General features: G+C 38.7%; 2 protein-coding genes across 8 annotated transcripts; one reads left to right on the top strand and one right to left on the bottom strand.

The window, feature by feature from the left end:
* Positions 1 to 22295: 22295 nt before the first annotated feature.
* Positions 22296 to 27600, top strand: LOC118488381. Of its 4 annotated transcripts, XM_035985867.1 has the most exons (4): positions 22296 to 22422; positions 22610 to 22696; positions 24336 to 24389; positions 26452 to 27540. In XM_035985867.1, exons 1-4 carry the CDS (start codon positions 22399 to 22401, stop codon positions 26536 to 26538), a joined length of 252 nt encoding a protein of 83 aa, XP_035841760.1. In that variant the 5' UTR covers positions 22296 to 22398; the 3' UTR covers positions 26539 to 27540. The 4 variants fall into 4 exon arrangements, with proteins under 4 accessions (XP_035841760.1, XP_035841757.1, XP_035841758.1 ...); XM_035985864.1 differs by lacking the exon at positions 24336 to 24389 and having other exon boundaries at positions 22610 to 22700; positions 26452 to 27600; XM_035985865.1 differs by lacking the exon at positions 24336 to 24389 and having other exon boundaries at positions 26452 to 27600.
* A 9541-nt stretch (positions 27601 to 37141) lies between these two features.
* Positions 37142 to 49375, bottom strand: LOC110918602 (Golgi SNAP receptor complex member 1-2). 4 transcript variants are annotated; one of them, XM_022162895.2, is made up of 6 exons: positions 49104 to 49375; positions 48309 to 48505; positions 38339 to 38428; positions 38188 to 38253; positions 37500 to 37629; positions 37142 to 37420 (listed from the first exon to the last, which is right to left on the bottom strand). In XM_022162895.2, exons 1-6 carry the CDS (start codon positions 49216 to 49218, stop codon positions 37323 to 37325), a joined length of 696 nt encoding a protein of 231 aa, XP_022018587.1. In that variant the 5' UTR covers positions 49219 to 49375; the 3' UTR covers positions 37142 to 37322. The 4 variants fall into 4 exon arrangements, with proteins under 4 accessions (XP_022018587.1, XP_022018588.1, XP_035841761.1 ...); XM_022162896.2 differs by lacking the exon at positions 49104 to 49375 and adding an exon at positions 39731 to 40124 and having other exon boundaries at positions 48309 to 48446; XM_035985868.1 differs by lacking the exons at positions 37142 to 37420; positions 37500 to 37629; positions 38188 to 38253; positions 38339 to 38428; positions 49104 to 49375 and adding exons at positions 42208 to 43443; positions 43526 to 43966; positions 44049 to 45104 and having other exon boundaries at positions 48309 to 48450.
* Between the last annotated feature and the right edge of the window lie 22714 nt (positions 49376 to 72089).

Consider the following 72089-nt stretch of genomic DNA (forward strand, 5'->3'; position numbering starts at 1 on the left):
TTTCCTAAAAACTGACATCCAGCCGTTGTGGATTTGCCGTCGATTTTGCATCCGCCAAAATCAGAATCACTGAAAGCGACCAATTCAAAGTTATTATCCCTAGGGTACCATAGACCGGTGTCAGGGTAACCCTTCAAATAACGAAAAATCCTTTTGACAGCTGCAAGATGTGAGGCCTTCAGGTTAACTTGATATCTGGCAAGCAGGCACGTTGGGTACATTATGTCTGGCCTTGATGCTGTGAGGTACATAAGAGATCCGATCATTGCGCGGTAGTATGAGGGGCTAACAGCTTCACCCTTCAAGTCTGGAGTAATTCCGTGATTTTGTGGCAGTGGGGTACCAATGGGCGTTGCATCAGACATCTGGAACCGGCTCAAGATGTCACCAACATATTTAGTCTGATGGATGAATATCCCAGACTCAGTTTCTTGCACTTGTAGGCCCAAAAAGAAAGTCATTTCCCCCATAGCACTCATCTCGAATTTATCCTGCATTATGCGCTCGAAATTCCTACACAAGACATCATTAGTAGAACCAAAAATAATATCATCAACATATACCTGTACCAGAAGAAGATCTCCATCTTGTTCTTTGATGAAAAGAGTACAGTCGATAAGACCTCTTCGAAAACCGTTCTCCAGCAGATAGTTAGATAAGGTTGAATACCAAGCTCGCGGTGCTTGATGAAGACCATAGAGAGCTTTGTTGAGCAACCAAACCCGATCGGGATGGATAGGATCTTCAAAACCTGGAGGCTGTTCGACGTATACCTCTTCTTCAACCACACCATGTAAGAATGCACTTTTGACGTCCATCTGGTAGACCTTGAATCCTTTGAATGAGGCATAAGCCAGAAAGATCCGAATTGCTTCCAGACGTGCCACAGGTGCATAGACTTCGTTGTAGTCGATTCCTTCAATCTGACGAAAACCTTGAACGACTAAACGTGCTTTGTTCCGGATAACAACTCCGCGGTCATCCTTTTTGCATTTGAAAACCCAACGGGTACCAATCTTCTTGTATCCAGCAGGTTTCTCTACGAGTTTCCAGACACCAAGCTTCTGGAATTGTTGCAGCTCTTCCTGCATTGCTTCAACCCAAGAGTTATCTTTCATGGCTTCTTTCCAAGTTCTTGGCTCTTCCTGTGAAACATAACACGCGAAAGACCAATCGTTTTGTTGCCCGGATTCTCGAATAGCCGCATACAAGCCTGCATTGTTGTTGTTCCGCAACATGTTTCTTGTTTGAATGCCACTTTGCACATTTCCGATGATGTTTTGTTGAGGATGGGTATTATGAATCCTTGTTTCTGGATTATCTGGAATTGGAATATTTATACCCAGGTTGTTGAGGTTGAGATCAACAATTAAATCAATGCCCGGAATTGACGAAGAGGATGATGCAGTTGCTTCAGCTGTTCTATGGGTATCCACTGGAGGAGTACCCTCTGAAGTACCATGAACTGCTGTTGTCGGAGCTTCTTGATCTGCATCTAGAAATTCATCATCCTCTGAAGATTCGTTCAATTCAGCAGCATCGTGAAAATCCTCATTGTCGAGAGTATTATTGTTCACCGAAGATGGTTCTTGATTGACAAGAATTGGACGAACCACCGGTGAAACTGTTGCATTGTCACTCTCGAAAAACATCCTTGCCTCAGCACTTTCTTCAACGGCTTCAACATTGATCGAATTGAAAAAGTCATCGTACTCAAACATCCAAGGCTGACCATGACATTTGACTGGCAAAGTGTGCCTTTGTACTCTGACCTCAGACCATTCCTCGACCCTTTTTGTCTCTAGATTCCAGACTCGTAAGTTAGGGGTGGCATACCCAAGAAAGTATCCATCAATTGCTTTTGCCCCAAACTTTCCATTAGGATCGATGATTGTACATGGAGCTCCAAACGGTTCAAGATAAGACAAATCTGGTTTCCGTTTTTGAAGAAGCTCAAAGCAGGTCTTATTGTGCCTTTTGACTGTAAGGACTCTGTTCAATGTGTAACATGCAGAGGCCACAGCTTCAGTCCAGAATGGAATGGGCAACTGCGACTCTACCAACATTGTCCTAGCAGTTTCGATCAATGTGCGGTTCTTACGTTCAGCGACGCCATTCTGTTGAGGAGTATAAGCTGCACTAAACTCATGAAGAATACCCTTTGAAGTGCAAAACTCCGCCATGGCATGATTTTTAAATTCAGTACCATTGTCGCTACGTATCCGCCTAACCTTCAACTTATACAAATTCTCAATCTGAATGATCAAGTTTTTGATAATGCCAAAGGTTTCACTCTTGTGTGCCATGAACGCCACCCAAGAAAATCTTGAATAATCATCAGTTATCACGAGGCAGTATTGATCACCCCGAATACTCTTGTGCTTGACAGGACCGAACAAATCCATGTGCAAACGTTCAAGAGGAACTGCCACCGTGTTGATCTTCTTAGTAGGGTGCTTCTTCTTTGTTTGCTTTCCTTTCTGGCACGAAACACAGACGTCTTGAAGATGGAAATTTTTGAGAGGAACACCATTCACCAATTCATTTGAAACCAAATGATTCATTTTGCGTAAGTGAATGTGACCCATTCGTCTGTGCCAAGAGATAGAATCTTTTTCTGTGGCTTTGGAAACAAAACAAGTTGCTTGTGCAGACGTAGTAATAGCTTGGCTCATATCAAGGACGTACAAATCATTTATCCTTGGAGCTGACAAGAGAATCCATTCTTTTGGAATTTTGAAGCCGGGTTTCAGCACATAACATCCATTAGCATCAAAGTGTACTGAAAATTGCTTGTCACAAATTTGAGAAACACTAAGAAGATTGTGATCAAGTTGTTGCACAAAGTTGATCTTGTCAAATCTGACAATCCCGTTGGATATCATTCCTTCACCCGTAATATAGCCTCCCTTATCTCCAGCAAAAGCAACATAACCTCCTCTAATAGATTTGACGTCGTAGAGAAGTTTCATGTCGCCTGTCATGTGCCTGGATGCCCCACTATCAACAATCCAATGACTACTGATAGTTCCTCCTGGAACACCCTGCACATGAATTCAAATGATTAGTTGGAGATGGGGACCCAAGCCATTGTGGTCTTGGGTCTTCCATTTTCATCAATAACAATAACTTCTTGTCTTTGATGATTGGTAAATTGTGATGTTCCCCCTGATTCATTAACCGTTTTTGGTTTCCAGGTCTGTTTTGTTTTACCAGTGTCATTCTTTAAAATTTTAACTTCATGACTGTCTGAAGTTTTTGAATTGTCTGGTTTTACAGAAACAGCTGTTTTGTTAACCACATCGGTTTTAATCGCCTTTTCAATTTTCTTGACCTGTTGGCGTCTCTGTTTCATTCCCCTTTCTTTTACAAGTCGGGGATCTTGTTTTGCAGGAACAGATCGCTTACGGTCATTTTGGTCACGGGGAACATCAACTTTTTCTTTTTGTTTATGAAGATATGGACAATTTCGAATTATATGTCCAATTGTTCCACACTCAAAACATGATCTTCGTTCAACAAACCCTGAAGTATCATGTGATCGTTTAGCCGATGATATTGAACTTTGTGAACCCGAGGTACTAGGCTTTGAACTGGTTTGTTCATTTCTTTTCAGAACAGCAGCTTTCTTGACAAAATCTAAGTTAGATTTATTTTCAAACGTTTCAATTTTGTCCGTTCCCGTCGATTTCACAAAGGTTACATTCTTGTTTTTCTTCCTATTCGGCTTCTTTTGAGTTTGAGCCGGTGATTTTGCTTTTGACTTGGTGTGATTTTGCTGTTTCTGCACTGTTGGTAATTTCTTGTTGCCAAATTGTTTTCGAATTTCGGCCCTTGGAATAGGAGGACACTGTGTAACTGTAACACGTGGTCCAGTCTTTCCTAAAAACTTACTTGTCGAATTTTCAAAGACTTTACTTATTAAAGATTGATTAACATTTTTAATAGGAAAATCTTTGTCTGAATAAATCTTATCATCACCAACCAGAGTGTATAGCAAGTTCACACTCTCCGACTCTTTTTCAGAAGAGGACTCGATCGCAACAGTCTTAGCGGTTTTTGCAGGAGGATCACATAGAATGTGATTCTCGAGAGGTGTGTCCTCATTTTTGACTACCGCATCAGACTTTGTTGGGACAGCATCATCAGATTCATCATCAGAAGAATCAGCATCCTCAGTAATGACTGGAGGATCCTGATTCAGTTCAGCAGAAGGCACACATGTATCTGCTGATACATCTGAATCTGATGATACTTCCTTTGTATATCCGAGCCCTGCTGCAAATTCTTTCACATCTAGAGGCACAGATGGTTCAAAGAACACTCTGTCCTCCTCATCCGGCATGGCATCATAATTATGTCTCACTGGTGGTGGACAATTCTTATAGCCTATGCACGTGACATCCCTTTTCTCCTTTTGAACATCAATGATGTGATCCAACACATAGCTAGAACTCAAATAACTATCTAACTTGAGTTGGATTGCCTCACTTTCCGTTTTTACACAAGCCATTTCTTTTTGCATTGTCTCAAGGTGAGATATATACAAATTAATGTCAGTTTATTTTCTGGAAACCATTTTAGTTAACTCGGTTTTATCTTTCTTTAACTTTTCGATTGCCGATTTAAACTCCTTTTCATGATTTTCATAAAACATATTGGCTTCTGTGCATTTGGAAAGGTCCACAGTCAATTTCTGATTGTGAATAAAAGTCACATCATACTTTTCTTGCAAAGCTTCATGCTTACTTTGTAAGTCACACAAATTCTCATTCACTGTAGTATGTTTGTCTTGCAAGTCAAACAAACTAGCTTGTAAAGCATCATGTTTGCCTTGCAACTCAGACATACTTTTCTCTACATCAGCACATCTAGCACGCAATATATCACATTCATCACAATTAATAGCAGTGGGTTCATCGACACATACCTGACTTGATGAACCGTCGACATTAGCCATAAAGGCTGAATGGAGAGAAGACGAAGAATAAGCAGCTTGATCCACCAAGATAGATCTTCTTTGAGTTTCTGCTGCAGCTTCCCCCAAAAGTTCATCAATATCTGCATCGATTGCTGCATTTGATGTCTCACCCACATGGTCATCGCCCGAACTTGAGGATTCTTCATCTGAACTCCTGCTATAACCCGAAGAGTCTTCATCCTCAGATGATTCACCACCATTGGCGGAAGATTCTCCACCACTGGTGTGAACTAACTCCTTAACCACTTCAGCAAAACATGCTGTTCCATCGGGAGCATCACCACTCAACTGGATTGACCAGTCACAACCTTCATCCACTTGAACCACAAGTGCCCGGTTGGCTTGGTTGTTGACAGGCACTAATGTACGCTCATTGTTACTGTTCTGGTTCTGCTGGTTGCCTTGGTTTCTGAAGGGGTTCTGGTTCCCGTGCTGTGCTGGCTTTGTACATTCCCTTTTAAAGTGACCCCGTTCACCACAGTTGAAGCATTTTACTGCCTGTTTATCGAACCCATACTTGGTGTCTTTCTTGCTTTCCAAGCTGGTTCTGCCAGTACTTTCCATCCAATCCTTTGCCCTTCTCACAGCACTAGCAAAGGCCCACTTGATATCCATCAAGTCCATCTCTTCTTTATCAATCTGCCGATAGTCTTCTTGTGTCAGATTAATGTTGCCAATCTGACCTTCTATTAACCCACAGTACGCGCTCACTACAGTGTTAAGCAGCTCCATGTGTTCCCTTGCTACTTCTACACTGACTTTAGAGAAGCTTGAAGTGTCGAGCTGTACTGTATTTGGTTTTGATTGCTGACCAGCAGATGATGTTCCTCCATAACACGCATGTTTTTGTTGAGCAGGAGGAGGAGGAGGTGGTTGTATTGGATTTCCATACATGTCTGTGGTGGGAGGTGGCTTAACAGGAACTTGCACTGGATTGCCATACATATCCGTGCTTGTGACAAACGCCTTTTGTAGTGGAGCATGTGGACCGGTTCTTGCAGACGAAGAACTGGAAGTTCCATAATACATTTCTGGATTCTGTGGCAATGGAACTCTTTTTGCCTTTAATGTTTCCTCCTGATCCTTGTTTTCTAAAAGCTACACGAAGTCGTTGATATTTGTAGTTCTCAACACTCCGTTATACTTCAAGATTTCCAAGAAACTACTCCATTGGGGAGGCAAAGCATCAGCAAACTTTTTCACCACTTCTGCTGTAGTTGTTGCTACTCCAAAATTGTTCAGCTCTGTAAGCAAGTGATAAAACCGGCTTGTCATGTCTCCCAAAGACTCCTTATCCATGCACGTGAAACAGTCGAATTCTTTCTTGAGAAGATCATGACGCAATTGACGTGTTGCTTCATTCCCTACTCCTCTGGTTTTCAACCCGTCCCAAAGCTTCTTAGTTGTCTTGAAACTGACAAACTGGTGGTATATATCTTTGCTTAACGCCTGAGTGAGAATGGCGTATGCTTTCTTTTCCAGATCATACGTTTTCTTTTGATCTTCAGGAAGATCGGCAAACGTAGCAGTAAGCAGCAACCTCTATAGCTTGATCAAAATCTGTAGTGAAACGTATCCACAGTTCGGTGTTTTGACCAAGAACGTATGTACGGAATCTATCAACCCAGCCCGGATATTCGTTTAAGTGCATCAACTTCGGAGGTCGATTCAAACTTCCGGTTTCGCTTTCGCTCAATAAGATACTTTGAATGCTCGGAGTTTGATTCGATACTAATGCCCATTGATTTGACGATATGGCATTTGCTTGTGAAGATGTCGACACCGGAGACTCGGCCCATGAAGGAGATAGACTTGTACTCGTGTACTTTCCACTATCTGGAGCCGGTGTACCCCACCATGAGGGAGTGGAACCTGTACTTGTGTATTTTCCACTATCTGGAGCCGGAGTTCCCCACCGACTCGGATTCATCTTTGATAAGAAAAATAAATTCTATATGAATAACCCGAAAGATAACAGTCAGCCGAAGGATCCAAGTTCGAAGGATCTGAAAAACACAAACTTGTTAACACTAAACAGACCACAATCGAAGGATCAACACTTGTTCGAAGGATCAACAGTGTTCGAAAGATCACTGTTGAATTTCGAACAATGATTTCGAAAGATTCACAAATTCGAAAGATTCACAAATTGAAAGATCCTTATCTTTCGAATATATATCCTTATCTTTCGAATGTATATCCTTCGAATAGATTCCCTGGATCGAAGGATAAGTCTCAGACTTCGAAGGACTGTTCGAAAGATGACTATCTATCGAAGCTTCCTTGATCGAAAGATGATCTTTCGATTTCGAAGGATATCCTTCGATCACTACTGACACAACTGACACTGAGATGACAGGTTGGTGAAAAAGGTGATGGGTTGGTAGTCAACTTTCGGCAAAAGGGTATGGTCAGACCTTACCTTTTCACCAAACAGGATTTGACTAATAAGATATTCCCAAAATGGAAAAACCTTATCCAGAACCCGGTCACCGGAGATAAGCCGGAATTTTGGCCGGAAAACACCAAGTTTCTTAAAAACAAGTTTTAAGTTACCCAACCCGCCTTTTAACACACCCGGTTGGTTTAGAACACGTTTTTATGTTTCTAAAAGCAAGAAAACCACCAAAAACGGGTACTAAACCAAGTGTCCAAACACACCAAGACTTGAACAAACCCGGTTTTTAAAAAGGTAAAGAGCCTTAGCTCTGATACCACTTGTAGGTCCCTCGGAGGATGAGGTCAAACCTTAACCTTGTTATACTAACACACTAGCAAGTGCGGAATCCAAGCTAGTATGCAAACCGAGTTGAAACAAGCATAAACACAACACACACAGTTCACCGATTAACACCACTTGTATTAATGCGAATGAAAGGTTCGGTTACAAGCTCAATGTTTACAAATCAGTTTTGCAAACTCTCTAAGTGTGTGTGTTCTTGACAGAATGCTCTCCTATCTCTCGAGTGTCTATCTTTCTGCCTCTCGTCTCACTAAAATGAAAAGAACACACTGCATGGGTATTTATACCCAGCACAGGTTGTATGGTCGAAGGATCAAGTTGACTGATCGATAGATCATCCGTCGATCACAAAGCCATCGAAGGATCCATATACTTCGAAGGATGGCATATCCTTCGAAGTCCATCCATCGAATGATATCTTTCGAGCTCATCGAAGGATATTCACAATCCTTCGATGACTTATCCTTCGACACAAAACATTATACAACCATAATCTAACTGTTTGTCCAAGTCAAACCAGGAGGATGGTTGACTTGGTCAAACTTACAGGACTAACAAGGACATCGTTTTACATCGTGACCGAATACAGACAAAGTACAGACACAAGTGCACCAACACATTGTCATCTGCAGACTAACCGAACTAACCGTATCGAAAATATTCGTACCACGTCGAACTTGACCGAACATCGGTACCAATATGATACTAACATTTTTTTCTATCCATATAAAACACATATCAATATCCTTTTACGCATATCACAACTATTATTTGAGTTTTTTTTCTTTCGGTTGTTATACCAAGTGACACTACGATAACGATAACGTAATAAAGTAAAAAGCGAACCGATCTTGACGAATTCCCGCCGCAACTCGCGGAGTAATTACACTAGTTTATATAATTAAAAACAAAGTATTAAAAATATTTGTTTAGTACAAAATGTATATTGACGTTTTAACTTTTTTTATTTTTATTCTTAAAATAAATAACTTTTAATTTTCTTGAAATAAAAATATTATTATTTGTAATACAATAAAAAAAATAACCACATCTACATTTATTTAATAAAAACTTGGGTTGGGTTGGGTTGTCATGTGTTTCAAAAATTGAGTAGGATTCGGTTGTATAGGTGGAAGTGAAATATATTATTTTTTAGTGAAAGATCGGGTTGGTTTTGGTCAATTTTGTGGATAGTCTTAATGGCAAATAAAGGTGGGCTGCAAATTTGTTAAGGGCACATGGGCCTGATCCACTTCAAATCTGCATGGTGCACTTCACAAATAGGTTGTGTTACGTGAGTATTTAGAAAAACGTCAAATAACTTAATGAGTGAAGAGAGGTGTTATATGTAGCAATTCAAAAATTGACACGCATATGGAATATCTAGACAAATGCAAGCAACCCGCTTGAAGTTACAAGAACCCATAAATTAAATACGAAGATGACTAGACCCAAATTGTATGGTCACCATGGCTAGTCGTAATGCAACCTGTAAACTTTAGTTTCATTATTTTTAGGCGGCGTTTGGTTGTAGGGTTAGAACATGTCGAGATTAATTAAATCAAATACAACACAAATATTTAATTGTGTCAAATAACCTAAACCAGACACATTTAGGTGAAGTTCGTTGCTCTAAAAAAGATCTACGCAGGCTTTTCTGTCTGTGCCACGCGCAGACATTGCCATCTGCAGACTTTTTTTCAAAGAAGTTTCACTAAAGAAAGGTTAGTGCGAGCTCTTCTTGGTGCAGACTTGGCTTAGCTACTTTTAAGATCTTCTAAGGTCTGTAAAGGGTTAAACACCACCATCCGTATACCCTCGCCAGCTTATTTTAGAAGTATACATACGTTAAAAAACAAACAGCCTTCTTCTTGCAGACTGCAAAAATTTAGTCCACCTTTTCTTCTACAGATATGGTCCGTAGACTCTAGATATTTTACCTCTTAGAAAACAAACTCCACCTTAAAATCACCTAACCTTAAAATAACCTGTTTATTTGAATGCGTCAAAAAGGTTGGTATGTCAAATTAAGTTAACATGTTGTAAATGAGTTATCCTAATATGGTAAACATATTAAACCTGGGGATGAGATTGGTACCGTGATACGTGCAGAAATGGTTATAGAAGAAGAAAAACAGAAGAAGAGAATTAGCTCAATCAACGATATCCATTCTATTAACCGCTAACTGTCTATAACGATCTGCAACGACTACTAACTGTCTTTGTTACAATTTTACACTATTAGTCCCTGACTTATTTACTTATTACAAACAAACCCCAGAGTTTATAACCCAAATATATTTAACCCGTATCAATACTCCCCCCCCCCTTTTAAGGAATTTTGCCCTCAAAATTGAAATTAAACTCAGGAAATCTGGCTTGCATCTCTGCCAAATCCACCCATGTAGCATCCGCCACCGGTAAGTCCTTCCACCTGATTAAAACTTCTACCCTAGCTCGATTATGACGTTTCACCGTCCGTTTATTAATCACTGCAGCTGGAACAAACATGAACCTAGGTTGCTTAGGAAGAGGAACAATCTGAGAGTGATCCCCTTTAGCCAGTTTGAGCAAGGACACGTGGAATGTTGGATGTATTTGTGCTTCTGCAGGTAAGTCCAGCCGATATGCAACCCTTCCTATTCTTTCCACCACTAAAAATGGACCATAGTATTTAGGGCTGAGTTTGTTTGGTTTGAAATTTTTAAGAGAATTCTGGCAAAAAGGTCTGAGCTTGAGGAATACCCAATCTCCCACAACAAATTCCCTTTCCAATCTCTTCTTATCTGCCAGTTGTTTCATTCGATTCTAAGCATAAGATAAAGAATGTTTCATTTCCTTAATGATACCTTCCCTCTCAATGTACATCTGATCCACTGCCTCATTAGAACAATCCCTAGGAATGTAGGGAATGAATATAGGAGGAGGATACCCATATAAAGCCTGAAATGGAGTGGTATTGATAGAAGAGTGGAAATTTGTGTTGTACCAATACTCTGCTAGTGACACCCACTTCAACCAGGAGGTATTTATTGCCAAAGTCATACTTCTCAAGTAAGACTCAATGCATCTATTCACTACTTCTGTCTGACCATCAGATTGAGGATGGTAAGCAGTGGATAGGGCCAACTGGATGCCTTGCATTTTTGTAAAAGCCTTCCAAAAACTGCTGATGAAAACTGGGTCCCTATCTCATACTATAGTGTTAGGCCAGCCATGTAGTTTGAAGACATGATCAAGGAACATTTGAGCCACAACCTCTGCTATGTATGGATGGCCCAAGGGTATGAAATGCCCATATTTAGTGAGCCTATCAATGATCACTAAAATGGTATCCTTACCCTGTGTTTTTGGAAACCCACCCACAAAATCCATAGATATGTCAGAAAAAACATATTTAGGAATGGGTAGAGGCTGCATTAATCCAAGAAAAGCCACATTCTCAACCTTTGTCCTTTAGCAAATATCACAAGCCCTGATATATTGTCTCACCTGTTTATTCAACCCTTTCCACCCAAACAAACTCCTAATTCTTTGAATAGTAGCATGTACCCCTGAGTGACCCCCCATGACTGAATCATGACAAAGTTTAATGATCTCCTTCTGTAATCCTCCTTCTCTCCCAATCAAAACCTTCCCTTTCTTTGTAAATAAAGCACCATCCCACTGATAATGTTTAATCTGACCCAGCCTTCACTTTTTGCAACTTGTTAAACAATTCAATGTCTTCCTCCAAAGATTTCTTTATCTTATCAAACAATACAGGATCTAAAGTAGAGACTGTAGCAGTAAACAAAGTAGGACCCTGCACTTTAGATAAAGCATCAGCCACCTTATTCTCAACTCCCTACTTATATACAATTTCATAATCAAAGCCCAACAACTTTGATAACCAAACAGTTTCAATGGTGTAGTCAGCTTCTGTTCCAGCAGGTGTTTCAAACTTTTCTGGTCAGTTCTTATAACAAAGTGACCCATACTCAAGTAGTGTTGCCAATGCTTAACAACAAAAATGATGGCCAATAATTCTTTTTCATAGACAGAGAGGGCCTGCTGTCTTGGTGACAAAGCCCTACTAATAAAGGCCAAAGGATGGGAATTTTGCATCAACACTACACATATTCCCTTTGAAGATGCATTTGTCTCTAGAATAAAAGGGTTTGTATAATCTGGTAATGCCAAAACTGGTGGGGAGCATAAAGCTTCCTTCAAATAGGTCAACCCGGAGGATCGAGTAACCTCTATTCCCTGTTTTCCGACAAACCCGAAAGTGCAGAATCCAAACGGGTAAGTTAAACCAAGTTACGAACACGTAAAACACAAAGATTCAACGATTAACACTCCATTGTATTAATGCGTATGAAACGGTTACAATGCGGTGTTTACAAGATGCTCTTATAAACTCTCAGTGTGTGTGTGTTTACAGTGTTCGCTCCGAAATCTATTCAGACTTCCCTCATTGTGCTCTTTTTGGATGTCTGTGTATTTATAGTGAAGCCATGATGAAATCCCAGTTCTGGACGAAATCCCTCAGCGAAATCCAAGATCTCGATGAAATCTCTTGGATTTTGTCATATGTGTTGTTTTCGTCACATATGAGGTCTTCGTCATACATAGAGTTCGTCCACTTCATCAGCCCAATGCATGATGTTCGTCCACCACATCAGCCAAAACAATGAAATTGGCCCAAATGCTTTGATTGGTCCAACTACTATGCACGTATGTGTGAATTCTCAAATTCAGATTTGTAAAGTTTAGTCAACATGTGACATCATCATGACATCATCATGATAATGTCATGATGATGATGTCATGATGATGTGTCAGCGGGAATTGGTCCGCGGCTCTCCGTGCTTCGCGTGTCGAACTCTGGGGCGCACGACGGAGGAATGTCGCTACGTCGGGCTTGAGCCGAACCTAACCGAGTCGAACCTAACCGAGTCGAACCGAACCAAACCGAACTGAACCGAGTCGCGTCCACATAATATGTATCAACAAACTCCCCCTTGGACGCTACTCGTGAGGTTCATCTTCCATGTCTTCCATGTCGGAGGATCTTCAAAAGTCTTCACGCGTCGTAAGTAGAAAGTGTATTAACAAACTCCCGCTTTCATTTAGGAAATGTATCAATAAACTCCCCCTTTGATTATGCTTGTGAATCTTTTGATCTTCAATGCTTTAGATCCTTGTGATGTTGATGAGTGATCAGCGGCAACACGATCATCTTTATCATTTGAGTACCTTCACGTCGTGTCTTCATTCCGAAGCTCATCATTGAACACGTTCTCTTCGCCTTCAGCATCTGCACATGCAAGAAAGCTAAACGTGTAATGAGAACAAATGCTTGGAATATATTTAACATAAACAAATGACACATATGTGACCATATTTCTATCAACTACCGTCTGACAATTTGTTTGAAAAGTTAACAGATTTTTCAATTTTGATTATTAACTTTCAAAACTTGCAAACTCTGACCGTTTATGAAGATTCAGTCGTTTTGGTTTTCAATCAGATTTCAGGCAACGAAGACTTTGAGTTCCAACATCGGTTAATCAAAACTAAAGCATAAATAAAATCTTTTTGACTTTTATAAAGTTTAAATTAAAACACACCTAAAATCTTTTTGGTATTTTGAATATTTCAAACTTAAAGACTGAAACCAGTAAATAAATATATACAGAGTTGCAAAAACTAAGAAAAGTAAATATATACAAACATTCTTTTTGCGAGTTTCGAGGGTAAGAGAATCATATCAGTGTACGGTCATGCTAAAACGCTCTTGTTGATCTTTTTGTTAACATATAAATAAACATCCTATAACGATTATCGGTATTGTTATCCACATAAGCTCAACTTATCAGATGTAATCATGGCGAAGGGATACGATTAGTGTATGATTTATACTTACCGACCGGTGTTCATCCACACACGACACATTCCCGTATCAAGGTATGCACGAGAATTCATCTTACTGGTGAGTATACCATTTATCATCTGTTTTGCACTATATGAAAATGTGAGAAACTCACTTATTTTGGATTGAAAACAAGCCCTATGTGATAGAATCACTTATTGATGAGGAACTTGATTTTCAGATGCATGAGGGCACAGGAGCAAGTCCGTGAACAGGTCAGTACTTTCGTACAGCAAAGAGACGAACTTGACTCCCGGATAAATGTGATATATTATCACTTATTTTGTTTGGACATGTGATTGTTGATCACTTATTGAGGTCGTATGCAGTATGTACACGTATGTATGATATCATGGAAGATCTAGACTTCGTCTCCGTTTGTTTCGGTAAAAGAAACAACCATGATACCCAGATGATAAACAACATAACGACCACATATCTCAGAACCTCGGCAATCTCTCAAACGAAATTTCGGTACTAAGACCATATGCCAATGAGCGGTTCCCACCTAGTCTTCAGTCGATTTAAGTTTATATCACCCTGCACACTTTAAGATGATTGTGAGCCTACCGATACATCTTATATAGAGCTGCTTAACATTTTTCATTTTGCATTTCAGTTTAAAGAGGTTTCAACAGACCACTGATGTACTATCATTTTCTCTTTTGCTCGCCAGGAAACTCATTTTTGTTTTTCTATTGTTTTTGAGTTTTTGAAATTTTTGATGTTTTTGAATTTTTCATTTTTGGAATTACTCCCCCTAAAATCAACAAACTTACAATAATTTTAAAAACACAAAGATATTTAAAAAAACAATTTTCCGATGCGGTTAATTCATGTTTTACCTCAATGTCGTTTACCAAAATTAATTTTAATCAGAATTGATTTATCGAATTTTGGAAAAATCAGTTGGCGCGTCGGTAATCGGTGTGGACCATGACAACATTGATGAGTTTCATATTGAAACAATCACGTGTGAGGTGATATTCGAGTTCAACGTGTCTGGCCAAAGAGTGCTTATACGAGATGTTACTAAATCATAAAGCAGCTTAAATATCGACAAGTATAGGAGAGATTAGAAATTTAAAATCGTAATCCTGCAACTTCTTCGTGCATTGGCAGGAATCTGAGTGCTCTCCCAAACTGGATATCCACCAGGTGTGGATTTCAAAGTCGATTTTGCAGCTACTGAGAAATCTCTTCACAGCAACAAGATCATAGACCTCTGGGTCCGGATGGTCTTCCACATTGCACCAGCGAAGGTCTTTGTCTTTCTCTTTGAGAAGTAGTGTGCGGTTTTCCAAACCATGCCAAGGCATCTGCACACCCGGTGTGGTTTGATCAACAAACACATTTTCTTCAATCACACCGTGGAGAAAAGTACCCTACACGTTCATCTTGTGGACTTTGAACTTCTTGTGGAAGAAAAATCCATGAATCTTCGAAAAGCTTCAGACGTGCTGCAGGCGCGTACTTTTCATTGGAATCTTTCCTGAGGACCCGATCAAAAACCATAACAACTAAAATTTTGCATATTTTTCATCTTGTCGAATTTTTCAACTTCATTCCACCACAGTCTTTCACCAGACATTTTTGTCTTCTTTTCTCCTCTCTCCTTCAAAGGCAACAATATTCTCCTTAGGTACAACAATGATTCGGAGCCTTATGTCGCCGATCTTGTGCATGGACGCTCCACTATCAACAATCCTAAGACTATCAATAGTTCCTCCTGGAACATCCTGCACACTCATTCAGAGATTAGTTGGAGAGGGGGACCCAAGCCTTCACAGACTTGGGTCGTCCGTCATCATCGAGAATTGTAACATCCATTTCCCGATGATTCGGAATTGATCTAGCTCCCCCTGAAACAATTTCCGATTTTAGTTTCCAAATCTGTTTTTGTTTTTCATTTTTAACTTCTAACTTAACAGACTGTGTTTAGACAACCTCTGGTTTTAAAACCTTTTCAACTTCTTTTCGTTGTTTCTTTTTCTGTTTCATTTCTCGTTGTTTAACAAGACGAGGGTCCTGTTTTGGTGAAACAAATCTTTTATGGTAATTGTTACCATGGGGGCATCAACCTTTGCCTTTCCTTTCATGAGATATGGACAATTTCTGACAATGTGCCCATACTCACCACATTCAAAGCATGATCTCCGCTCAACAAACCTCGGAGTATCATAACTGTAAGAGCTTGATGATGAACTTCGTGATCTTGAGGTACTTGGTCCTACATCACAACCGTTTGTGTGTTGTGTGTAATTGTTTTGACTGTTTTTTTCAAAATTTTAACTTGTTTAACAAAATCCGTGTTGGATTTGTTTTCGAAAGTTTCAATTTTATCAGTCCCTCTGGATTTCACGAAGTTTTCCGAACCTTTTTCTTGTTTTGGCTCTGTTTGCCCTTTCCATTTCCTTGGTGAGCGTGACTTTGCTTTCGTTGATTGTTTTGTGGTTGCAATTTTTTATTCCCATGTTTCTTTCTAACTTCGGATTTTGGGATAGGAGCACACTGAGTTACTACAACTCCAACGCTCGACTTTCCCAAAAACTTACTGGTAGAATCTTCGAAAACTTTATCAATCAAAGATTGATTGACATTCTTGATTGGAAAATCATTTTCTGAGTAAGATCCAATCAACGTGTAAAGCAAGTTCACGCTTTCACAACTTCCAGATGAGGATTCAACAGACTTGGTTGTAGCAGTCACAAACGGTTTTGCAGGTGGATCACAAAGAGTGTGACTTTCGAGAGGTACGTTTTCCTCTTTTGTCACCGTTTCTGACTGTTCAGAGTCAGTATTCTCGGATTCATCATCTGATGAATCAGCATCCTCAACAATGACTGGAGGATCCTGATTTCGTTCAGCTGTTGACACTTTCGCATCTGCTGATTCATCCGAATCTGAGGATACTTCCTTTTTGTAACCTAGCCCAAATGTGAATTCCTCAAGGCTCAATGAAACTGAGGGCTCAAAATGAGGTTTATTTTCCTCATCAGGCACCGAAGAATAATCGTGTTTAATAGGTGGTGGACATTTCTTATAACCTATGCACGTGACATCGTTTTTCTTTTTTTGTATGTTAATGATGTGATCCAGCACATACATAGAGTTTGAATAACTATTTAGCTTAAGCTGGATCGCCTCACTTTCACACTTAGCACAGGCCAACTCTTTTTGCATTAACTCGAGCCTATTGATGTAAAGGTTTATTTCAGTTTGTTTTCTTGAAACCATTTCCGTTAGCTCGGTCTTATCTTCTTTTAATGTTTCAATTATCTTTTTAAATTCCTTTTCATAATTTTCATGAAACATGTTGGCCTCTGTACATTTCGAAAGATCCACGATCAAATGTTGATTGTGGATATTTGTCACTTCATATTTGTTTTGCAAAGCCTCATGTTTGCTTTGCAAATCACACCACTTAGCATTTAAAGAAATATGTTTGTTTTGCAAGTCAGACAATTCAGCATTTAAAGCATCATGTTTGCTTTGCAACTCAGACATATTAGCATCCAAATCAGCACATTTAACACTTAAGCTAGCACAATTATCACAATTAACAACAGTTGGTTCATCGACACATACCTGACTGGAATCACTCTCAGATGTTGACCTATCTGCATCAGAATCAACAACCTCGCTTGATGATTTACATTCAGATCCATCCTCGCTTGAACTTGAAGTTGTAACATCTTCAACTGAAGTTGAAACGTCTTCAACTGAACTACTGTCATGTTCAGAACTGTCATCGTTTCGCGATGATTCACCATTGCTGGCATCTTTGACAATTTTAGCATAAAACGCCGTTTTTGTTTGACTACAGTTCCTTGGATCAAGAGATGATGGTGCTACAGTTGAACGGTGGCGTTGTGAGGCAAGAGGTGGTAGTGGATTTCCATACAAGTCTGTGGTTGGAGCTGGCTTTACAGGAACTTGTATCGGATTGCCATACAAATCTGTACTTGTGATAAACGTCGTTTGAAGTGGAGCATGTGAAGCAACAAACACTCAAATCAAACAGTTAAATATGATTTAAAAAGCTTCTGTTAACAATATGAAAAGATATGTGACGAAAATAGGGGTTTTCGTCGCTGATATGTTTAATTTTGTCGCTGAAATGGTGATTTCGTCGCTGAAAGGGTGATTTCGTCGCTGATGTGCCTTTGATGACGAAATCAGGTGCTGTTTTCGTCGTTGATGTGTTTTTGACGAAATCAGGGGTTGTTTTCGTTGCTGATGTGCCTTTGATGACGAAATCAGGTGCTGTTTTCGTCGCTGATGTGTTTTTGACGAAAATAGAGGGATTTCGTCCGGCTAGAATGTAGGTGATGATTGGGTTTTCGTCGCAGACAAGTATGACGAAATCCTGGGGTGTTCGTCGAGATATGTTGAGGACGAAATCAGGGGGTTTTCGTCGAGAACCAATTTCGTCCAGAAATGTGTACAACCAAGTTGGAATATATAATAATTTTTTTAAATATTATCCTTATCTTCTTTCTGACAAAAGAGGTTTCCTATGGCAAACACACCTTACTTTTGGCTACACTTTTCAAATAATCATCATATCAATGTACACAAAATTCAACTTAATGTATTTTAATCACAAACACTTCACTGATTCACCAAAACAAAGATCAAACACATATATATTTTAAGAACACTTTGAATAAAACGATGAACATGATGAATATCCTGGTGAAGCCGATGAATTTTCCGGTGCCGAAAAGTTTCCAAACAACAATTTTTTGCGCAAATATTCAATAAAAATCCTTTCTTAACATGTATAGGTGAAAAATAACAAGATTTTTATAAGAACAATCAACAAAAACACAAGATTTTCAAAGATTTAAACTTGATTTATCTGAAAATACAAACTTTCTGTTTCAAAAATCAAGAACAAATCTGGAAACACATGAAAATCTACTTGGTTTTAACAAGGAATCGAGCCAATGCTCTAATAACAATTGTATGTCCACCCGGAGGATCGAGTAACCTCTATTCCCTGTTTTCCGACAAACCCGAAAGTGCGGAATCCAAACGGGTAAGTTAAACCAAGTTACGAACACGTAAAACACAAAGATTCAACGATTAACACTCCATTGTATTAATGCGTATGAAACGGTTACAATGCGGTGTTTACAAGATGCTCTCATAAACTCTCAGTGTGTGTGTGTGTTTACAGTGTTCGCTCCGAAATCTATTCAGACTTCCCTCACTGTGCTCTTTTTTGATGTCTGTGTATTTATAGTGAAGCCATGATGAAATCCCAGTTCTGGATGAAATCCCTCGGTGAAATCCAAGATCTCGACGAAATCTCTTGGATTTCGTCATATGTGTTGTTTTCGTCACATATGAGGTCTTCGTCATACATAGAGTTCGTCCACTTCATCAGCCCAATGCATGATGTTCGTCCACCACATCAGCCCAAACAATGAAATTTGCCCAAATGCTTTGATTGGTCCAACTACCATGCACGTATGTGTGAATTCTCAAATTCAGATTTGTAAAGTTTAGTCAATATGTGACATCATCATGACATCATCATGATGATATCATGATGATGTGTCCGCGGGAATTGGTCCGCGGCTCTCCGTGCTTTGCGTGTCGAACTCTGGGGCGCACGACGGAGGAATGTCGCTACGTCGGGCTTGAGCCGAACCTAACCGAGTCGAACCGAACCGAATCGAACTGAACCAAGTCGCGTCCACATAATATGTATCAACACTTCAAAAGTACAAAAGCTTTCTCAGCCTCTTCATCCCACAAGAAACTATCTTTTTTAACATATTTGTCAAAGGCTTGGCTAAGATCCCATAAGATTTAATAAACCTTCTATAGTACCCAGATAATCCCAAAAACCCTCTTAGTTGTTTAATGTTGTTAGGAGTAGGCCATTCCTGTATAGCTGTTATCTTCTTAGGATCTGTTGATACCCCTTCCTTAGAAATGATATACCCCAAATACTCTACTGAACTCCCACCAAAAGAACATTTGCTTTTCTTAGCATACAACTGATTAGCACTTAGCAGTTCCAAAACCTCTCTAAGATGAATAAGATGTTGTTCCAAATCCTTGCTGAAGACCAGTATATCATCAAAAAATACCAACACAGATTTCCTCAATAAGGGCTTAAATGTATGATTCATTAAAGCTTGAAATGTGGCAGGGGCATTTGTAAGCCCAAAAGGCATAACTAGAAATTCAAAGTGCCCCTCAAGTGTTCTGAAAGCAGTCTTATGTATATCAGCAGGATTCATTCTAATCTGGTGATATCCAGACCTTAGATCCAGCTTAGAGAAAATTGAGGCCCCTCCCAACTCATCGAACAATTCCTCTATTAAAGGAATAGGAAAAGTGTTCTTGACTGTGGCTTCATTCAATCTCCTATAGTCAATACACATCCTCCAACTACCATCTTTTTTCTTGACGAGCACTACTGGGGCTGCAAAAGGACTAGTACTATCTCTGATTACTCCAATTTCTAACAACTCTCTGGTCATTGTTTCTATTACATCCTTCTGTGCCATTTGATATCTGTAGGGTTTCAAGTTGATCACCCTAGACTCATCCTTCAATATGATTCTGTGATCATATGGTCTAGCAGGTGGTAGAGAAGTGGGCACCCTAAACACATCTACAAAAGACTCTAATAAGGTTTCAAAAACATTCATCTGATCTGTACTATGAATTATAGTCTTGTGCTGAAATTGACCCTCCTCACCCCCTGTCATTTGCAAACTGAACAACTGACCTTGTAACACTTGTGCTTCATTATTAGTTTGGTTGCCTTTTAATTGATACACCTCATTTCCACCTAGAATTGCATAGTCAATTCCTTGAAATTCGACACAATATCCCCCAAGGGTAATAACCATTGAATTCCCAATACCATATCATATGTATCCAATGGAATGACCAGCACATCTGCCTTAAACCATGACCCCTGCATTTGCCACTGAAAATCATGGCAAATCTTGTTGCAAATAATAGGGATCCCATTTGCTACCCCCACTCTCATAGGCTTAATGTCGGTTAAAGGACAATTAAGCTTGTTGGCTAGCTTCTCATTGAGAAAATTGTGTGTAGACCCTGAATCTACCAATGTTTGTAACTGCTTAGTACCAATATTGCCAACCACTTGCATTGTAGAAAAAGAGGGTACCTCTGTTAATGCATGTATTGAAATCAGTGGGTCTGCTGTTGTAGTATCTATGACTGTCTCAACTTCATCTGGAATTCCCACCTCCTCTTCATCTACAATTGCTTGTTTGGACACTTGTGTAGGGGTAAACTTATCATTGCACCAAAAACATTCTCCCCTGGATCTCTTTGCAGCCATTTCTTTAGTGGTCAATGATTTAGTATTAGTAAATTTTTTAGTGGTAGGAGAAGGCAACAGGGGTAAATGAGAGGTGTTAGCTGGAGGTTTAATGGTTGAAATAGGAACAAGATTATGGATAGGATTGGTTTGAGTGGTTATGTTTGGAGGATAAGATTTTCCACTATTGTTATAGTGAAATTTAGGCTTAGCCATCAAAGTTCGGTTAGCTGCAACTTGCTTCTTAGCAAATTTATAGGCTTCCTTCATAGATTTCGGTTCAAACATTCTCACAGGACACCCTAATTCTGGTTTAATCCATTTAAAAAGATACTAACAACATATTCCTCACATATAGTGACCCTTAAAAGATTTTCAACAAACTTCTCAATAAATTCCTCTAAAGATGCCATTTGAACCGTAGAGGTTAATAGACCCATAGCATCATGGAAAAGATTCGTAGAAAAACGATCAATGATAGTCCTAGAGTATTCAGACCAAGTTACCTCAGAATTTGGCTTGATCAGTGTTTTTTAACATAAGCAGAATGCCACTTCATAGCTTTCCCTTCCAGATTAATGGCAGCATACCTCACCTTAAAATTTTTCGGAGTCTCATCAACATCAAAAAAATGCTCATATCTACAGACCCAATCTTCCACTTCTGATCCACTGAACTTTGGGAATTCTATCTTACCCAAACGATATAAACGATCTGCTCTTGTATTGCTATTGATTTCCCCTTGTGAAGTTGAATATTCCCCATCTGATCTTGTTTCATTATTGGTCAGTTTATCAAGAATTTGTTTGATATCCGTGAAAGATTTCTCAGCTTTCTCAACGAATGCTTCGAATTTCAACAAAGATGAGGAATGATCCTTAATCACTTTTTCTAACACAGTTTGATTTCGAGTAGCCATTTGAATACTGATGAATTAATCAATCAACTGATTAATTCCGATTGAAATGAACAGAATTGACCGAAACAATGATCAATTCGACGATTGGAAGAATGCGGATAGAATTGATCGAACAATTGATCAATTCCTACTGTTTTGAAACGAATTCAATCAAATTGATTGCAGAACAACCGAGGATCGGTGCTCTGATACCAATTGATACGTGCAGAAGTGGTTATAGAAGAAGAACAACTGAAGAAGAGAATTAACTCAATCAACGGTACCCATTCTATTAACCGCTAACTGTTTATAACGATCTACAACGACTACCAACTGTCTTTGTTACAATTTTACACTATTAGTCTCTGACTTATTTACTTATTACAAACAAACCCGTGAGTTTATAACCCAACTATTTAACCCGTATCATACCGTACCGGTATTAAAAATACCGATACCTAATTTCAAAAATGGATACTCCAAAAATGGGTCGGATCACTATTTTGTGACGCCGTTGCTCCTTCTGACGAAGGCGTTGATGCATCTTCTCAATAGCTTAAAGGTGAATTCTTCCATTCAAAACCCTAATTTTCTTCAATTATCCTCCTTTCTAGTTATACGGTTTATTTTTTTTTCACTTGAATTGAATTGAATTGAATCGATGCGTTTAAGAACCCTAACCCTAATTCAACTGATAAACTGAATAATACGTCATTATTATTATACTCATCAAAATTGTATTGATACAGGTGGCAGTTGGAGATCATAAGAAGCAGCATTCTATGATGCTGAGCTTCTGTTATCTGTTTCTTCTACTAAATCTCATCATGTATCAGGTATGTATGTATGTGTCTTTATCTCTTTTCTGTATTTCATATGATTTGTTTGCTATGAAGTAATTACAAGTGTATCTTATATTTGAATAATACTTGTAATGGATCATTACCATTACATTATTGTGTTTGGTTTGCCTGTTTAAATGCAGAGTCAAATAGTTTGGATGTAATAGCAATGTTGATCATTACCATTACATTATTGTGTTTGGTTTGAAATGCAGAGTCAAATAGTTTGGATGTAATAGCAATGTTGATCGAATGAAATGGATCATTACCATTACATTATTGTGTTTGGTTTGCCTGTTTAAATGGAGCGAGTTTTCGTAACAATCTTCTCAAACTATATCAAAAGGCAATACATGATTTTATCTCTGTTTTTATACATTACTTAGAAAAAGGGGGGGGGGGGGGTGAAGTTTTATGTACACATGCTACAAGTTAAACATAATACAAGCTTGTTAATGATAAAAAGAAAAGTTGTATCTTCAAGTTATTTGGAATAACAAATAGTAATTTAGTTAAATTTTTGCGATTTTTTCTCAAAAGATTTTATGCGATTGACGATTACACTATAAATTGAGTTACTTTGTAATGCTTTGATGAAGGACGATCTGTTTAGAGTTTTCTTTAAGTCTGTAACTGTTAAGAAGTTTCTATAAGTGTGTGACGATCTAGAATGCTTATTGGTATGCCTTGATTGATCCCATCGCTATATGGCTCATGGGTTATTGCGGTTGGAGATTTGTATTAGGTTTAAGAAAATTGTTTCTATGTTATAGCGTTATCAGATATCCAACATATCTAACCTTGCTAAATTGCGAGGATACTCCGTGCGTGCTGTTTCGTGAATTTGTGATGTTTCGTTTGGTTTGGTGAGGAATAAGATACACAACTAGAACTTTTATCTTTGGGTTTCAAAACCTTTGATGTATTAGTTGAGTTAATTAGATGGTTATCCTCGGGTTATACAGTCGGAAGTCATTTATAGCATATAAGAAATGTCGTGTGAGGTGGGGTGTTATAAAAGAATGTTTTGCTTGGGATATATGGTAAGTCTATTTTATGTAGGCGCACTTAATTTGGATAACAAAAAAATCTTCTTTTTTTACACTTGCATACAAGTCTCTTTTATACATACCCATACCATGGAGATTCTGGGGCTGTTTGGCAACCTCTGTGCCAGTAAGCGCTGAACCAGTTGAGTGACTGGGTAAGTGACTCTTAACCGGTAAGTGCTGAGCCAGTAAGAGTATGCCGATGTGGTGGTAGGTCGAGGAGGTGGTGCGTGAGTGGCTGGGTGAGGATTATGAACACATGTGAAAGGACAAAGGGGTAAATTTTTCATTCAACATCATTTTGAAACTTAATGGGTAAGAGGTTAGATGCCTGATTCAGAGGTGTCCTTCTAATGAACCAAACACACTTAGTAGCGCGGGCACAATGATCATTAAGAGGCTACCAAACAACTCCTTAGTAGCGCGGGCACAATGATCAAAAATTTCTAGTCGCGTGCATTCACGGCACCGCTATGTTAAGGGGTAGTGATGTAATTTCTCATCCAAATCTAACCCTTATATTAGCCCTCAATTCCCATCTCACTCATTTATATTTGTGATCCGCCTCCTTGATTCCTTGCCAGTCTCACTTGTCTCGCCTCGGGAACTCCGCTCTCAGTGCACCTTTGCGATTGCAGGTAAATGTACATTCTTGGCTTCTTCGTTTTTAGCGTTTCCTCTTTTACTTGTCAATCTACCTTACCTTGTTTTATTGTTTGTAACCCTTACCCCAAATTTGATTATAAGCTCCTATGGTTTTAGTCTACAAATCTCATGTTTTTTCCATAATTTAATATAAAGTTGGGGATACAAAATCTGATTTAAATTCTTATGGATTGTAATCTACAATTGCATGTTTTGCCCTAATTTGATTTAAAGTTTGGGATACAAAATCTGATTTAAATTCTTATGGATTTCAATCTATAATTGCATGTTTTGCCTCCGATCTGATTTTTATGCTGTATTTTGTTCCATCGAAACTTACCTGATCTTATTTATTTCTCATAAATGATTCAACGTGTTCAAATCCGTTTAAGTGGGGCTACTTAACATTAGTATTTTCACCTAACAGTTAGTAACATTGCAATTAATTATGCAAAAATGAGCTGTGATCTCTATCTCGATGATAATTAACGCTTTTAACACTCGGGAGTATCACATCAAATCGTTGTTGATTGAGAGAAATTTAGTAACTGCAATGGAATCTTGGTTTTAAAAAGCACGCCTTTGGGGCTTTTTCACCTAGCGCCTAGAGTAAATACAAGAAGCGCCCAAAAGGCACAGATTTTAGGTTTTTTTGGGGGGTCTATTTTGGCCTGAGGCGCGCGCCTCATGTATTTGAGGCGTTTTTATGCATAAAATGTTGTACCATGGGTTTTTTTTGGCTTGTACATGTAGGTAAAATGGCATAAAAGCCTTATTTATAGCTTTATTTTGGGTGAAGTAAGCCAAAAACCTGTGGGGTATATAAAAAAATTATATAATCACCTTGCGCCTCGAGTACGTAAAGCCCACCGCTTATGCGCTTCGCGCCTCAATTTTAGACCTTGTCGTTTTTGTACGCCTATCACTTTTTAAATCCAAGAATGTAATACACTTCACCCTTGGGTACATGCTGCTTTATCTGTATAGCTTATGTTTTTCCATGGTCTGATAGAGGTTAACCAATATAGGCCATTGCTTTCACTTGTGGTTATAATAGGATTAGGATCATTTCCGAACTCCAAAAAATTGAAGAACTTCGAGAATTCCTAACAACCAGTTATTTTATTTTATTTATTATATATATTTAGTATAATTTAAGGCTAGTTTTTAATTTATAATATGTAATTTTATGATTACATATATGTTATATGGGATATGAGTAGAGTTATTTTTCCTAAGAAGTTGAAGAAGCCTTATAGACCATTAGATTGTAATTTTGAATGGATGAGATTGATCAGTGACATTTTTTGTAACTTGTGATTGATTTAACGGCATACGAGCATAAACGTAATTCCGGGTGTTTTACATTCAGAAACCTACATGCAACTTCCCCCATCTTTTTTAAACGCCAATTTTTTATACGTAACTGTTTTTTTTAATTATACATAATGACGAGCATTTTTTATCTTCAATATGAGTATCATATTGATATATAAAAAAATACTTTCCAACCGGGTGTTTTAGTCCAAGTTGTTTTTAGTTCTATTTATCCAATGGTGTTTTGATTGTAGGTAACAAAGGGTACATGGTTTTGTCTTTTGCATATAACAAATGCTATATTGTGTTTTATTTTGCAACAACACATATGTAAATTAGTTATTACACATATGTGTAATTTGGTTATTACACATATGCAAACTTGTGATTGCATATAGTAATCACAAAAATACACATAATAAATTACAATACTACCCTTTAATAATATTTAATATATCAAACAAATAAATGAAGTGATTAGTTGTTAGAAGTTCTCAAAGTTCTTAATTTTTTTTGTAGTTCTATGTAGGTATGTATTGCCTACAAAAAATTTAAGAACTTGTAACAACCAAAAAGTGAATTATTTATCTTGTTCTCATTGTCCTCGCATTAATTTTTTTCTTCTAAATCAAACCTTCCCATATACTATTCTCGCCCCCTGCTAACTACATTGTTATTCTAAGTGCAATTGGCATTTACCAGGAGCTTGAATAGTCGGTTTTCCTTTTCATACTGTAGGTATGTCTGCAAAGCACGATCAAAATGCAAGCAAAAGGAAGAGATCCGATACTGTTAAAGAAGATGATGATTCACCATCCTGGTTGATCCCAGATATTCTTTTATTAATCATGATGCGGCTGGGAATTGTCGACTTTCTTGCATTCAGCGGTGTGTGCAAGTTGTGGCGGACAATCGCACTCACAAACAGGAAAGAGTTCCTGTTGTCTAGACAACGGATGGCCATACGCATCTCCACTCGAGTGGCTAATAGAAAAGAGTGCTGGTTAGAGGACTGTGACGGAAGAGTGTTCCGGACCATCCTTCCCCGTTCTAGCGGCAGGACCTGTGTCGGATTAGTTTCTGGTTACGTGATCTTGTTCGGGAGGAAAACCCGTGATTTCCGGCTTGTAAATCCTATCACAAGGCATGAAGTTAATTTCCCTCGTTTCCCCTTTCACGTGGTTGTCGGTCCAAACGCCTTTCAGGGTACCCTCGTCTTTTCACGAACAGCGGATAGATGGGTGTTTGTGATCTCATCCCGACACTCGAGGACAGTATCGTTCTCGTTTAATGGTAAACGAGGCAGCTGGACTCATCTGTCATCCGATGTCCCAATCAGTGATTTAGCATTTTTCAAAGGAAAGATATATACCCTGAACAAAGACATTGGTTTATGTGAAGTGAGACTCGGTCCTAACCCCACCTTGACACCGCTAAAAATGAAGAATTCTTTGACGTCACATGTCTTGCTTCCAGAGTTTGGAATTTTCGGTGAAAAGCTGTTTGTGACAGGTTACCGGCCATACGATCCGTTCCCTGTTGAAGTCGATGTTGACGAAGTGAGATGGGTGATTAAAAAACCAGAATTCTGCGAGGATCCTGACATGCTATACCGGTGGGTTAGTTACATTAATCGCAGTGGTGAAGGTAGAAAAACGCGTGTGATAAACATGCCATACTTCCCTCATGAATGTTGGGATGCTAATATCCTACATGAGTGATTGTTTTTCTTTGTTTTTAGTCTGAATTTGAATTGTTAAATACCTTTTTTAAGATCTTTGAGAACCACCATAGATGTATTTGTATCTTTGTTTTTGGTGGACTGAACTGTTATGTTTCCTCTTTTAGCCAGGGGCAGAAAAATCGAATCATGACAAAAAAAAAAAATGAACAGCCAACGATTCGATTAAGGTATATTGGTAGGGTGAGCATAAAAATCGAATAAGCGAATTGATTGAGAAACCCATGGTTTCGTTTTGTTTTTTTATAACCGTTTTTACTGTCTGGTTATGGTTTTATGTGTATAAATAACTTAATTAACCGAACCGCACCAACATAAAAAAAACACCATTATATTTTTATTTTTTATAAATAGTATGTTATATGCCAGAAAAGTTTTATTATAATGTAGGTCCCGTTTTTCCGGTGGATCGATAACGAAAACCTTATCCTTGTTTATCACAAACACGGTAACGGGTGCGGAATCCCCGTGACGGTGCATACCAAACAAAGTGTAAAACAAGAACATGCGTAACCAAAAGATTCAATATCTATTGATTAGGGATGAGTACAACCCGAAACATATACAAACAATGTTTACAGAGTTTCACTAAGTCTCGCAGGTCTCTCATACTTTCACACAGAAACTGAGAGGGGTATTTTTACTAGACACAGACCAAACTACGACGAAACGCATAAAGGCACGACGAAACACTAAAGTCGACGAAACACATTCTGTTTCGTCGACATACATATGAATCATTCTTGTTTCGTCGAGTGTGTTGAAGCCCAAGAATTAGTCAAAGCCCACTTCAAGTTTCACGGCCCAAACATAAAGAATTGGCCCAGATCATGTTTCTATTATAAACTTTCACCAATTTCATGCATGAGACAAATGTTGTGACATCACCATGACATCACAATGATGATGTCATGGTGATGTGTAAACGGGACTTTGCTTGCGGCGCTCCGTGCTTCGCGTGTCGAACTCTGAGGCGCACGACGGAGGAATGTCGTGACGTCGGGCTTGAGCCGGACCTAACCGAGTCGAAACCAAGTCGAACCGAGCCGAGTCGAACCGAGCCGAGTCGCGTCCACATAAAGTGTATCAACAAACTCCCCCTTGGACGCTACTCGTGATGGTTCGTCTTCTGTGATGGTTCGTCTTATGTGTCTTTCATGTCGGAGGATCTTCAAAGTCTTCACGTGTCGTAAGAAGAAAGTGTATCAACAAACTCCCTTTTCATTTAGGAAGTGTGTTAACAAACTCCCCCTTAGAATGAACTCTCCATTGAGTTATGCTCGTGAATCTTTTGACTTGTCAATTCTTCAGATCCTTGTGGTGTTGATGAAGGGTCATCGGCAACTCGATCATCTTTATCATTTGAGTGCCTTCACGTCGTGTCTTCATTCCGAAGCTTGTCATCGAACATGTTCTCCTTGCCTTTAGCATCTGCACATGCAAGAAATCTAAACGCATAATGAGAACAACCGCTTGGAATATAGTTTCCATAAACAAACGACACATGTGGGACCTTATTTCAATCAACCACCGACCGACAACAGTTTGAAAGTTTAAAAAAATTGTTCAATTTTAGTCCTTTAACTTTCAAAACTTGTTAAACTTCGACCGTTTATGAAGATGCAATTGTTTTCTGGCTTTCGATCAGGATTTTGGGTAGGATAGACTCGAGTTCCAGCATCGGTCAATCAAAAATAAACTAGAAGCAAAATCTTTTTGGCTTTTATAAAGTTTATATTAAAACACACCTAAAATCTTTTTGGAGTTTTTCATTTTTCAAATGTAAAGACGGAAAACAATAAATAAATATATACAAAGATACTGAAACTGAAAGCAGTAAATAAATATTTACAGACATTCTTTTTGCGAGTTTCGAGGGTAAGAGAAGCATATCACGGTCACGTCAAAACGCTCTTGTTGTTCAATTAGTTAACATTTAGATAAGCATCCTATAGCGATTATCGGTATTGTTGTCCACATAAGCTCAACTTATCAGATGTAATCATGGCGACTGGATACGTTAAGGTATGATTTATACTTACCGACCGGTGTTCATCCACACACGACACATTCCCGTATCAAGGTATGCACGAGGGTTCATCTTACCGGTGAGTATACCGTTTATCATCTGTTTGACCGTATAAAGATGTGAGATACTCACTTATTTTGATTGAAAACAAGTCCTATGTGATAGAATCACTTATTTATGAGGAACTTGATTTTCGATGCATGAGGGCACAGGAGCAAGTCCGTGAACAGGTCAGTACTTTCGTACAGCAGAGAGACGAACTTGACTCCCGGATAAATGTGATATTTTATCACTTATTTGATTGGACATGTGATTGTTGATCACTTATTGAGGTCGAATGCAATATGTACACGTATGTATAGTATCATGGAAGATCTAGACTTGTGTCCCCCTTTTTTTTCGGTAAAAGATACAACTATGATACCCAGATGATAAGCCGCATAAAGACCGAATATCTCAGAACCTCGGCAATCTATCAAACGAAATTTCGGTACTAAGACCATATGCCAATGAATGGTTCCCACCTGTTCTTCAGTCGATTAAGGTTTATATCACCCTGCACACTTTAAAATGATTGTGAGCCTACCGATACATCTTATATAGAGCTGCTTATCGTTTTTCATTTTAAGTTCAGTTTAAAGATGTTTCAACAGACCACTGATTTACTATCATTTTCTCTTTTTCTAGACAGGAAACTCATTTTTGATTTTCTATTGTTTTTGTGTTTTTGAAATTTTTCGATGTTTTTAGATTTTTCAAATTTTGGATTTACTCCCCCTAAAATCAACAAACTAAGATAAATTTAAAAGACACAAAGATATTTACAAAAATGATTTACCGATGTCGGGTAACTCATGTTTTACCTCAATGCCGTTTACCAAAATTAATTTTAATCAGAAATGATTTATCGAATTTTGGGAAAATGAGTTGGCACGTCGGTCAGCGGTGCGGACCATGACAACATTGACGAGTTTCATAGTGAAACAATCACGTGTGAGGTGATATTCGAGTTCAACGTGTCAGGTCAAAGAGTGTTGTACGAGATGACAATAATTCATAAAGCAGCTTAAAAATCAATAAGTATAGGAGAGATTAGAAATTCAAAACCGTATCCTGCAACTGCTTCGTGCATTGCAAGGAATCTGAGTGCTCTCCCAAACTGGATATCCACCCGGTGTGGATTTCAAGGTTGATATTTCAGCTACTTCAATTAATCGAGAAATCTCTTCACAGCAGCAAGATCATAAACCTTTGGTTCCGGCTGGTCTTCCACATTGCACCAGCGAAGGTCTTTGTCTTTCTCCTTTAGAAGTAGTGTGCGGTTGTTCAATCCATGCCAAGGCATCCGCACACCCGGTTGGTTTGTTCAACAAACACATTTTCCTCAATCACACCGCGAGGAAATGTACACTGCACGTTCATTTTGTTGAATTTGAACTTTAGACGTGCTGCAGGTGTGTACATTTTGATTTGAATCTATCCTGGGGACCCGATCAAGGCCTTTAACAATCAAACTTTGAAATGATTTTTTATTTTGTCGAAGCTTTCAATTTCTTGCAACAGACAATTCTGTCTTCTTTTCTTTTTCTTCTCTCCATCAAAGGCAACAATTTCTTCTGTCGCCTATCTTGTGCATAAACATTCCACTATCAACAATCCTATGACTATCGATAGTTCCTCCTGGAACATCCTACACACTCACTCAGAGATTAGTTGGAGAGGGGGACCCAAGCCTTCATAGACTTGGGTTGCCCCTGAGAATCAAGAAATGTAATTTCAATCTCTTGATGATTTGGAAATTTCACGCCTCCCCCTGAACCTTCACCCGATTTAGGTCTCCAAGCTTGTTTTTGTTTACCAGATTGTGTATTATGTACAATTTCTGGTTTTAATGGTTGTGACAAACTAGGTTTCCTTTTAACTGTTTTGACTTCCGATTTTGAAGCCTTTTCAACAGCTTTGATGTTATGACGTCGTTGTTTCGTTTCTTGTTCCTTAACAGTTCTTTTATCATGTTTTGGAGAAATAGGACGTTGTGAGTGACCTTGTTCAGAAGGGGTTCTTTCAACAAAATTTGGTTTAGGCGAGTTTGTGCAGTCTTTAATGATGTGCCCAAACTTCCCACATTTAAAACACGTTCTCCTTTCAATAAACTTAGGAGAATTTGATCGACTAGCAGATGTCGAACCTGTAGAACCTGAGGTACTTGCTCTTTCATCACACCCGTTTGTGTGTTGGGTGTAATTGTTATCGCTATTACGTTTCAAAATCTTGACTTGTTGTACAAAATCGGTGTTCGATTTGTTTTCAAAAGTCTCAATTTTATCCGTACCATTTGATGCTACAAATTTAACATCTTTTGCTTTCTTCTTGTAACGAGCTCCTTTAGAATCAACCTTAGCCTTTGGCTTTGGAGCTCGTTGTTGTTGTTTACCCTTAAAAGCAATTGGTTGTTGCTTTGTCGGTGATTTCTGTTTTCCAAATTGTTTTCTGATTTCAGCTTTCGGAATTGGGTCACATTGAGTTACAATGACTCCTGGAATTGTCTTTCCCAAAAACTGGTTTGTAGTATCTTCAAACACTTTGTCAATCAAAGATTGATTGACGTTTTTGATTGGAAAATCTTTGTCTGAATAAATTTTACTATCACCGACTAAAGTATACAACAAGTTATTGCTCTTAACAGCAGATACACATTCCTTGTCATCTTTGACATCCTTGACAAGATTTATCACTTGCTTGGCAACAGGTTGCACGGCAGGAGTAGGAGGATCATAAAGAATATGATTCTCAATTGGAATTACTACTCCTTTCGTCTCATCAAGTGATTCATCCTGGTCCCTCACATCTGATTCATCATCTGAAGAATCATAGTCCTCAATAGTTGGAGGACTTTGATTTGAAGCACATGACAACTTTTCTTTGTTATCAGATGAGCCCTCCGATGAACTGTCCGGTTTGAACCCTAGGCCAGTAGTAACTTCCTCATAATCAAGAGGCACACTAGGTTCATACGGAGGCATATCCTCTTCATCGGGCATTTTGGTATAGTTGTGTCTTAAAGGGGGTGGACACGCCTTATACCCTACGCCTTTCACGTTACCTTTCAGTTTTTGAACGTCTATGATGTGATCGAGCACAAATCGGGAGTTAGAATAACTCTCTAACTTTTGCTTGATAGCATCATGCTCGCATTTGGCAATGGCTAACTCCTTTTTGGTTTCCTCAACAATGTTAATATAATCGTTAATACTAACTTGTTTATGATAAACAACTTTGTTCAATTCGGAAACACTTTTCTTTAGGGTTTCAATTACAGATTTAAAATCCTTTTCGTTTCGAGTTAACGCCATGTTTGCCTCTTTGCACTTAGACAATTCAATAACCAAACTTTGATTGTGACTATGAACCGTTTCGGATTCACGTTTCAATTTAGCACATTCATGTTTCATCTTAGCACAATCACTACATATGCTAGGAGTTTCAGATTTTACCTGACTTGTAGAAGCTGTGACATTAGCCATAAAGGCAGTCTGAGAAGAGAAAGATCCATCTTCAGTGAGAATCTTCTCCATTTCTTTCGATGTAGCATCAGCTTTCTTGATCAAGTCAGATTTCTTGTCAGCATCATTCGACAAATTATCAGCTTCAGAATCCATTCCCTCCTTCACGTCTGATTCTGAACTGTAATCACTCACACCTGACCCATCTTCATCAGTACTGCCACTGTATCCCGAACTATCATCTTTTCCTGAAGATTCACCATCATTGACATTCTTGACAATTTCAGCATAAAACACAGTTCCTCCTTGATCTCCACCTCCACATTGTACAGACCAGTCACACCTTTCATCAGTTTGATTTGAGTTGGACGTGGATGTAACTGTTTGATTTCTGAAAGGATTCTGGTTGCCCTTTTGAGGTTGAGCTTGAGATGGTTTTGGAATATAGGCATTTGGATCAAAAGGTCTTCCAAATGTTTGTGGTTCGACTTGTGGTTGTGATGGAACAGGAATATAAGCCCTCGGATCGAATTGAGGTTGTGCAGGATTAACTTGAGGTGGAGGTTGAGGTGTTGGAATATAAGCCCTTGGATCAAAAGCCGGAGTAGTAGTTGATTGAGGAAACGGAAAGGAACTTGTATTGGACACAAATGCAGTTTGCAATTTTGGTTGCTGAGCTGCACTGGATCTTGCCAAGGCGTCGAAGCCTGGAAGGTACATTTCTGTATTCTGAGGAGCGGGAACTCGTTTAGCTTTCCTGATTTCTTCATCATTCTTGTGTTCCAGCTTCTGAATGAACTCATAGATGTTAACTGTATCTAGAGTACCCGTATGCTTCAACAGCTCAATAAACGAACTCCACTTTGGGGGTAAAGCATCAGCAAACCTATTCACCATATCCTGTTGAGTGGCCAAAACCCCATAAGCAAACATTTCACTAATCAAATGATAAAGACGTGTAGTCATATCATTAAGGGTTTCATTTTCCAAAAACTGAAAAGATTCAAACTTTTTCTTCAACAGATCATGGCGAGACTTTCGAGTAGCTGAATTGCCTTCTCCTCTCGCTACCAAGGCATCCCATAATGTTTTCGTGTCTTTGCAGTAGGAGAACTGATGATAGATTTCTTTGTTGAGCGCTTGTGTAAGAATAGCAAAAGCCTTTTTCTCCAAGTCATAGGCTTTCTTCTCATCTTCAAGCATATTAGCATAACCCGCTGAAGTGGATGCTGCTACTTCGAGATTAGAGTTGAATGCATTGATGAAACACGTCCAAAGTTCGGTGCTTTGCCCTTGAACATATGTGTGAAAGCGGTTTTTCCATGATGGAAAGTCGTTCATGTGATTCAACTTGGGTGGGCGATTGTTGCTGCCCGTTTCACTTTCGCTGAGCAGAAGATTTTGAATACTTTGATTTTGATTGGATACCAACGCCCATTGACTTGCACTGATCGCTGGTTGAGGAAACATACTTCTTGCCCATGCGGCTGCGGAAGTTTGATCTTGACCGGGCTGTGGGTCCGTACTCCAGTCCCACGGACTTGTGCAACTCATGTTTGATGTATACTAACAGAATACCTGTTCAAACACTTGAGAATACAAAGTTATGATAGACTTGTAAACCTTCTGTTGAAAAATGACAACACTTACGACGAAACACTTTCTACGAAACAGAATGTTGTTTTTACGAAACGACTGATTACGAAACAGATTTTGTTTCGTCAAAGTAGTTTGGTGAAACAGATTTCTGATTCGTCAAAGGGACCTTTGGCGAAACAACCTTTGATTCGTCGAAGGGACCTTTGGCGAAATGCTTTAGATTCGTCGAAGGGATCTTTGGCGAAACACTTTTCTGTTTCGTCGAAGATACCTTTGGTGAAATGCTTTAGATTCGACGAAGGGATCTTTGGCGAAACACTTTTCTGTTTCGTCGAAGATACCTTTGGCGAAATGCTTTTCTGTTTCGTTGACTTTTGTTTCGTCGGAAGTTTGATTCGTGGAGGTCTGATTCGTCAAAAAGGTTGTCAGGGGTTGGTAAAGTAGGTGAATTGTTTATACCTAAGCTGTCAACTCACACGACTTTCAACCCATGCTTTTACCAACTTAAGGTATGGTGGATAAAAGAGTATACTACTACAATTTTCAAAGCAAGATAACCTTATCAGTTAGATTAAAAAGTGAGTTTGTCAAGAACACTTTGAATACTTTATGAAGATATGAAGAACACAAGAACAAACCGGTGAACTTGATAATTTCCGAACACAAATTTTTGTCTAAAACTTTCAACAAAAACCAACAGTTTGCATGTAAACACTTAAACAAGCATGGTTTTCGGTAAAACTCTTAACAAACAAACAACATCCACTGTTTTTAAGGCCCTTTTTCCAGAAAATACTTAGTTTTAAGAACAAATTTCTGTGAAAAACACACAAACACTTGACAACCAACCGAACTATGTTTGATTTTAAACAAGGATAAGAGCCACCGCTCTGATACCACTTGTAGGTCCCGTTTTTCCGGTGGATCGATAACGAAAACCTTATCCTTGTTTATCACAAACACGGTAACGGGTGCGGAATCCCCGTAACGGTGCAAACCAAACAAAGTGTAAAACAAGAACACGCGTAACCAAAAGATTCAATATCTATGGATTAGGGATGAGTACAACCTGAAACATATACAAACAATGTTTACAGAGTTTCACTAAGTCTCACAGGTCTCTCATACTTTCACACAGAAACTGAGAGGGGTATTTATACTAGACACAGACCAGACTACGACGAAACGCATAAAGGCACGACGAAACCCTAAAGTCGACGAAACACATTCTGTTTCGTCGACATACATATGAATCATTCTTGTTTCGTCGAGTGTGTTGAAGCCCAAGAATTAGTCAAAGCCCACTTCAAGTTTCACGGCCCAAACATAAAGAATTGGCCCAGATCATGTTTCTGTTATAAACTTTCACCAATTTCACCAATTTCATGCATGAGACAAATGTTGTGACATCACCATGACATCACAATGATGATGTCATGGTGATGTGTAAACGGGACTTTGCTTGCGGCGCTCCGTGCTTCGCGTGTCGAACTCTGGGGCGCACGACGGAGGAATGTCGTGACGTCGGGCTTGAGCCGGACCTAACCGAGTCGAAACCAAGTCGAACCGAGCCGAGTCGAACCGAGCCGACTCGCGTCCACATAAAGTGTATCAACATATAATTATTTTTATTAATAATATAATAGTTGTTGCGTGTTATTCTTTATAGATTAAAATGATTGATAATATTTTTATTAGATCCAATATATGATTGGATTTATTAATTGAAAATTGCTTGAATCCCCTACTTCATGTTGGTTCGGTAAATTACCGAATTAACCAAATTGTGATTTAGGTTTACTAATTCGATTATGAACAATTTGGTTAATTCACTTATCGGTGAATTAATTGAACTATTTTCTCCGACAATTGAATTAAGCAAACTGTTTGTAATCAAATCATGTTGGTTATGAAAATCTAAAAACCGAAATATGGTCACAAATTTGGTTTTAGCTCAAACCGAACCAAATATGATATTATGGTATCATACGACAAGGGAGATATGAAACTATCCCTCTCTTGCATTAGGGATTGCAGAAGCATCCTCAGAAGCCCTGTCCTTAGATCCGATGCTTGAAAATACTCATAATCATTTCTTTTACATTTGAATTTTTACAAGTTTTTTCCTTGATTTTTGATCAAGACCCCAATTATGGTTACAAAACATAAATATTTGATTGTTTTTTTAACATTTGCAAATTGATAGTTATTTCATTGCAACAAAAAATCTATTTGTTTATGCCACATGCTACTACTACATTATTGGTGTGTAAGTTGTTTCTTCTCTTTGTTGATTCACAAATGGGTAGATTTCATTTTAAATTTAGGTAACGCCTCTTACCCAGGTTTGAACCATTTTTTGGTATATGTAGTGATTATTTGCCACTTATTCATTATAACAAGTCGAAGCACGATATTCAATTTTCTTGATGGCGCTGAAGAAAATTAATCTGTCAAGCGTGCTAATTGATGTTGACATTAACTCAAAATGACATTTTACTGCAAAAATACTCGTTTCTTTTCAAAATTATTATCATTTTACTTCGAATATTGATAAAAAAGAATCGATTGAATACATCTCTTATGCTTATTTTGTGTTGAATTTGAATAAGACTGCGAATCCAAGGTTCTTTTCTTATATACATGCATGTGTCTCTCTAAGTCCGCAAATTTTATAACAAATAGGGCAAGATACCTAAGGAATACAGTACTGTTTGCGATGATAACATAATCCTTCTCACTTTGAAAGCCAATATATAATAAGAAACAACGTACAAGCCGCTATGACAGCTGATAGGATGAGAGTATCCCTTGATTTCTTCCTTCTAATAGAGCCTGCAAACAAAATTTATTCAATCATTTTGCAAATCTGATTAGCAGAGTGTAACAAAACTAAAAAGTAAAAGAGTGGTACCAATTAGGCCACGAACGATAGGGAACTTGTCACTCAGTTGTTTAACTTTCCCTTGAACGTCACCAAACATGGCCCTCTGAGACCCCAAGGCTGCTCTAGTTGTTTGAGCCTGAGTTATCACATCATCCATCTGCAGAATACCGAATATGTTCAAGTTTTCTGGTAATTTTAAACATGCCCTCACGAAAACTAGAGAGCTTACAGACCGACTTTCATGGGCACATGGCCCTACCAGCATTTAAAGAAGAGTAAAATGCCATTTTCTTCCTTGAGGTTTTGCCAGTTTTGCGACTTTCATCCAAAGTTTTGTTTTTTCACATATGGATCCAAAAGGTTTGAAATATTGCCATTTACATCCAGCTCGTTAACTCCATCCATTTTTCTCCGTTAAGTCACGGGTATTTCTGTCTTTTTGTTAACTTAAAGGGCAATTCAGTCTTTTTCACTTTATGTATAAAGACCGAATTGCCTTTTAAGTTAACAAAAATAATGAAAATACCCATGACTTAACGTAGAAAAATGGATGGAGTTAACGAGCCGGATGAAAATGGCAAGATTTCAAACCTTTTGGATCCAGATGCGGAAAAACAAACCTTTGGACTAAAGTCGCAAAACTGGGCAAACTTCAGGAACGACAATAGCATTTTACTCTTTTAAGAATGATGTGGAATTTAAATTAAAAACTTACATGTGCTATGCTTCCATGGATAGCAACTCGCTCCCTTAGTATCTGCATTCTTGGGCTTCCAGATGCCTGCATACGGTCAAGATTATAATACGTTTTCTGAATGATAATGTCAATATATATTAACGAGGGGGTTTAGGAGTTCTTTTCACACCTTGTACTCACTGATATCATCTCTTACAGAACTTAGGAGCTCAGCATGCTCTGTCATCGCGCTTATGTTTCCTTTGATTCGTCTGAATTCCTAAAGAGATGTGAAGGGAAGCAAATTCCAATTGTAAATACAAAATGATAATAAAACAGCAATGGATATACTGTGTATAAAGCTTTTTGTTTCCACATGGTATATTCTGTTCAAAGCTGATTACTTCTACATATCATTCCGATTAAATTAGCAATCTAATAGCTACTATCTCTCCTATTTAACATTACGTTCCTGCTTCAATCGAATGCGTCACCATATTCAGATCCTCAACTTTCTATAATATTTATAAGGGTGTGCCTATTGGCACACTAAAGTGCCTATTGGCACACCAAACCCTAGCAAATCAGGGATTATGCAGCGTATAGAGTTACCCCTATACGCTGCGTATTGACCAATACGCAGCGTAGATAAACCCTATATCTCAGTGCCTGATAACCAATCATTGCACAGAAAACAAGGTGTATATACGCTGCGTAGTGGTCAATACGCAACGTATATAAAACAACTGCAAATCTGGGGTCATTTTGGTAGGTTAGAAGTGTCAAATTTTTGCCAGGTTTATATACGCTGCGTATAGGTCAATACGCAGCGTATATAAAACAGCTGCAAATTTGGGGTCTTTTTGGTAGGTTGAAGTGTCAAAAAATTTTCCAGGTTTATATACTTTTTTTTTGGCGTAACTTTTTCAAAGTATGGTTATTATTATTATTAACGTAACTTTTTTTTAGCGTTTCATGTCTCTAAATGATTTGAAGAATTGGGTACAAGAAACGGGAAAGAAGTATGGTTACGTAATTGTTACCCGCCGATCAAAAAATATACGTTGCGTATTGACCTATTTGGTCATTTTATGAAACTCATACTTCAGGGACTAATATGGTCATTATTGAAACTATTTTAACTGAATGGTTTAGCCAAGTTAACTTTCATATAAAGATTTCTTCTTTAAACACTAACTCAGTTAGCATAGTTAAAACTGAACAGTACAGGGACCATTTGTGTCAATTTTCAAAACTTCAGGGACCGTTTGTGTCAATTTTCGAAACTTCAGGGACCATTTGTGTCAATTTTTGAAACTTCAGGGACCCTTTGTGTCAATTTTCGAAACTTCAGGGACTATTTTATAAAATTTGAAACTTCAGGGAACAAAGTGTAAATATATAAAAAAATCGGTAAAAAGGGGGTCTTCTTTAAAGAACCGGCCCTTGTAAGGATCGAACTCGTGACCTCTCGTTTAGAACCGCAACGCCTTAACCAGTTTATCCTCCTACTAGGAGCTGTTAGAAGATGAAACTTAATTCCTTATATACACTAGTTAGGTTATACGCTGCGTATTGAAACCTCGGGCGGGGGAGGGGGCTGCGCAGGGTCCACAGCCTGATTTGGCCGACGAGGATGAAACTCGAACGACGACAGAAACTCGATCAGTATCTCCCTGTAGCTCGGCGTAAACGCTAGCTCAAACAGTCGATCCCACGGTGAATCACGGGGAACAAACTCCCGCGCCCAATCTTCAGCCGCGAGCTCCCGGAGGGTTTTCCAAGAAACCGCAAAATGGGCACCGACGTGCATCTTCCGAAGCTTGTCGCAACGGAGAGCAGCATCGGAATCCGGAGGAAACTCCAAATACGGGTGATTCAGGAGAGGATCCACCGGTGGACGCTTCTATTTCTGCGACTGCGGCTGCTCCGGAATAATGTCTTCTATTTCCATTTCATCATCCATCTTTCTCGTCCTGAAACAGCAAAAAATTTATTAGATAAAATTCTGTTTTTTGTTAAAGTGATTTGATATAATGTGTAACAGATCGAAGTTTTTTTAAACAGAAAACTGTTTTTTTAAACAGAATTTTTTTAAACAGATTTATTTTTTGCAAATGCGGCCGCAAACGGCTGTGAAATCTTAGTTTCGACGCTCATTAGGGACCTACGCGCCTTACGGGAAGACTTCGACTAAATAATTAAAAAAAAATTATGTTTAAAAAAATAAATCTGTTTAAAAAAATTCTGTTTAAAAAATTCTGTTTAAAAAAACAGTTTTCTGTTTAAAAAAAAATTGGATCTGTTACACATTATATCAAATCACTTTAACAAAAAACCGTTAAAGTCTATGACCATTGCAGTTGACAGAACCATTGTAGTGCATTAAATGTGTAGCTTATGAAGCCTTCAAGGTTAGTTTACACAGGAATCATATGCATTAAACAGTTTTCTGTTTAAAAAAACTTCGATCTGTTACACATCATATGCATTAAATGGTTCTGTCCAAGGTTTAAAAGAACGGAAACGCTTTTCGAGGCGTTTTCCCTCCGCCTCACGAGGCGTATGCCTCGAGGCAGAATGAGGCGTAAGTTCGAGGCGGTATTAATAAATAAATATAAAAAAATATATATATTATAAAAAAATACTAAACATCAGATTCAACAATTTAAACATATCACAAAAGACACAAGTAGTCTAAAACATAACCAATAAATTATCGCTAATCACTAATCATCATAACAATAAACAGTAGCAATAAATTATTAAACAAAGTAGCGATTCAGCAATAAAGATTAAAACTGAGGCGTACGTTTAATTAGAACAGGTGAGGCGCCGCCTCAGATAAAATGGAACGGAACGGAACGAAACGGACGCCTCACCACACTGAGGCGTACGTTTAATTAGAACAGGTGAGGCGCCGCCTCAGGAACGTTTTTGTACCGAACCGCCTCGAGGCGTACGCCTTGGACGTTTTTTAAAACCATGGTTCTGTCAACTGCAATGACCATTGCACGACCATTGCTACTATCAAATCACTATTTTCTGTTGGGACCTTCAGCAATTCTAATATGTAGTCTAATATAATCATGGAACCATTACAGTTGACACAAATAGCATTACACATTACACAGGAATCAAACTGCATTACACATTATACAGGTTTCAAATAGCATTACCCATTACACTAATCAATGCTTAACCAAACCCTAATTTACGAAAGTTCAATCACTAACCAAACCCTAATTTACCTAAAAAACATCTAATTTACAGATAAAATACAAAAAAAAAAATCAAAATTACTTAAATAGGTTGAGTAAATACCTGTTTTATACTTCGAATTCGTGTCGTATACCGTCGATTTTGTCAGTCGCCTTCGTATGCTCTCTTGTGTGTGTGTTTTGAGATTTGGGGAAGAACAGAGCTGCGTAGGGGTTTCTCTGATTTAAATCAGAACCTTTACGCAACTTAGAGAACCCTATGAAGCGTATAAAAATAATAATTTTACCATTTTACCCTTGTGTTTGGAGCAATATGGAGCTGATTATAAGGGTAAAAAGGTCATTTACAAACCTTATATAAGCTGCGTATGGTTCTCTACGATGCGTGTTGTTGTTGTTGTTGTTGTTGTTGTTGTTGTTGTTGTTGTTGATCCATAAGCAGCGTATATAAAGGTGGTAGATGACCTTTTTACCCTTATAATCAGCCTCGTATTGCCCCAAACACAAGGGTAAAATGGTAATTTAACATATATAGGTTTTGAAAATTTGATTTGGGGGGAAACTGTTCGCCTTTTACATACGCTGCGTATGGATTAATACGCTGCCTGGTAGTGTAACTATTTTACCATTTTGCCCTTGTTTTGTGGCAATACGCAGCCAAAAACAGGGGCTGTTTTGTCATTTGAATCTCATACGTTGCGTCGGGATCCCTACGCAGCGTATATAAAGCTACATTTTTTTTGTGTTTTCCTTTGTTTAAATTTATAGAAAACAATATTATTTGATAAATAATACAAATATAATTTAAAAAAGCTAAAAATAATACAAAAATTATGAATTATAAAAATAAAAAATGATACAAACTTTATAAATTAAAAAATTTCTACAATTTACAAAAATACAAGTTTCCGCTTAATCTTCGATAACATTTAAACTCGGTTCTCTATCTTTGTCTGAGTCTGATTTAGGATTGATTAACTCGTAGTAGTGCTGTAACCGCGGTCTATACATTTCTTTCCACCGTTTCGCAGCTATTGATCGATGTGTCGACCACAACGGGGTCACTAAAGGCATGGGGTAGTCTCCTTCCAACTTAGCATGTATGAAGTGTCCCCCGTCAACATGTACGAGCATTATCGCTTGAGGTCGTGGATCTAGTGGGGCATCCGTTAATGGGAAGATGGTAGAGCTCCATTCGATGCTTAGCACGTGGAGGACAATATTATACCTTTGCGCTACGAGAAGCCCTACGTGGGGCATTTCCATCCAGTTTAATCGCACCCTTTCACTGAATGCCATTCGATGCTGCTACGTATTCGTTTAAAGTCTCCTTTGTTATATGTTTCGAATACATGCTTCCAACGCTGCTTGTTATGGTCAATCTCCAGTAGTAAATCACTTCGAATACGGAGCCATGCGTGTTCCATAAAACCTAACCCGACAGCCACAGACCTGTACCCACAATGACCGTCTAGGGTCACATCTTGTATACGCGATATGTAAGAGTGAAACTCTGATGGAATTTGATTCTTAAACCTCTTAATGCTTAACAAGTGCTCGTCCCCCTTCATTAATGGAAAACCCTGATCATCCCGCGTCTCCTTCTTTTTAGAACTCGTTGAACTGTTTCGTTGCATTTTAGGTTTTTCAGACTTCACAACCGAACCAGTTCCACGAGAGCCCTCTGACGGTACGTATGAGCTGTGTCGGGGTAAATCGTACCTATGTTTGGGGGAAGCGGTATATACGTTGTTGTCCTCGCCATAGGAGCTGTATCTCACAGCTTCGTCTAACCTCACAGCTTCATCTAGCCTTTCTTGTACTTTCTTTGATGTAGGCCGACCGCGAGTATTTTGTTGGACGATCGGTGGTTTCTTGGTTGACGATTTCGGGGTGAAGACCGCTTTTATCTCTAAAAGCATACTCTTTTGCTGAACGGGGGACTGCGCCTCTAAATGTTGTCGCACATTATTGAGCTCTGCTACAATATCGACTTCCTCGTCTACCAGTTTACACGGGAGCAAGTCAAGCATATGCCAGAATACATCTATGTCGTCGAGTTGTATCATACGCCCTGCACAGTTAAGTTAATACGGTGTGAGAAACAGCTAAATCGTACAAAATAACAAAAGGTTTGTGGTTTTAATATTTTTTACCTGTACGTTTGTAGTTTTCCAGTCTACAAGCACACGGCAATCCACAGCTAAGCCACATATGGCAACTACATGATGCGTTAAGTTTCCGCAACACCTCCAGCTTCCTCATTAGCTCTTTTGCTAGCAAATCAAGTGTTTCATGGGAAACCTTTCCACGTAGGTTGTCCAATAGCGGGTGTCTATGGTGGTTCACCGTTTTTTCGATGCTCTCAGTGAAACTTTTTTGTATTTCATCGTACTGAGTTTCAACTATATCAATGACGCATCTTGCTATTCGCACCAATGAACTCCGACGCGTAATGTATCTTTTTAAATTTGCGTGCTGGCTCTCAACTCTGTTGGTGGTGCGCTGACCAAAGTTGCGACACTTATCGATCCACGCATAAACGAACATTTCTTTATAGTCTTTGAGCCAGTTTTCGTAGACGTAATCATAGACACCTGCAAAAATAGAATAATGAAATGTAAAAGCGTGTGTAAAATATAATAGATTGGGTGAGTCGTTTGTTGAAGGAACACTTACTTTCTCGGTTGTCAACCACGAGTCGGTTATACATTTTCTCCAAGTTGTACTTGTACATGGGCTCTGAAGTAGATTCGCACACTCTCCGCTAGTACGTCATAAATTTCCCCCAATCTTCTTTATCGAACCCTTTCTTGCACTGTCTAACTATATTTTGTTCGATGTGAAACTGGCATAGAAGCCTGGTTGCGTTTGGGAATACTTTAAAACACGCGTTAATTAGGGCAAGCTCCCTATCCGTGACTATCACACGCGGCATCATACATTCATGCAAGATTGACTTGATCCGTTCAAGCACCCACACGTAGTTACCCATTCGTTCTTTACAAATAACGGCATTTGCGATACAAAAAGACTTCCCAGTCGACGTCACACCCACAACCTAGACAAATGGCATGTTGTAGAGGTTTGTTTTGTAGGTCGCGTCGATCAACATCACGTGCGGAAATGCACGCCACATAGTGATTGAATAAGGATGAACAAAGAAAATCTCTGTTACGACATCTGTTTTGGGTTCCTGTCGGGTGTCGTAAATGAATCGGTGGTCATGCAGTAGGCTTTCCAGTGCCTGCATAGGAGTCTTTCCGTCCATTAGTGTCGCTCTAATTTTTTGTACTGCATTTTGCACGTCTTTCTGAACATGCAGGCTGTCAGGGAACTGCTTTCTTAGGGTTTGAAATATGATACGTGGCTCCATGTTTTGAGCAGTTAGCTGCTCCACTAGCTTGTATTCGGCTTCAGTAAATCTTCGCACAAAAGCGTGGCCCAACAGACTCGTCGTAGGTTCGTGGTTATGGTTCACGTTGTCCACTTTTAACTCCCACGTGTCATTCGTCACGTCCCGGATGGCGAGTAATGAAAATGGGCAACCGATTTTTTTGCTACCAGCTTTCCTAACTATTGCTTTACTACGGTGCTCACCACTACGGTCGCACACAAGCCATACCATCCCAGTATTACCGCCAATATTTTTTGATCGGCGGGTAACAATTACGTAACCATACTCCTTCCTGTTTCTTGTATCCAATTCTTCAAATCAGTTAGAGACATGAAACGCTAAAAAAAAGTTACGTTAATAATAATAATAATAATAATAATAATAATAATAATAATAATAATAATAATAATAATAATAATAATAATAAAAATAAAAATAAAAATAATAATAATAATAATAATAATAATAATAATAATTATAATATAATTGAAACTCATACTTCAGGGACTAATATGGTCATTATTGAAACTATTTTAACTGAATGGTTTAACCAGGTTAACTTTCATATAAAGATTTATTCTTTAAACACTAACTCAGTTAGCATACTTAACTGAACAATATAGGGACCATTTGTGTCAATTTTCGAAACTTCAGGGACCATTTGTGTCAATTTTTGAAACTTCAAGGACCATTTGTGTCAATTTTCGAAACTTCAAGGACCGTTTGTGTCAATTTTTGAAACTTCAGGGACTATTTTTGTAAAATTTGAAACTTTAGGGACCAAAGTGTAAATATATAAAAAATCGGTAAAAAGCGGGTCTTCTTTAAAGAAGAAGACCCTTGTAAGGATCGAACTCATGACCTCTCGTTTAGAACCGCAACGCCTTAACCAGTTTATCGTCCTACTAGGAGATGTTAGAAGATGAAACTTAATTCCTTATATACACTAGTTAGGATTAATATAATTATTAATTAAATTCAGAAAACAAAAAGGGTTTTAAAGCCAAACGAACCGGACAAGGACGGGACTCGAACCCGCGCCTTCCCGCAAAGAAAACAGCACACAAACCAACTGGGCTACCAGTTGGGATGTGTTAAAATATGAATTTTTATTATATTAAATTATTTAGATAAACTTATTTATTGTTATTTTAACCACTTTAATTCATTTTATTTATTTAAAATGATTCCAAGGCCATAATAATTATTTTAAATCAGTGATATTCAAGTTAAATAATTAAATTGAAATATAGTTTTTAACAATAATAATAATAATTATAATTATAATATTTTAACAACAACAACAATAATTATAGTTATAGTATTTTAACAATAACAATAATAATAATAATAATTATAATTATAATATTTTTAACAATAACAATAATAATTATAATTATAATTATAATTATAATATTTTTAACAATTATAATAATTGTTATTTTAATGTGATACCTCATTTATTTGAAACGGATTGCCCGGGGTAGATGGTTTATAAAGTGATGTGTTACGGGGCTCATAACCATATCCACCATGTTCTTCGTATCCACCGTAGCCTCCGTATCCACCGTATCCACCTTCACCCCCAGATCTATCGTCTCAACTGTACCCACCTTCACCCCGTATCCACTGTAACCACCTTCACCCCCATATCTATGGTATCCACTGTATCCACCTTCACCCCCGTATCCACTGTATCCACCTTCACCCCCGTATCCACCTTCACCACCGTATCCACTGTAACTTCCGTATCCACCTTCATCCCCGTATACCTCGTAACCCGAATACGATTGCTGCGTCGGGTAATATGGTTCATCAACAGGTGCATTCTCAGCACCATATCCACTTTGTTGCATGTACGGAGATTCATACCCGTATCCGTAATCTGGATACACTTGATGCGCCAGGTAATTTGGTTCATCAAAAGGTGGAGTGGGAGTCTTGTTCAAGTCTGACAACTATGTTTTTTGATCAACAGGGACTCCAGACACAACCTCCTCCTCCTCATTGGCAGCATTTGCTCCCCATGTGTCGTTAGAATAGCGATTACCGAAATAATTATCGTTCCAAAATGATGACATTTTAACAAGATTAAATAAAAAACAGAACAAATGATTTGGTTTAGTGTGTAAATTGTTTACTGAAGAAGAAGATGAAAAAGAAAGAGGAGATGAACTCGAATTGTGAACAGATATGAATGGATGGATAAATAGACTTTCATGTGACACTTCAATAGGCAGCGTATTGCTCTCTACTCCCCCTATTACTTTATTCACGTGCCTGGACAACATCGTATCGGTGTCAAATCAGTCTGACATACGCTGCGTATTGACCACTACGCAGCGGTATTGATCAATACGCACCCTATGTCAGACTGATTTGACATGGTACTAGGTTTGACTGCCTGGTCGTGTACCTACCCCTAAGTGTGCAGATAGCCTGCCATGGTGTGCAAATAGTGAGAGCCTATTTATAATTAAGTTCTCCATCTGTTTAGTGGTTGTATATAAGGTTTCAAAGTAGGGTTTGTTTTTTGTTTCTTGTTTAATCGGATGGGTTTGTTTTATATGTGGTGTAATCACTATGAGTTGGATTGCGATTTATGAATTATGAGGGTTTCTGGGATTTGCTTATTATAACTAGTTATGCTTTCTGAAATAACCAGAATCAAATAATCAGTTGTAGCAATTAGAAAAATGAAATGCAGGAGATAGTGTTTGGATTTGCTTCTGCTGTAGCACAAGACTCAGATAATCAGTGTTGTCATTGTTTGGAAATTCTGATTATTTAATAACTTTAGAGGTCAAATGATAATAATCAGGTAATCAGTTTGAATAAATAACTCTGAAACTGGATACTCAAAACTGATAATTTCACCCTCAAATATATACTCATAATCAATTTGCCTTCATGTAAACACTCAAACCTGACATCTGTTGTATCAATACACAATAATCAGATAGAGTTCTTATAAGTTATAAGAAATCAGTCAATCACAAACACTGGAGACTTAAGTAACATTACTCGCTCTGGAACTATGGAACATGGGCCTAATTCGAATACTTAGTCAATCTGGGCCTAGATGACAGTCTCCAGAGAATTTTGATTATCCACGGTACCTAATTATTAGATATTGGGTTGCATTTCACTTTTATATAGGTGATGCCCCAAATTTGTTAGCCTATATGATTGTTGATGCGTATATGTATCTGGGCCTAGTGCAGTAGTTCTTATCCCCTAAAGAAAACATAATGGACTAGCTAACTAGACACAATTATACTATCTGCAGATTCTCATAGTCATAGATAAGCATATGATCAAATAAATGATCAGAAAACTTGATTGATGAGAACAACAGAATGTGGAATTTTACTACAAGTAAACTTGCAACAAGAAAATCAGGCAAGTTAACAAGCAAGCAGATTAAGATACCATACACAGTATGTACCATTCACATACATAACAGAAAGATATAGAACTATACGTATGCAGTGAATCATAACACATAAACTCAAAAAACTAAACAAAGTATAAGTAAGAACCTGGCTAAACTCATGAAGTATATCCCTGTGCCTCGCCAACTTTTGCGTAACAGAAGTAGTAGGTGCTGCAGACGCAGCACATCGACTCATGGAATCATTCACATCCAGCAACTTCTCAAGTAACGACTGTATTTCCATCTCCATCGACTTCCATGAACGGTTGGAGCCCATACTTGGTGTATCAGGATCAGCAAAACCTAGTCCCACAAGCATAACTAACCATCAGCAAGTATGTACCCAAACAAAATCATCCTCTTCAATATCATCAATAAGCACTTATATCACAATAATATAACTCATCACTTTCCACTTCTATAGCTCTATCCGTAACTCACTATTCCACCACGATACAGTGCAAGCACCAAGCAATCTATACAATGAAATCAAATGCATAGTTTTGTCTAATACTTAGGTTTTAACTCATCTATGAGTGTTACACTTGGTACATTATGTTAAGTTCTATCATCAAAGCAAATCAAATACTTCGATCACCAAACCGATACGTTTTCTCGAACGGATTCATGAATGTGATACGTAAGTAGATCAGAAACATATAAATAGCATCCAGAATTCCAGATGATCCGAAATTAGCCCGTCAAGAGTTCTAGGGTTTTAAAATTTACGTAAGTAGATCAGAAACACATAATCAGCATTCAAAATGATCCGAAATTAGTCCGTTAAGAGTTCTAGGGTTTCAAATTTGAAAATGTGATTCGTTACAAACAAGATCTAGAAATTCAACAGAATATGATAACATGTATATGTAGAGAGAGAGAGAAATTAGGGTTTACGAACCTCCTTGAGTGACGCGAGCACCGAGCTTTGCGTAAGAAGAGAGTTTGACATCGAGATCGCCTTCGATCTTACGAGCTTCTTTCCTCAGTTCTTCCCAACCCGATTCCTGATCCATCAAAGCTTACAATTCTACTCGGATCCGATCTGATTTGTGATTGCTATTGTGTTCGTTAGGTGAATTTGCAGTCGAAATAGAAATGAAAATGGAAGCTACACAGTGGTGCTTTGCTACTGGTAGAGGATGTGATGTAGTTTGGGGATGAATGACACCAAAATAGTATCACTAGGAGTCTTGACTGGTATAAAGTTGTATTTTTTTATTTATTTTTTTTTTTGTATGAAACGTGATAATAATTTTTATATATACAATTGTTATTTTGTTTAATTTTTGTATATGTAATAAGATATCCAAAACTTTTTGAAGGCTAAAATGAGTTCTAGAATCAGAGTCGTTTCATAAGATATACACAACTAGACTATCGGGTGTGGTGTGCTTGGTGGCATGGATGAAATGGCAAGAGCTCCACGGCGTGGCGCAGTGTCCCCTATGGGTGTGGCAATGGCGTGCAATAGTGGATTCCAGGAGTTCCATTGTGATGAGGGTTGGCGTGGAAGTAAGGTGTGTGGTGTGGAGGCCAACCATTGGGTGAGGCAATTTGGATGTTTTATCAAGTCTTGTAAGGTTAATAGGTTCAACAAAGATTCACCAATCATTTACAATGGCGTATCGTTTATTGAACCTTGTTCTCGTATTACCCATCGCAACCACAACCGTTGAAAGATGTTTCTCAGCAATAATGAAGAACATGTAGACAGACTTGCATAATCCGATTGGCGAAGAGAACTTAAGTGATAGTTGTATATGTTATATAGAGAAAGACTTGCTTAAGAAATCCGGTATACCGGTTTGAACTGTTATACTGGTACCGGCTCAGGTCTATTTTTGGGTTAGGATTTTACTTTTTATCGGCTCATCTTCATGTTTACTCTCAACTTTAACCTAACGACTTTTAATATTTTATTTCCATCAATCAAAATTCAAAACTTGCTTTGTGACAACTCGTAGTTTCAACGGTCCTTATCCTGGTTCTTGTCCACACCTTGGTATTTGATATGTCTAATTTTACTTGAAAGGTTGCGAGTTTAATTGTGTAAAGTGTGAATGGTTTTAGTTATAAGCATGCTGTTATTTGTATCTGAGATTTAAGATTTTGAATGCTTAACTGTTTCACTCCGAGGTTCATCTTTCCAACCGTTCCGACTTTTAACACCCTTCCGAGTTTTTCAATAGTCTGGTTCTTTAAACTGTGTTAATGTCCGAGTTTTGAACTGAGTGATGTTCCGAGTTATTCTTGAATCTCTCAAATGTTCCGAGTTTTAAACTTAGTGAAGATGTTCCGAGTTTTTAAACTCCGAGTTTTAGAACTGCTTATTAGGTCCGAGTTTCCATAACCCTTTGTGGGTCCGAGTTTTAAAACTTCATTGTAGTCAGAGTTTCATTTTAAGGTGTCTGAGTTTTTAATTTGTCCAAGTTTAGAACTCTTTCTTTCTTGGTTCAAGTTTAAAACTTTCTTTCTTGGTCCAAGTTTAAAAACTCTTTCTTTCTTGGTCCAAGTTTAAAACTCTTTCTTAGTTGTCCGAGTTTTAAACTCTTTCTTGGTCCAAGTTTAAAACTCTTTCTTAGTTGTCCGAGTTTTAAACTCTTTCTTGGTCCAAGTTTCTTTCTTAGTTGTCCGAGTTTTAAACTCTTTCTTGGTCCAAGTTTAAAACTCTTTCTTAGTTGTCCAAGTTTAAAACTCTTTCTTGGTCCGAGTATAAGGTATTTTGGTGCGAGTTTTGGTAAAATTCGGTTCCGAGTTATTCAAAACCAACTTTCAAAACCAATTTTGCTTGTTCCGTATTTCTTTGTACTCTAAGTATTGTTCCGATGATCTAATTCGAGGCTTCAAGAGCTTTCGGGTTTTACGAGTTCCGAATTTTCTAGAATTCCGGGTTACCTGGGGTACCGGATTTTTAGCTAAATTTAGAAGTTTGTGCTGTTCGGAAGTTTCGAGGTGTGCATGTTACGAGTTTTTCTAGTTATTCCGGGTTACCTGGGGTACCGGATAACTAACTAAGAGTCAGAATTATGCGTAGTTTGGAAACTTGAAGTCGGTTTCGGATTATCGAAAAGTTTTATGGTACTTATGTTGTCCGGATCAAGTGAGGAGGTGAAGAGAATAAGACTTGCTTGGATTTTTTTTTTTTTTGTATTATTTACAAAGATAAAGGGGGAGTAAAAATTTTGAAATTCCTGTTTTCTTTGTACACCAAAAGCTCGTGGTGCTACATCGAAACAAGTTCATGTTTACTATCTTTGAGATTAACTTAGTGTTAATCTTACCGGTGGCGAAGTGTTTATAACATGAAGCAAGTTAGAGCTAGTGTATGATTGAGTTTTGTCAAGTTTGGTCGAGGTTTAACCAAGTGTTAACGTGATGAAGCAAATTGTTCGTTTGGCAACTAGTTGAAGGTCATGCCTTTATCGTATGCCGGTTAGAGTAGAGAAGATTAGTCTTCTTGGTACCTCTTCCAAGTTGGTGACTGATCGGATTCTCGAAATAGGGGTTCTTACATTGAAGGGGAGATCAGAGACGAAAGTCAACGGGTAATTGATGGATTTTGTGAAGATACAAGATTGGATCTTGAAGATTCGAGATGAAATTATCTCAGACACTCAGTTGAAGACCTTGATCAAGATGGTGGATGTACATTTTCAAAGTCTGGTTTGTTATTAACTTATCGAACCAAACTTCATGTCTTTGCGGAATTTGAAGTGTTTGATGTTAGGCATTGGAAATCTGACGTTTCGTTCTTCTACCGGTTAAGTTTGAAGATTAATGTATCGAGCGATATTCTTACATGTGGTTGTAGGTCGGTTCGCGTTAACTTGATTCGGGAGTAGTTTGAGGGGGAGGATCTGCAGTGTTTGATGTCGGATTCTTCGGGTTTCTCAAAGCGGCCATTTAAGTGATCGTCAGCAAGTCTTTAATTAGAAGGGTTGAAGATCGCTGTGCTCTACCTAAAAGATCAAGTCTCAGCTAAAGTTGAAAGCATGCATGATATCATCAGTCAAGGGGGAGTCTATAAGTGCAGTATCCGGTGATTGAAGATTATCGATGCCACACAGAACTGATGCAACAGTTAAGGAGGAGACTGTAGGGGGAGACTGTAAGTGCAGTTCCTGCCGGGTAACTGTCGCTTATCGGTGCTGTGTCAACCAAAGCAGAAGTCCAAGTTAAAGTCAATGATAATGAAGATTATTAATTGCTGAAGGCATTCCGGACGACTTTCTAGTATTTCGGATTATTGTATTGTTTTGTATCCCGGACAATGTGTTTTGTCCGGGTTTAGTCCCTAGCCTATATATATTATCAATCACTATTTCAGTCCATGTGATTTCACTTTGGTAACCATTTCAGTCCAGTCTCCTAACACCGTCTATTTTACCGTTAAGTTCTTAATGAAATACCTAAATTACCCTTGTGTTAATTAAATAACAAAACCATGGAAATTTAAAAGATTGTATTCTAGGACCCACTTGTTAAAACACAACCCCACGCTACCCCACCTCACCCCACTCCATCCCTGCTCTCATTTCCGGCAAAAGTTTCCGGTCATCTTCTCCGGCATCACAACCCCACCCTCTTAATGTCCACGACCCATTACCCACCCCAGTTAATATCTTTCTAGCAGCATCAGTTAACATAATAACTTTGAAAAATAATTCTTATCTGGACATTTAAATTAAAATTTTGGAACCATATACGTAAAAATAGTGCCAGACTTCTCCTTCTACTCCTTTCATCTTGTCAAGTGATTTATCCTAATCACTTATATCTGATTCCGATTCATCATCAGACGACTCATAGTCCTCAATGATTGGAGGACTTTGTTTCGTAGATGTTGAAGTTTCTGGTTGCTCAGATGATGTTCTTGAAGAACTGTCCGGTTTGAAGCCTGGGCCAGTAGTAACTTCCTGATAATCAAGAGGCACACTGGGTTCATACCGAGGCATATCTTCTTCATCAAGCATATGAGTATAATTATGTCTTAAAGGGGGCGGACACTTCTTATACCCTACGCCTGTCTTGTTTCCTCTCAGTTGTTGAACGTCAATGATGTGATGGAGCACAAATCGGGAGTTAGAATAACTCTCCAACTTGAGCTTGATTGCATCATGCTCGCATTTGGCAATGGCTAGTTCCTTTTTGGTTTCCTCAACGATGTTAATGTAATCGTTAATACTAACTTGTTCATGATAAACAACTTTGTTCACTTTGGAAACACTTTTCTTTAAGGTTTCAATTACAGATTTAAATTCCTTTTCGTTTCTAACCAGAGCCATATTTGCCTCTTTGCACTTAGACATTTCAATAACCAAACTTTGATTATGACTATGAAGCTTTTCAGATTCAAGCTTCAAATCTGCACAAGAATTACAAACACTAGGAGCAGGAGTTACAGAATTTACCTGACTCGTAGAGGCTGAGACATTTGCCATAAAGGCAGTTTGAAAAGAAAAAGATCCGTCTTCAGAGAAGAACTTCTCCATTTCTTTAGATGCTACAGGAGCCTTCTTGATCAGAACTGATTTCTGACATTTCAACTCCTCTGCTTCATTTAATAAGTCATCAACATCAGAACTTGCTTCTTCCTTCACATCAGATTCAGAACGATAATCACCCGAAATAGAACTTTCTTCATCAGAACTCCTGGTATAACCCGAACTGTCGTCACTTTCAGAAAATTCTTCCATGTGTACGTGCTTGATGTGATTGATGATCTTTGCATCACGCGTTGTTCCTCCTCCTCCTTGATCACCTTCCCCAAATTGTACAGACCAATTACACCCTTCGTTAGCTTGAACGGTCAATGCTCGATTGGTGGATTGGTGTTTGATGGTCTAGACTGGTTCTTATTATTGTTCACTGCTACCATCCTCCTTTCACGATTGTCTTGATTGACATTGACATTGGAAGTACTCGTCTGATTTCTGAATGGGTTCTGATTGCCTTGTTTGCTTGGTCGGGTGCACTCATGTTTGAAGTGCCCCTTTTCGCCACAATTGAAACATGGAACCGCATCTTTATCAAACCCGTACTTCGTATCCTTCTTACTTTCCAACAAAGTTCTTCCCGTTTAACTAATGAAATCTCTTGCCCTTCTAACTGCACTTGCAAATGCCCACTTTATATCCATCAACTCCATTTCATCACGGTCGATTTGTTGATAATCTTCATTGGTCATATTGATGTTTCCAATTTGACCTGCGACCAAACCGCAGTAAGCACTGACCATTGTATTAATGAGTTCCATATGCTCCTTTGCTACTTCAATGCTAACTTGTGAGAGGTTTGAAGTATCGACTCTGACCATGTTAGGGTTTAGGGGTGGAGGATTATTGGTATAATGAGCTTGCTGTTGTTGTGGTGGGACTTGTGGTTGTGATGGAACAGGAATATAAGCCCTCGGATCGAACTGAGGTTGAGTAGTGGTAGCTTGAGGTGGAGGTTGGGGTGTTTGAAAAGGAACATAAGCACTACCAAATTGAGGTCTAGAATAAGCCTGAGCTTGAGCACTCATATGTGCTGGCGGATGATAGGCACTCGGATCGAAAACCGGAGGTGGAGCTGATTGTGAAAACGGAAAAGAGCTTGTATTTGACATAAACGCCGTTTGTAACTTCGGTTGCTGAGCTGAACTGGAACTAGCTAACTGGTTAAAACCTGCAAGATACATTTCGGTATTTTGAGGAGCATGAATTCATTTAGCTTTCCGAATTTCTTCATCATTTTTGTGTTCCAGCTTCTGAATGAATTCATAAATATTGACATTTGGAGCATCTAGAACGCCCGTATGCTTTAAAAGCTCAATGAATGGGCTCCACTTTGGAGGTAGAGCATCAGCAAAACGTGCAACCATTTCCGGTTGAGTTGAAGTAACACCATAAGCAAACATTTCACTAATCAAATGATAAAAACGTGTAGTCATATCATTTAGGGTTTCATTCTCCAAGAACTGAAATCATTCAAACTCTTTCTTCAATAGATCATGGCATGTCTTTCTAGTAGCTGCATTTCCTTCTCCTCTCGCTACCAAGGCATCCCATAATGTTTTCGTGTCGACATAGTAAGAGAATTGATGATAGATTTCTTTGTGAAGCGCTTGTGTAAGAATAGCAAACGCCTTTTTCTCTAAGTCATAGGCTTTCTTGTCATCTTTAAGCATATTAGTAAAACCCGCTGTAGTTGATGCTGCTACTTCGAGGGCAGGGTTGCATGCAGTAGTGAAACACGTCCAAAGTTCGGTGCTTTGCCCTTGAACGTATGTGTGGAAACGACCCTTCCATGATGGAAAGTCGTTCATGTGATTCAGCTTTGGTGGGCGATTGTTGCTGCCCGTTTCACTCTCGCTAAGCAAAAGATTCTGAATGCTTTGATTTTGATTTGATACCAAGGCCCATTGACTTGCATTTATGGATGGTTGAGGAAACATATTTCTTGCCCACGCGGCTGCCGAAGTTTGATCTTGACCTGGTTGTGGGTCCATACTCCAATCCCACGGACTTGTGCAGCTCATATTTGATGTATGAAGTAGAATACCTGATCAAATACTTGAAACACAATGTTATCACACTTTTACAAACCTTCTGTTTAAAATTGACAACACACTCGACGAAACACTTCCCACGAAACACTTCTGTTTCGTCGAAATGGCTTATGACGAAACTCAATGTGTTTCGTCGAAGATGCTATCCGCGAAACACTTTGGTTTCGTCGCTTGTTGGTTTCATCGTGGATAAGGTCTAAGACAGTTGGTGAAATAGTTGGTGAGATTTTTCAAACACAAATCTTATCTTTTACTGACACAGTACAACTCACAACATGTCTAACTTACCAACCCAAGCATGGTCACTTATATTTTAATTGATTTTAATCCTTTTTCAATTTCTCTTTTAGTTGTAAATTCCAAGAATACTGAAGAACTTTTTGAAGGTTCTTTGAAGGTATGAAGAACAACCCAGGAATTATGAGTTTTCCGGTCACTTAACAATTTTCCAAAACACAAAATTCGCCCAAACTTTCAAATAAAACCGGTTTTATCACGTGAACATGCAATATAACAAAGGTTTTTGATAAAACATTGGCAAACAACAATACTCAAGCAGATTTTAAGCACTTTTTCGAGAAAATAAGAGTTTTTCAAGAACAATTTTTCAGAAAATCAAGAACAACCAGTTTTAACACATGAGAAAAACCGAACTATGTTTGATTTTAAACAAGGATAAGAGCCAAGGCTCTGATACCACTTGTAGGTCCCGAAATCTGAGGATCGATAACGAAAACCAAACCCTTGTTCATAACAAACAATGTCACGGGTGCCGAATCCCCGTAACTATGCCAAATCAAACACAGTAAATAACACACACGGAATAACCAATGAAACGCAATCTATTGATTAAATGGGATGAGAACCAACTTCAACTGATACACACACAGTTTGACAGAATAACTCTTAGGGTATGCTCTCATCTAGTTTCAAAGTGAAACCAGAGAAGTGTTTATATAGCAGCCTGGGCCTTAACTACGACGAAACCAAAGGTGGGCTCGACGAAACAACATTGGGCCTAAAGAAGCCCAACAGTCGACCAAACAAGTCAGTTTCATCGCTGATCACAACGAAACGAGATGAAATCAATCCGTTTCGTCGTTATGTGTTCGACGAAACACAAGGTGTTTCGTCTATGGCTGCAAATGCTGAACTGTTTGCTGCAAACAGACAATTACAGAACACTTCATACAAACACAAACATAATGACAGTTTTACCCTTATATGCAACATGCATTGTTCGTATTCAATACATACATAATAGTGACAAATAAGTCGGACACAAGCGGATAGGAGGATATCCGACTTGGTCGACGGCAAATACAGACTCGATAAACATCAAAAGACCGTACAAAATACAACGATAAACAAGACTAGTTACAGACACAAAAAGGTGCACCAACATCACCTTGCGCCTCGAGTACGAAAAGCCCACCGCTTATGCGCTTCGAGCCTCAATTTTAGACCTTGTCGTTTTTGTGTGCCTATAACTTTTTAAATTCAAGAATGTAATACACTTCACCCTTGGGTACATGCTGCTTTATCTGTATAGCTTATGTTTTTCCATGGTCTGATAGAGGTTAACCAATATTGTCCATTGCTTTCACTTTTAGTTATAATAGGATTAGGATCGTTTCCGAACTCCAAAAAATTGAAGAACTTCGAGAATTCCTAACAACCAGTTATTTTATTTTATTTATTATATATATTTAGTATAATTTAAGGCTAGTTTTTAATTTATAATATGTAATATTATGATTACATATATATTATATGGGATATGGGTAGAGTTAGTATACAAAGGGTGTTTTTCCTAAGAAGTTTAAGAAGCCTTATAGACCATTAGATTGTAATTTTGAATGGATGAGATTGATTAGTGATATTTTTTTGTAAATTCTGTTTAATTTTTAATGATTGATTTAATGGCATACGAGCATAAATGTAATTCCGGGTGTCTTACATTCAGAAACCTACATGCAACTTCCCCCATCTTTTTTAAACGCCAATTTTTATAAGTAACTGTTTTTTTTTTAATTATACATAATGACGAGCATTTTTTATCTTCAATATGAGTATCATATTGATATATAAAAAAAATAGTTTCCAACCGGGTGTTTTAGTCCAAGGTGTTTTTAGTTCTATTTATCCAATGGTGTTTTGATTGTAGGTAACAAAGGGTTCATTATGTAGTGTTTTATTTTTTTTATAACAAAGGGTACATGGTGTTGTCTTTTGCATATAACAAATGCTATATATATGGTGTTTTATTTTGCAACAACACATATGTAAATTAGTTATTACACATATGCAAACTTGTGATTGCATATAATAATCACAAAAATACACATAATAAATTACAATACTACCCTTTAATAATATTGAATATATCAAACAAATAAATAAAGTGATTAGTTGTTATAAGTTCTCAAAGTTCTTTTTTTTTTTTTTTTTGTAGTTCTATGTAGGTATACATTGCCTACAAAAAATTTAAGAAGTTCCAACAACCAAAAAGTGAATTATTTATCTTGTTCTCGTTGTCCTCGCATTAATTTTTCTTCTAAATCAAACCTTCCCATATACTATTCTCTCCCCCTGCTAACTACATTGTTATTCTAAGTCAATTGGCATTTACCAGGAGCTTGAATAGTCGGTTTTCCTTTAATACTGTAGGTATGTCTGCAAAGCACGATCAAAATGCAAGCAAAAGGAAGAGATCCGATACTGTTAAAAAAGATGATGATTCACCATCCTGGTCGATCCCGGATATTCTTTTATTAATCATGATGCGGTTGGGAATTGTCCACTTTCTTGCATTCAGCGGTGTGTGCATGTTGTGGCGGACAATTGCACTCACAAACAGGAAAAAGTTCCTGTTGGCTAGACAACGGATGGCCATACGCATCTCCACTCGAGTGGCTAATAGAAAAGAGTGCTGGTTAGAGGACTGTGACGGAAGAGTGTTCCGGACCATCCTTCCCCGTTCTAGTGGCAGGACCTGTGTCGGGTTAGTTTCTGGTTACGTGATCTTGTTTGGGAGGAAAACCCGTGATTTCCGGCTTGTAAATCCTAGCACAAGGCATGAAGTTAATTTCCCTCGTTTCCCCTTTTACGTGGTTGTTGATCCAAACGCCTTTCAGGGTACCCTCGTCTTTTCACCAACAGCGGATAGGTGGGTGTTTGTGATCTCATCCCGACACTCAAGGACAGTATCATTCTCGTTTGATGGTAAACGAGCCAGCTGGACTCATCTGTCATCCGATGTCCCAATCAGTGATTTAGCGTTTTTTAAAGGAAAGATATATACCCTGAACAAAGACATTGGTTTATGTGAAGTGAGACTCGGTCCTAACCCCACCTTGACACCGCTAAAAATGAAGAATTCGTTGACGTCACATGTCTTGCTTCCAGAGTTTGGAATTTTTGGTGAAAAGCTGTTCGTCACAGGTTACCGGCCATACGATCCGTTCCCTGTTGAAGTCGACGTTGACGAAGGAAGACGGGTGATTAAAAAACCAGAATTCTGCGAGGATCCGGACATGCTATACCGGTGGGTTAGTTACATTAATCGCAGTGGTGAAGGTAGAAAAACACGTGTGATAAACATGCCATACTTCCCTCATGAATGTTGGGATGCTAATATCCTACATGAGTGATTGTTTTTCTTTGTTGTTAATCAGAATTTGAATGTCTTCAACATTTTGTTAGATACCTTTTTTAAGATCTTTGAGAACCACCATAGATGTATTTGTATCTTTGTTTTTGGTGGGCAGAACTGTTATGTTTCCTCTTTTAGCCAGGTGCAGAAAAATCGAACCATGACAAAAAAAAAAATGAACAGCCAACGATTCGATTAAGGTATATCGGTAGGGTGAGCACAAAAATCGAATAAGCGAATTGATTGAGAAACCCATGGTTTGGTTTTGTTTTTTTATAACCGTTTTTACTGTCTGGTTATGGTTTTATGTGTATAAATAACTTAATTAACCGAAGCGCACCAACATAAAAAAAACACCATTATATTTGTATTTTTTGTAAATAGTATGTTATATGTCAGAAAAGTTTTATTATAATTATTTTTTATTAATAATATATTAGTTGTTGCGTGTTATTCTTTATGGATTAAAATGATTGATAATATTTTTGTTAGATCCAATATATGATTGGATTTATTAATTGAAACTAGCTTGAATCCACCTGCTTCATGTTGGTTCAGTATCGACCGAATTTACCAAATTGTGATTTAGATTTATTAATTTGATTATGAACAATTTGGTTAATTAAGTTATCGGTGAATTAATTGAACGATTTTCTCCGACAATTGAATTAAGCAAACTGTTTGTAATCAAATCATGTTGGTTATGAAAATCTAAAAACAGAAATATGGTTACAAATTTGGTTTTAGCTCAAACCGAACCAAATATGATATTATGGTATTATACGACAAGGGAGATATGAAACTATCCCTCTCTTGCATTAGCGATTGCACAAGCATCCTCAGAAGCCCCCCTGTCCTTGGATCCGATAATTGAAAATACTCATAATCATTTCTTTTACATTTGAATTTTTACAAGTTTTTTCCTTGATTTTTGATCAAGACCCCAATTATGGTTACAAAACATAAATATTTGATTGTTCTTTAACATTTGCAAATTGATAGTTATTTCAGCACACCCTATGAGTTGGATTGCGATTTATGAATTATGAGGGTTTCTGGGATTTGCTTATTATAACTAGTTATGCTTTCTGAAATAACCAGAATCAAATAATCAGTTGTAGCAATTAGCAAAATGAAATGCAGGAGATAGTGTTTGGATTTGCTTTGTAGGTCCCTGTTTCGCGGAGGATTACGAACCTAAACCTTGTTATACAAACCTACTAGCGAGTGCGGAATCCAAGCTAGCAAGCAAACCGAGTTAGTAGCAAGTAGAGAAACAAACACACAAAGATTCACCGATTAACACTAGTCGTATTAATGCAATGAGGGTTTCGGTTACAAGCTCAATGTTTACAGAAGTGTTCTATAAACTCTCTAAGTGTGTGAGTGAGTTCTGGGCAGAATGCTCTCTAAGCTTCTATCTCTCGGGTGTGTGAAAAATGGCAGAACTCACTAACACTCAACACATGCATGGGTATATATACCCAGCTCAGCAGGTCTGCTCGAAGGATTCGACAGATGGTCCGAAGGATCATCTGTCGACCACATGTTACACGAAAGATCAGCATGGACCTCGAAGGATCATCCTTCGAGGTCTAATGGTCGAACCATGGTCGAACCATATCTTTCGATCACCTCCAAGGATCAGGTGTATCCTTCGAGGCTATCCTTCGATCAGAACATCTTTCAACTGTTGTCCAAGTCAAACCGGAGGATGGTTGACTTGGTCAACTTACAATACAAATCAGGACATCGTTTATATCAGACCGAATACAGACAAAGTACAGACACAAGTGCACCAACAAACTCCCCCTTGGCTGTAGCTTTGTCTTTGATCTCTAATCTTTGTCTTGTTCTTCTAAAAGTGTAGACTCGTCTTGAACTTCGACGGTCTTTGGTCTTCAAGTCTTCAAGACTCTGATGTCCTATCATGTCTTCAATGTCGGAGGGTCTTCAAAGTCTTCACGTCTTGAAAGTAGAAAGTGTATCAACAAACTACCCGTATCATGTAGGAAGTGTGTTGACAAACTCCCCCTTAACATAAGCTCCCCCTTGAGTTATGCTCGTGAAATACTTTAACTTTATGAAGTAAGATCCTTGTGGTGTTGATGATGGCCAGCGGCAACTCGATCATCTTCATCTTTTGAGCGCCTTCTCGTCGTGTCTTCATTCCAAGGCTTGTCATCGACCATGTTCTCCTAGCCTTTTGAATCTGCACATGCAAGAAATCTAAACGCGTAATGAGAACAACTGCTTGGAATAGTATAAACAAATGACACACGAGTGACCATGTCAAAATCAAACACCGTCCGACAGTTTGAAAGTTTAATAAATTTATCAATTTTAAATTCTAACTTTCAAAATCTGCAAATTTTGACCGTTTATGAAGATTTAGTCAGTTCGGTTTTCAGTCAGGTTTCAGGTAACGAAGACTTGAGCTCCAACATCGTACGATCGAAAATAAAGCAGAAATAAAATCTCTTTGGCTTTTATAAAGTTTATATTAAAACAAGCCTAAAATCTTTTTGGTATTTTTGAAATTAAAAGATAACAATTTAAAATCCTTTGAGTGTTATCAAACGACATCACCGCTAATGTCGTGCTGATATGCACCAAACGACGAAACTGTTTAAAAGAAATAATAAAAGTTAAACAGTAAATAAATAAATATATACAAACATTCTTTTTGCGAGTTTCGAGGGTAAGAGAATCATATCAGTGTACGGTCATGCCAAAACACTCTTGTTGTTCAGTTAGTTAACATTAAGATAAGCATCCTATAACAATTATCGGTATTGTTGTCCACTTAAGCTCAACTTATCAGATGTAATCATGTTTAGAGGATACGTTAAGGTATGATTTATACTTACCGACCGGTGTTCATCCACATCACGACACATTCACGTATCAAGGTATGCACGAGAGTTCATCTTACCGGTGAGTATACCGATTATCATCTGTTTGACCGTATAAATTGTGAGATACTCACTTATTTTGATTTGAAAACAAGCCCTATGTGATATAATCACTTATTGATGAGGAACTTGATTTTCATATGCATGAGGGCACAGGTGCAAGTCCGTGAACAGGTCAGTACTTCCGTACAGCAGAGAGACGAACTTGACACCCGGATAAATGTGATATTTTATCACTTATTTGATTTGGACATGTGATTGTTTATCACTTATTGAGGTCGAATGCAGTATGTATATATGTACATGTATGTATAGTATCATGGAAGATCTAGACTTGCGTCCCCGTTATTTTTCGGTAAAAGATACAACCATGATACCCAGATGATAAGCAGCATAAAGACCGAATATCTCAGAACCTCGGCAATCTATCAAACGAAATTTCGGTACTAAGACCATATGCCAATGAATGGTTCCCACCTGGTCTTCAGTCGATTAAGATTTATATCACCCTGCACACTTTAAAATGATTGTGAGCCTACCGATACATCTTATATAGAGCTGCTTATCGTTTTTCATTTAAGGTTTAAAGAGGTTTGGATAGACCACTGATGTACTATCATTTTCTCTTTTGCTCGCCAGGAAACTCATTTTTGTTTTTCTATTGTTTTTGTGTTTTTGAAATTTTTCGATGTTTTTGGATTTTCTGATTTTTGGATTTACTCCCCCTAAAATCAATAAACTAAGATAAATTTAAAAACACACAAAGATATTTACAAAAATGATTTTCCGATGTTGGTTTTACTCTTGCTTGACCTTAATGCCGTTTACCAATAATAAAAAGTCAAATCTTGATTTGTCAAAAGCTTTGGTAAATAAGTCGGCACGTTGGTCATCGGTGTGGACCTTAACAACATCGATTAGCCTTTTCTCAAAGCAATCACGTATGAAGTGATATTTGATTTCGATGTGTTTGGTCTTTGAATGCTGCACAGGATTTCTAGTGATATCTAAAGCAGCAGAATTATCAACGTAAATAGGAGTAGTTAGGAATTCAAAACCGTAGTCCCGCATTTGTTGTTGGATCCAAAGAACTTGGGAGCAACAACTTGAGGCAGCAATGTATTCAGCTTCGCATGTTGATGTAGCTACACACGTCTGCTTCTTGCACTGCCATGTGACTAGGCGATTTCCTAAAAACTGACATCCAGCCGTTGTGGACTTGCCGTCGATTTTACATCCGCCAAAATCAGAATCACTGAATGCGACCAAGTCAAAGTTATTATCCCTAGGATACCACAGACCGGTGTCAGGGTACGCCTTCAAATAACGAAAAATCCTTTTGACAGCAGCAAGATGTGAGGCCTTCGGATTAACTTGATATCTGGCAAGCAGGCACGTTGGGTACATTATGTCTGGCCTTGATGCTGTGAGATACATGAGAGATCCGATCATGGCGCGATAGATAGAAGGGCTAACAGCTTCTCCCTTCAAGTCTGGAGTAATTCCGTGATTAGTTGGCAATGGGGTACCAATGGGCGTTGCATCAGACATCTGGAACCGGCTCAAGATGTCACCAACATATTTAGTCTGATGGATGAATATCCCAGACTCCGTTTGTTGTACTTGTAGGCCCAAGAAGAAGGTCATTTCCCCCATAGCACTCATCTCGAATTTATCCTGCATAATGCGCTCGAATTCCCTACACAAGACATCATTAGTAGAACCAAAAATAATGTCATCAACGTATACCTGTACCAGAAGAAGATCTCCATCTTGTTCTTTGATGAAGAGAGTACAGTCGATAAGACCTCTACGAAAACCGTTCTCCAGCAGATAGTGAGATAAGGTTGCATACCAAGCTCGTGGTGCTTGATGAAGACCATAAAGAGCTTTGTTGAGCAACCAAACCCGATCGGGATGGATAGGATCTTCAAAACCTGGAGGCTGTTCGACGTACACCTCTTCTTCAACCACACCATGTAAAAATGCACTTTTCACGTCCATCTGATAAACCTTGAATCCTTTGAAGGACGCATAGGCTAGAAAGATTCGAATTGCTTCGAGACGTGCCACTGGTGCATAGACTTCGTTGTAGTCGATCCCTTCAATCTGACGAAAACCTTGAACGACTAAACGAGCTTTGTTTCGGATAACAACTCCGCGGTCATCCTTTTTGCATTTGAAAACCCAACGGGTACCAATCTTCTTGTATCCAGCAGGTTTCTCTACTAGTTTCCAGACACCCAGCTTCTGGAATTGTTGCAGTTCTTCCTGCATTGCTTCAACCCAAGCATTATCTTTCAAGGCTTCTTTCCACGTTCTTGGTTCTTCTTGTGAGACATAACACGCGAAGGACCAGTCGTTTTGTTGCCCGGATTCTCGAATAGCTGCATACAAGCCTGCATTGTTGTTGTTTCGCAACATGTTTCTTGTTTGTACGCCACTTTGCACATTTCCAATGATGTTTTGTTGAGGATGGGTATTATGAATCCTTGTTTCTGGATTGTCTGGAACTGGAACATTTATACCCAGGTTGTTAAGATTAAGATCAACAACCAATTCAAGACCCGGAATTGACGAAGAGGATGATGCAGTAGTCTCAGCTGTTCTATGTGTTTCCACTGGAGGAGTACCCTCTGAAGTACCATGAACTGCTGTTGTAGGAGCTTCTTGATCTGCATCTAGAAATTCATCATCCTCTGAAGATTCGTTCAATTCGTTAGCATCATGAAAATCCTCATTGTTGAGAGTATTATTGTTCACCGAAGAAGATGGTTCTTGATTAACAAGAATTGGACGAACCACCGGTGAAACTGTTGCATTGTCACTCTCGAAAAACATCCTAGCCGCAGCATTGTCTTCAACGGCTTCAACATTGATCGAATTGAAAAAGTCATCGTACTCAAACATCCAAGGTTGACCAGGACATTTGACTGGCAAAGTGTGCCTTTGTACTCTGACCTCAGACCATTCCTCGACCCTTTTAGTCTCTAGATTCCAGACTCGTAGGTTAGGGGTGGCATACCCAAGAAAGTATCCATCAATTGCTCTTGCCCCAAACTTTCCATTAGGATCGATGATTGTGCATGGAGCTCCAAACGGTTCTAGATAAGACAAATCTGGTTTCCGTTTCTGAAGAAGCTCAAAGCAGGTCTTGTTGTGTCTTTTGACTGTAAGGACTCTGTTCAATGTGTAACATGCAGAGGCCACAGCTTCAGTCCAGAATGGAATGGGTAGCTGCGACTCTACCAACATTGTCCTAGCAGTCTCGATCAATGTGCGGTTCTTACGTTCAGCGACACCATTCTGTTGAGGAGTATAAGCTGCACTAAACTCATGAAGAATACCCTTTGAAGTGCAGAACTCCGTCATGGAATGATTCTTAAATTCAGTACCATTGTCGCTACGTATCCGCCTAACCTTCAACTTATACAAATTCTCAATCTGAATGATCAAGTTTTTGATAATGCCAAAGGTTTCACTCTTGTGTGCCATGAACGCAACCCAAGAAAATCTTGAATAATCATCAGTAACCACGAGGCAGTATTGATCACCCCGAATACTCTTGTGCTTGACAGAACCGAACAAATCCATGTGCAAACGTTCAAGAGGAACTGCCACTGTGTTGATCTTCTTTGTAGGGTGCTTCTTCTTTGTTTGCTTTCCTTTCTGGCACGAAACACAGATGTCTTGAAGATGGAAATTTTTGAGGGGAACACCATTCACCAATTCATTTGAAACCAAATGATTCATTTTGCGTAAGTGAATGTGACCCATTCGTCTGTGCCAAGAGATAGTGTCTTTTTCTGTGGCTTTAGAAACGAAACAAGTTGCTTGTGCAGACGTAGTAATAGCCTGGCTCATGTCAAGGACGTACAAATCATTTATCCTTGGAGCCGACAAGAGAATCCATTCTTTTGGAATTTTGAAGCCGGGTTTCAGCACATAACATCCATTAGCATCAAAGTGTACTGAAAATTTCTTGTCACAAATTTGAGAAACACTAAGAAGATTGTGATCAAGTTGTTGCACAAAATTGATCTTGTCAAAGCTGACAATCCCGTTAGATATCATTCCTTCACCCGTTATGTATCCACCTTTATCTCCAGCAAAAGCAACATAACCTCCTCTAATAGATTTAACGTCGTAGAGAAGCTTCATGTCGCCTGTCATGTGCCTGGATGCCCCACTATCAACAATCCAATGACTACTGATAGTTCCTCCTGAAGCACCCTGCACATGAACTCAAATGAATTAGTTGGAGATGGGGACCCAAGCCATTGTGGTCTTGGGTCTTCCATTTTCATCAATGACAATAACTTCTTGTCTTTGATGGTTGGTGAATTGTGATGGTCCCCCTGATTCAACAACCGTTTTTGGTTTCCAAGTCTGTTTGGTTTCACCAGTGTTTTTCTTTAAAATTTTAACTTCTTGATGATTTGAAGTTTTAGAATTTTCTGGTTTTACAACAACAGATTGTTTATGAACCACATCGGTTTTAATTGCTTTTTCAATTTTCTTGACCTGTTGCCGTTTCTGTTTCTTTTCCCTTTCTTTTACAAGTCGGGGATCTTGTTTTGTGGAAACAGATGGCTTACGGTCAGTCTTACCACGGGGATCATCAACCTTTCCTTTCTGCTTATGAAGATATGGGCAGTTTCTAATAATGTGCCCAATGGTTCCACACTCAAAACATGATCTTCGTTCTACAAACCCCGAAGAATCATGTGATCGTCTAGCCGATGATGTTGAACTTTGTGAACCCGAGGTACTAGGTTTTGAACTACTTGGTTCATTTCTTTTCTCGACAATAGCTTTCTTGACAAAATCTAAGTTAGATTGATTTTCAAACTTTTCAATTTTGTCTGTTCCCGTCGATTTCACAAAGTTAACATTCTTCTTCTTCTTTTGATTCGGCTTCTTTTGCACTGGAGCCGGTACTTTACCTTTGGGTTTGGTGTGATTTTGCTGAGTTGGCACTGTTGGCAATTTCTTGTTGCCAAATTGCTTTCGAACTTCAGCCTTTGGGATTGGAGGACACTGTGTGACTGTAACATTAGGTCCTGCCTTTCCCAAGAACTTACTTGTCGAATTCTCAAAGACTTTGCAGATTAAGGATTGATTAACATTCTTAATGGGAAAATCTTTGTCTGAGTAAATTTTATCATCACCAACTAGAGTGTACAGCAAATTCACACTCTCCGGCTCTCCTGCAGATGAGGACTCAGTTGCAACAGTCTTAGCGGGTTTGACAGGGGGATCACATAGAATGTGATTCTCAAGAGGTATGTCCTCATTTTTGACTACCGCATCAGACTTTGCTGGGACAGTATTATCAGATTCATCATCAGACGAATCAGCATCCTCAATCACAACTGGAGGATCTTGATTCTGTTCAGCACTCACAAATGTATCTGCTGACACATCTGAATCTGAGGATACTTCCTTTTGGTATCCGAGTCCTGCAGCAAACTCCTTAACATCTAGAGGCACAGTAGGTTCAAAGAAAACCCTGTCCTCTTCATCAGGCATGGCGTCATAGTTATGTCTCACTGGTGGTGGACACTTCTTGTACCCTATGCATGTGACATCTCTCTTTTCCTTCTGAACGTCAATGATGTGATCTAACACATAGCTAGAACTCAAATAACTGTCTAGCTTGAGTTTGATCGCATCACTTTCGGTTTTCACACAAGCCATCTCTTTTTGCATATTCTCAAGGCGAGATATATACAAATTAATATCAGTTTGTTTTCTTGAAACCATTTTAGTCAGTTCTGTTTTATCCTTCTTTAATGTTTCAATTACTGACTTAAATTCTTTTTCATGGTTTTCATAAAACATGTTGGCTTCTGTGCATTTAGAGAGGTCCACAGTCAACTTCTGATTGTGGATGAATGTCACATCATATTTCTCTTGCAAAGCGTCATGCTTACTTTGCAAGTCACTCAAATTCTCACTCACAGTAGTATGTTTGTCTTGCAAGTCAAACAAACTAGCTTGTAAAGCATCATGTTTGCCTTGCAACTCAGACATACTTTTCTCAAGATCAGCACATCTAGCATGCAACCTAGCACATTCATCACAATTAACAGCAGTGGGTTCATCGACACATACCTGACTTGATGAACCGTCGACATTAGCCATAAAGGCTGAATGGAGAGAAGACGAAGAGTAAGCAGCTTGATCCACCAGAATAGATCTTCTTTGAGTTTCTGCTACAGCTTCCCCCAAGAGTTCATCAATGTCAATATCATCCGAAACATTAGATGTCTCACCCACATGATCATCACCAGAGTTGGATGATTCTTCATCAACACTCCTGCTGTATCCAGAGGAGTCTTCATCTTCAGACGATTCATCACCACTGGCAGAAGATTCTCCACCATTGGTGTGAACCAGCTCCCTCACAATCTGAGCAAAACATGCTGTTCCATCAGGAGCATCACCACCCAACTGGATTGACCAGTCACAACCTTCATCCACCTGAACTGCAAGTGCTCGGTTGGTTTGGTTGTTGACAGGCACCAATGTACGATCATTGTTTCTGTTCTGCTGGTTGCCTTGGTTCCTGAAGGGGTTTTGATTCCCGTGCTGGGCTGGCTTTGTACATTCCCGTTTAAAGTGGCCCCGTTCACCACAGTTGAAGCACTTAACAGCTTGCTTATCGAACCCATACTTGGTGTCTCGCTTACTTTCCAAGCTGGTTCTTCCAGTACTTTCCATCCAATCCTTTGCTCTTCTCACAGCACTCGCAAAGGCCCACTTGATGTCCATCAAGTCCATCTCCTCCTTATCAATCTGCCTGTAATCTTCTTGTGTCAGATTAATGTTTCCAATCTGACCTTCTATCAACCCACAGTACGCGCTCACTACAGTGTTAAGCAGCTCCATGTGTTCCTTAGCTACTTCTACACTGATTTTAGAGAAGCTTGACGTGTCGAGCTGTACTGTACTTGACTTTGATTGTAGACCTGCAGCAGATGATGTTCCTCCATAACATGCATATTGAGGTTGTTGAGCAGGAGGAGGATGAGGTGGTTGTATTGGATTTCCATACAGATCTGTGGTTGGAGGCGGCTTTACAGGAACTTGCACTGGATTGCCATACATATCCGTGCTTGTGACAAACGCCGTTTGAAGTGGAGCATGTGATCCAGCTTTTGCAGATGAAGTAGTGGAGGTGCCATAATACATCTCTGGATTCTGTGGCACTGCAACTCTCTTTGCCTTCAACGTTTCTTCCTGATCCTTGTTCTCCAGAAGCTGCACGAAATCGTTGATATTGGTAGTTCTCAACGTTCCGTTGTACTTCAAGATTTCCAGGAAGTTGTTCCATTGAGGAGGCAATGCATCGGCAAACTTCTTTACCACCTCTGTTGGAGTCGTTGTGACTTCAAAGTTGGTCAGCTCAGTAAGTAGGTGATAGAAACGGCTTGTCATATCTCCTAAGGACTCCTTATCCATACATGTGAAGCCATCAAATTCTTTCTTCAGTAGATCTCGTCGTAGTTGACGTGTGGCTTCATTACCTACTCCTCTTGTCTTCAAGGCATCCCACAGCTTCTTCGTAGTCTTGAAACTGACGAACTGATGATAAATATCCTTGCTCAGTGCTTGAGTGAGGATAGCGTATGCTTTCTTTTCTAAGTCATACGTCTTCTTTTGTTCATCAGGAAGATCGGCAAATGTAGCTGTCGAAGAAGCAGCAACCTCGATAGTTTGATCGAATTCCGTAATGAACCGTAACCACAACTCTGTATTTTGACCAAGAATGTATGTATGGAAACGATCAACCCATCCTGGATATTCATGAAGATGCATCAACTTTGGAGGCCTGTTCAAACTTCCGGTTTCACTTTCGCTTAGAAGAAGACTTTGAATACTCGGAGTTTGATTTGAAACAAACGCCCATTGACCAGCTGGAGTGGCATTTGTTTGTGAGGATGTAGATACCGGAGATTCGGCCCATGATGGAGATTGACTAGTATTCATGTATTTTCCACTGTCTGGAGCCGGACTTCCCCACCAACTCGGATTCATGATAGATAAGCAAAATAAATGCTAAGTAAGAATGATCCGAAAGATAACACAACCGAAAGATCCTGGTCGAAAGATCTGAAATCACAGAAACTTGTTAACAATAAACAAACCTCAATCGAAAGATATAACCTTGTTCGAAGGATCAACAGTACTCGAAAGATTACTGTTGACTCTCGAACAATGATTTCGAAAGATTCAAGAACTCGAAAGATTCCCTTTGAAAGATCCTTATCTTTCGAGCCAAATCCTTATCTTTCGAACAACAGATCTCGAAAGATTCACCAATACGAAGGATCCTAATCTTTCGGACACTAGTCTTTCGAAAAGATTCCTCTGTCGAAGGATATGTTTCAGACTTCGAAGGATGGGTCGAAGGATATAAATCTTTCGAGCCCTCCTTGATCGAAAGATATCGAAGGATGATCTTTCGATGTCGAAAGATATCTTTCGAGAGCTCTGACACAATCTGATCTGATGTGAAAGGTTGGTGAAAAGGTGACAGGTTGGTAAGGTCAAACTTTCGGCAAAAGGGGATGTCAGATCAACTTTCCCACCAACTTTTGAAAGATTGCCCAAAAAGGATAACCTTATCCTTAAGCCAGTCACCGGAAACACACCGGAATACCACCGGAAAACACAAGGTTTTCTAAAAACCAATTTTTATGTTACTCAACCCAACCTGACCACTCCCGGTTAGTTTAGACACGTTTTTACTCAAAGAAAATGCAAGAAACTAGGTAAAAACAGGTGCAAAAACAAGTGTTTCAACACACCAAAACTTGTAAAAACCCGGTTTTAAACAAGGTAAAGAGCGAGGCTCTGATACCACTTGTAGGTCCCTGTTTCGCGGAGGATTACGAACCTAAACCTTGTTATACAAACCTACTAGCGAGTGCGGAATCCAAGCTAGCAAGCAAACCGAGTTAGTAGCAAGTAGAGAAACAAACACACAAAGATTCACCGATTAACACTAGTCGTATTAATGCAATGAGGGTTTCGGTTACAAGCTCAATGTTTACAGAAGTGTTCTATAAACTCTCTAAGTGTGTGAGTGAGTTCTGGGCAGAATGCTCTCTAAGCTTCTATCTCTCGGGTGTGTGAAAAATGGCAGAACTCACTAACACTCAACACATGCATGGGTATATATACCCAGCTCAGCAGGTCTGCTCGAAGGATTCGACAGATGGTCCGAAGGATCATCTGTCGACCACATGTTACACGAAAGATCAGCATGGACCTCGAAGGATCATCCTTCGAGGTCTAATGGTCGAACCATGGTCGAACCATATCTTTCGATCACCTCCAAGGATCAGGTGTATCCTTCGAGGCTATCCTTCGATCAGAACATCTTTCAACTGTTGTCCAAGTCAAACCGGAGGATGGTTGACTTGGTCAACTTACAATACAAATCAGGACATCGTTTATATCAGACCGAATACAGACAAAGTACAGACACAAGTGCACCAACATGCTTCTGCTGTAGCACAAGACTCAGATAATCAGTGTTGTCATTGTTTGGAAATTCTGATTATTTAATAACTTTAGAGGTCAAATGATAATAATCAGGTAATCAGTTTGAATAAATAACTCTGAAACTGGATACTCAAAACTGATAATTTCACCCTCAAATATATACTCATAATCAATTTGCCTTCATGTAAACACTCAAACCTGACATCTGTTGTATCAATACACAATAATCAGATAGAGTTCTTATAAGTT

Source organism: Helianthus annuus, chromosome 16 (assembly GCF_002127325.2).
Source record: "Helianthus annuus cultivar XRQ/B chromosome 16, HanXRQr2.0-SUNRISE, whole genome shotgun sequence".
NCBI lineage: Eukaryota > Viridiplantae > Streptophyta > Magnoliopsida > Asterales > Asteraceae > Helianthus > Helianthus annuus.

Excerpts from the sequence above, each read along its gene's own strand:
- LOC118488381 (XM_035985864.1), top strand. The coding sequence starts at position 22,399 with ATGCATCTTCTCAATAGCTTAAAG. Across the intron at positions 22,423-22,609 it reads ATCTTCTCAATAGCTTAAAG|GTGGCAGTTGGAGATCATAA; the intron begins GTGAATTCTTCC and ends GTATTGATACAG. Across the intron at positions 22,701-26,451 it reads TCTCATCATGTATCAGGTAT|GTATGTCTGCAAAGCACGAT; the intron begins GTATGTATGTGT and ends TTCATACTGTAG.
- LOC110918602 (XM_035985868.1), bottom strand. The coding sequence starts at position 44,106 with ATGTACAAGTACAACTTGGAGAAAATGTATAACCGACTCGTGGTTGAC. Across the intron at positions 43,967-44,048 it reads CGTGGTTGACAACCGAGAAA|GTGTCTATGATTACGTCTAC; the intron begins GTAAGTGTTCCT and ends CTATTTTTGCAG. Across the intron at positions 43,444-43,525 it reads GGAAAACTACAAACGTACAG|GGCGTATGATACAACTCGAC; the intron begins GTAAAAAATATT and ends TTAACTGTGCAG.